General features: G+C 36.5%; 3 protein-coding genes and 1 long non-coding RNA gene across 11 annotated transcripts in view; all 4 read left to right on the top strand.

Moving 5' to 3' along the window:
• The window catches only part of LOC104612347 (uncharacterized), a 13677-nt gene extending 1383 nt beyond the window's left edge, over nt 1-12294 (top strand). The window contains exons 2-6 of one of the 5 annotated variants that reach the window (XR_016081869.1): nt 1-4657; nt 4800-4885; nt 8567-8711; nt 11716-11949; nt 12060-12294. The exon at nt 1-4657 is cut by the window's left edge and continues 716 nt beyond it. This is a non-coding gene — a long non-coding RNA (uncharacterized LOC104612347). The remainder of the gene's footprint in view (nt 4658-4799; nt 4886-8566; nt 8712-11715; nt 11950-12059) is intronic. The other 4 variants (XR_016081868.1, XR_016081870.1, XR_016081867.1 and 1 more) reach the window with 4 other exon arrangements.
• An 11208-nt stretch (nt 12295-23502) lies between these two features.
• On the top strand, nt 23503-38316 carry LOC104612349 (uncharacterized). Of its 4 annotated transcripts, none has more exons than XM_010279735.3 (3): nt 23503-25020; nt 25216-25310; nt 37946-38316. In XM_010279735.3, exons 1-2 carry the CDS (start codon nt 23959-23961, stop codon nt 25249-25251), a joined length of 1098 nt encoding a protein of 365 aa, XP_010278037.1. In that variant the 5' UTR covers nt 23503-23958; the 3' UTR covers nt 25252-25310; nt 37946-38316. The 4 variants fall into 4 exon arrangements, with proteins under 4 accessions (XP_010278037.1, XP_088755154.1, XP_010278038.1 ...); XM_088899028.1 differs by having other exon boundaries at nt 25222-25310; XM_010279736.3 differs by lacking the exon at nt 25216-25310 and having other exon boundaries at nt 37946-38130.
• A 2198-nt stretch (nt 38317-40514) lies between these two features.
• LOC104612350 (RING-H2 finger protein ATL56-like) lies at nt 40515-41765 on the top strand. Its single transcript, XM_010279737.3, has one exon. The coding sequence runs from the start codon at nt 40856-40858 to the stop codon at nt 41498-41500; it is 645 nt and encodes a 214-aa protein (XP_010278039.1). The 5' UTR covers nt 40515-40855; the 3' UTR covers nt 41501-41765.
• Nucleotides 41766-43150: 1385 nt separating this feature from the next.
• Nucleotides 43151-57055, top strand: LOC104612351 (cysteine-rich receptor-like protein kinase 15). Its single transcript, XM_010279739.3, has 7 exons — nt 43151-44044; nt 44226-44372; nt 51742-51863; nt 51971-52181; nt 55880-56117; nt 56281-56431; nt 56558-57055. The coding sequence occupies exons 1-7, from the start codon at nt 43225-43227 to the stop codon at nt 56894-56896; spliced, it is 2028 nt and encodes a 675-aa protein (XP_010278041.1). The 5' UTR covers nt 43151-43224; the 3' UTR covers nt 56897-57055.
• Nucleotides 57056-72089: the final 15034 nt, after the last annotated feature.

A 72089-nucleotide genomic window follows, 5' to 3' on the forward strand; every position in this document is an offset into this window, starting at 1 on the left:
GTTTACATATTATGATGTATGTGTGGTTGATATTATTAGCAAGTGTCATGATTAGGAGGTGCTTATGTTATGAGGTGTATATTTTCTTTATTGATTAGTAAATGATGGAGCTTTCATTAGCAGGTTTATCATTGGCATGTTTTCATTGAGGTGCTTATTGTGACTTTTCGTTGGCATGGTTTTCATGTACCTGTACAAAAGTAGACTTGAGAACATCTGTAAGATGTACCCATGATATGATGGGAACATCTGAATTACACCACATATGATAGGAACATCTAAAACCATTTTGGTTGTAACTTTCTTCTTGGAATATCTGAAGAGTGAGAAGTTTCTATCTTGAGCTACCATTACAGGTCAGTCTTTGTAGCCTAAAGCAGACTTGAGAAGAATTCAGGTCCATAGGAGACCTGTTTTTCAAAGGAGGCTGATGAATCAATTCTTGGCTAAGTACCTCGTCATTTGGTCTGCTTCTAAGTGGCCGATAACTCAGAGGCTGAAGTGGAGAACTTTTGCTGGATGAGGACCTGGATGCCGAGCTGACCAGGCCGAGCAGGGGGTAGATTAGGTGTCGAGCTGACTGAGCCGAGCTGGGCAAGTTAGGTGCCGAACTGATTGGGCTGAGCTGGGCAGGTTAGGTGTCGAACTGACTGGGCCGAGCTGGGCAGGTTAGGTGTCGAACTGACTGAGCCGAGCTGGGCAGGTTAGGTGTCGAACTGACTGGGTCGAGTTGGGCAGGTTAGGTGCCAAGCTGCCTAGGGGGCAGATCAGGTGCCGAACTGGCCAGGCCGAGCTAGAGGCAGATTATGTGGTGAGCTGACCAAGCCGAGCTGGGGGCAGGCTAGGAGCTAAGCTAACCAGACCGCCGAGCTAGATTGATTGTTGAGTTTCGTAATTCTTTAGAGACCTGCAAGGAATCAATGTCAGAGGACCCGGGGTGGCTAACCCAGCGAGGTCGCTCCGATGCTTAAGTCAGTACTCTCATAGTAGACTATGAGCTAAAAATCATAAAGTATGAGAGCTAGAATATGCTTATTCCCCCCCCCCCCCCCATGTCATTGGGGTTGGTGCCTTTATATAGGCATTGTTTGGCGTGGGCTTCACGCACCATAACCGGGATTTCTGAGAGGTCGCCTAAGTGGTCCGAGATTCCCGGAGGCAACCACCATGCACGTTGACCATCCTCCGGAACGTTCGATACATGGGCTAACTTCCAAGGATCGTGGGAGTGTTGGAATATGCATGCCGAATTTGTCGGCGAGCACGTCTCGTAGGTCGCCACCTGGACCTCAATCAGGCTGGCACGCCCTCGAGGGAGGTCACTCCTTGCGTTGAGGTCACTTCGGCTAGTGATGAGGTGCTGCAGGTCGGTCCTGGACGAGGTGCCTCTAGCCGACCTGAATTGTGGTCGAGGTCGCTAGGTCAGCGCCTGTGCCAGGTCGCTAGGTCAGCGCCTGTGCCAGGTCGCTAGGTCGGGACACCATCATCTTGACTAAGTTGTTGCCTAGGTGTCACAATGTCATTGGAGGGCCAAATCCGCCCTCATCAATTACCCCCCACTCCCGAGCTGAAAGTAACTCGACGAAGGGAGTAGATTACTCCTTTTGGCTTGGAATGACTAATTCGATGAGCTCATAAGCGTCGATCCAATTTGCTTCTCAGGTCAAAAGAGTCCAAGTGTTTGTAGCCTTGGGCTCTGGGAGCGACGTGCAGTTCACTCTCCTTACCCTTGATTTTGCCCATGCCGAAGAGGCGACTAGGTCTTATGTGGTGCCGAAATCTTTTATCAGCTCGGTACTTTAGCCCTTGGACTATAGGAGCGACTCGTAGTCTACTCTCCTTACCCTTGATTTTGCCCATGCCGAAGAGGCGACTGGGTCTTATGTGGTGCCGAGGTCTTTTATCAGCTCGGCACTTTAGAGTTACGGCTGCGCTGCATCAGCCTCGTTAGTGATGTCGGTCACCCACTCCTACAAAAAGCTATTGGGAGTTTGACCTACGGAGGCAACACTACTGACTTTAGGTCACCAGCTCGTGCAGGAGCCCTCGAAAGCTCGACTGGCAAGGGCGTCCATGCAGTCCGTTGGCTGCCAACTCCCGCGGGAGCCATGAAAAGCTCATCTTGTAGAGGGTACTTCGCGAAGAGTACTAATGAGGCTTTATCCGAGTTGAAATAAAGTTGGCAAAGCTACTTAGTCTGTTGGCCGTCAACTTCTTGTTTAGTCTTTGAGTTCATAAAAAATGGAAATTAGAAAGTGAGAGCTTTAGTTTCTAAAAGGTGAGAACTTAGCTTTCTGGAAGAAGAGGACTTAGCCTTTCAGAAGATGAGAACTTAGACTTTTGTAGCGTTTCCCACAGATGACACCAATTGATGAATCAATTCTTGGCTAAGTACCTCGTCATTTGGTCTGCTTCCAAGTGGTCGATGACTCAGACGCCGAAGTGGAGAACTTTTGTTGGATGAGGACCTGGATGTCGAGCTGACCAGGCCGAGTTAGGGGCAGATTAGGTGCCGAGCTGACCAGGGGGCAGATCAGGTGCTGAGCTGAGTAGGGGGCAGATCAGGTGCCGAGTTGGAGGCAAATTATGTGGCGAGCTACCAGGCTGAGCTGGGGGTAGGCTAGGTGCCGAGCTGACCAGACCGTCGAGCTGGATTGATTGTTGAGCTTCGTAATTCTTTAGAGACCTACAAGGAATCAATGTCAGAGGACCCGGGGTGGCTAACCCAGCGAGGTCGCTCCGATGCTTAAGTCAGTACTCTCATAGTAAACTGCGAGCTAAAAATCATAAAGTATGAGAGCTAGAATATACTTATTTCCCCCCCCCCCCCCCCATGTCATTGGGGCTGGTGCCTTTATATAGGCATTGTTTGGCGTGGGATTCACACACCATAACCGGGATTTCCAAGAGGTCGCCTAAGTGGTCCGAGATTCTCGGAGGCAACCGCCATGCACGTTGACCATCCTCCGGAACGTTCGATATTGAGCTAACTTCCAAGGATCGTGGGATTGTTGGAATATGCATGCCGAATTTGTCGGCGAGCATGTCTTGCAAGTCGCCACCTGGACCAATCAGGCCGGCACACCCTCGAGGGAGGTTGCTCCTTGTGTCGAGGTCACTTCGGCTAGTGATGAGGTGTTGCAAGTTGGTCCTGGACGAGGTGCTTTTAGCCGACTTGAATTTTGGTCGAGGTCGCCAGTTCGACGCCTGTGCTAGGTCGTCAGTTTGGTGCCTGTGTCGGGTCGCCAGGTCGGCGCCTATGCCAGGTCGCCAGGTCGGCGCCTGTGCCAAGTCGCCAATTCGGTGCCTGTACCATCATCTTGACTAAGATATTGCCTAGGTGTCACAGTGTCATTGGAGGGCCAAATCCGCCCTCATCAGAGGCCATCCTATTCTTTTTGTAAAAATATGATAGACCAATACTTACTCTTGACCTTGGTTTAAAGGAGGCCATCCTATTCTTTTTGTTTCTAGCCCATAGGAGCCTAATCAGCCCCACTCTTGTTACTTAGCTGTGATATGTTGAACAAATGTCTTCTTAACAGCTGTGATATGTTAAACATGTTATCCTTGTTCAAATCATTTAAACATCTTCAAATCATTTATCCTTAGTTAAATCGTTTAAATATGTTGAACCACAGTGATATCTAAATAGTGGCAGCCACTCTGCTCTACCATTCTAAACAGATGTCTTCTAAACATCTACCACCAACCCATTCTTTTCATCTGATATGCTAAAAAGATCCCATTCCTTTCGTGTGATATGTTAAACAGTTGAGGGAAAATCTCCTTTAGTTGTCTTTCTTCACACCAAACATCTGTCCAGGTTATAATATGAAGAAACTGCCCCTGGATCCCAGCCCAACAAACTTTCATAGGTATATGATGTTAAGTATTAGCTTGGATTGGGTTTTATTATTACCAAAGCACACACAAGTGTTTGTCTATTTACACAAGCATAACAAGTTCTACTTTATAATCTTCTTACACGCATACTGTGGCTTGAGTAGAGAGAGAGGGAGAAAGAGAGAGTAAACCACACAAGTGTTCTATTTTTTCTTAATTTTATACAAAATTTTTGATCACTACAATGTTTGATCATTGCATCTTTAAAGACTAATGCAAAAGTAGAAGATCACATCATAAATCTTTGATGTGTAAATCCTTGATCATTCTATCCAAATTTACCACCAACAATGTTTGATCATTCTATCCAAATTTTTCTTCTCAAATTGGACAACTGCTACAACTTCGTCTAATGTCCCTAGATGACCTTTCATTGTTTCCACACTTTTAGAATTTCTATCTTTAGAGGCAATAGGAAGGAGGCGGTAAAAAAAAAACTGCCTCTATAATGCATCATAGGAGGCAAACTTCGACGTACATTTTAGAGGCACTTCTTACTGCCTCTAAAATTGGGATTTTACTTTAGAAATTTTGGCGGACACAAATGTGGTCGCTGATATTAGTTTCGCACCCAAACAAAATCGAGCATCCCTCACTTTCACGCTGCAAGCTCCCCGCTCCCTTCTTGTCTTCCTTGCCCTAGTTTCTTCTTTCGCTGCAAGCAACATCGTGGATAGGACGATATCCTTGCCCTAGTTTCTTTCTTCTCTGCAAGCAACACCACGGAGAGGACGATTGGAGATGAAACCAGGTAATCTCTCCATTTTTGTTCGTTTTCTCTTACTTTTCTCCTTTCTCACACTCTCTATTTTTTTCTCTCTTCCCCTTCCCTTTTCCTTCTCTTTCCTCGCTACTGGGACGCTATTCATCGTCTCTATCACCTTGAGTTGCAGTGGCTAATATTTATCCCACTCCCTTTTAGAGAGGACAATTGGGGACGGACTTCACCTTCGTGGCTGTTGGAGAGGACGATAATCAGGTAAGCTTGTTATCGCCCCCAATGAACAGTCAATAGTGTTCTTTAATTTCATTTTTTTTTTTTTGTGTTTTATCCTGTATTTAGCTGCTAATCAACCACTGCTACTGCTTCTCTGCCAATTAATGCTTTTTTTTTTTTTTAATATTAATGTTCTTGACTGATAATAAGAAGAACAACACCTTTTCTTTTGTTCTTTATTGATCAGTTTATTCAATATGGAAACCTTTCTTTATTAGAAGGATTAGAAGGTAATGGAGGCCATTATGAATGACCTCAAAATTAAAACCTATGAAAGTGATCTAATTTTCAGCTTCTCAAAGGAGCGAAAATCCAGGAAGTTCTCGACTGACAGGTAGTGTGGAGAGTCTACTCGAAGAGCAATTCCCTTCCTTTTTGAAATAGCCCAGAACATAAATGCTAAAGTGGGAGATTGCTTTGAACAGGCAAATAATGAAGTGATATGGGGACCTTCATTTAGAAGAAATTTAAATGAATGGGAATTGAACCCAATGGTCGAGTTGATAGGACTATTACAAACCATCAAGGCAAACCCAATGGAAGCTGGGGACTGGATATAGAAACTGGAAAAGGATGGCCAGTTCATTGTTCAAGGTTGGTTTCACAAGAACCAAATCACTTCCCTTTGGTTAAAATATGGAGCCACTGCATCCCATCAAAGGTGGCTTTCTTGGTGTGGACAGCTTCACTTGAAAGATGTTTAACAAATGATCTGTTGTTAAGAAGAAGTGTGAGAGCATAGACATGTTTAATGTCATAGGCCTGATCTAACTTGTCTCAAGCCAAAGCCAAATCGGCCCGGTTCAGCTTGGATCATGAAATAGCAATTCAGGTCAAGCCATGAATGCCACCTACACTTTCATGGCATAGCTGTTTAAAGGGATGATTTCCATACCCAGGGGGACTCTCTTGATTATCCTTCCCATCTTCCTTTTCTTCCCCCGCTGATTCATTTCATCAACTTTGAGCCATTCCTCAGACTTTTGGAGATCTGACCACTGGATATTTGTAATGAATGCACATAATCTTCAAGCCACCTTTTTATCCACTGCAAGTTATCTCACCATTTAAGAACTCTAGCCTTAACAATTTTTTAGTGTGCAATGTTGCATGCTGAAAACAGTACTAGAATTAATCAAAAGGATGGAGAATACAATGTTTAAGCAGTGGAGCAAAGGTCCTTTGGGGTATTTGCCTACTTATATATTATATGGTCAGTGTTGAGAGAAATAAAAATGCATATTGTTGAAATAAATATATAGATATGGATGTAGTAAGGAGGAATTTAAAAAGATTACTGTGTTCATGGTTAAGCATACGAAAACCTTTTCAGGGAGTCCAGTTTAGCTCTTATTTTGTTGGTGGATCTCATTTCATTTAATCATACAAATTTTTGTTTCATCTGGTTTTGCATATCCCCATTGTACATCCTGTCATTGTACATGGGTTGATATATATTTTGATTGGTCTGATTAATACAATATATTGCCTTTCAAAAAAAATCGAGGAGATATCTTTAGCCTTCTGATTCTGCACAAAAAAATGTTCTTGGATCTATGAAACACTTACTTTTAATTACCAAATTCCATTGAAATGTGAAGAATGCTTTTGAACTGGGAAGCTATAGAAGCACTTCAATGAGCAATCCCAAACACCATACTCAATTATGGCTGTCGTGAGTTATTACTAGTTAGTGAGCTACACAGGTTAGGCTTATACTGCAAAATACAGTCCAAGAAGAAAGTAAGATGTGGTGATTGTCATGCTCACATCCACAACATCTTCCCACCAAACCAAACATGTCCATTATTTATGTTCTCACAGAAGCACACACACACACAAGTAGACTTTTAGGTATAGTTATACATTATCAGTGAAAATTAGTAATTTGACTTTTTCTAATTTTTTCCACTTATCTTAGGTAAATAGTGTGAAGTTCAATGAGTATGCATCTTTGGTAGTATCAGTAGGGTATAATAATTCAGTATGTGATTTGGATTGTGGATCTCATAGAACTTAACCAACTCTGGTTAATTTAATGTATCATCAATTTGATACTGAGAAATTGAGATTGTAGCACTCATTTTCTTTCCTATTAACTGACTTTTGCCATGGTTCATTTGTAAATCATCGACACGTTCTCAGAGAGTATAATGTCTATTTGTTTGATAAAATGTGAAATACTTTATGGGAATGTTGATGGAACTGTTCAAAAATTTGACATGTATTGGTAGGTATGCAAGACCAATGGTTAATTCAGTTTCCTTGCTTTAAGTGCCACATCTATTTTCTCAAGAAGCTTGTTGTCTTTAGTTTTGTATTGCTTCTCTAAGATTGAAACCTATCATATCCTTGATTAATGGATTTTCTAACACTTCTAATATTTATTTTTTATCTATTAGAGACATATCTAATCACTTGAGGCAACCTGTGAATTGCATTTCAATGCCAAATGATGGTAACTGCATATTGGATAGTTGCTTTGACCGACTCTGCATCTTTTGAACAGTTAATGTCTTGTGGTTATTTTACGTAAAATAGATGTAATTTATATTCCATTTGTCCATTTAAATGGATGTTGATTATGACAGGACTACTAGGAAACTATTGCAAGAATACAAGGGCCATCTTTGCAAGTTTTGATGCCATAATTTTAGTGTTTTTTCTAACTCATCTATTTTGTAGATTCTAAACCATTTTCCACCATTTATTCCATCCTTCATGGTAGTGTTTCTATGTAGGGTGATTGGGTTAATGCAATTTCGGATCCCCTAATGCAAATTTGGTTCCTCTTACTTAATGGTCTTACAAGATGGATTGTTGCCTTACCAACAATGAAGCCCATGTATGGTGGACCTGAGGATAGCTTCATTTCTTTTGGGATCTTGTGGGTGCATCCTTAGTGTCATGCTTTTGGGCTCACTACTCAGTGGCGAAGTTTTCTTCTTTATAACTTTACTGAATTTATTAACAAGATGGATTGGGATCTTTTGTGCAGACAGCTTAATGTTCTTGCTCATCTTACCCATCAGGACTTTTCGGTTGCTTGACCAGCTTTCCTTCCTGTCCAGCCCTGTTTGGCTGGCTGGTTGTGTTTGTCCCTTCTGCTTTCTGCTGTTCATCTTTTTTACCAAAAAACAAAACAAATAACCCTCCTCCAACTATTCTTTTTCATATAAAGTGGAAACTACTACATTTTACTTCTCACAAACAAATAACACAAATGAAATTTGCATACCCATACAATAATACCAGAATTTATAAATCAACCCATTATATATATATATATATATATATATATATATATACCAGTGCACATTTGCACTGCAAACTGAGCCTAAAAGTCAAATGTAGCTGCTATTGACTTGGCTTTGTAATTTAAGAGGCAGTGTGTTGTTGAATAATCATGGAGTTGATTTGAGGAGTTGTTCAAATATTATAGGTTTTTTTGGTGGCGCAATTCAACAATTCTGGTCAAGATATATAACAATTCCTTCATTGAATCGATAATGAATTCTGATTACATAGCAATTTATCATTCACATAGAACCAGGGCAAGGCTAAACATTGCAAACCAGTAGAGCTGCTGCCATGAGAGAAACATTACATATCACTCTCTACTTTCTCATTCCGTCTTGTGTTTTCCTGGAAGCTCATGCTCAGGATGAAGCAGAAGCTTTGGTGAAATGGAAGGACAGTTTAAGTTCTCACTTCATGGTCCCTTACCAGTCGGTTTAGATAAATCTTGCCAACTCAGGACAATTCATTCACAGGTCCAATTCCATATCAGATTAGCAATCTACAAAAGGTATGGCATCTTCATCTTGGGGGAAACATTTACCTTGAGGAGTTGTGTGTACTCTAGTTCTGGTTTTGTCCATTCATTCTCTCAGTCTGGGTGGTTGTTTTAGGGCCTAGTCCTGATTCTATGTTGGAGTGGGTTTAGGCCCTTTTATGGAGTTTTGGCTTTGGTCTTGAACAAGGAACAGATGCTCTAGCAAGAGCTAGAGCATGGGGTTGTCTAGGACTGTAATGCAGGACTAAAATTATGCAGAGCTAGAGCATGGGGTTGTCTAGGGCTGTAACTAGATCATTCTACATATACAAGAGCTGTAATGCAGGACTATAATTATGCAATAAGTTACTTATACTGAACCACTGACCTTGAATGTGTCGTTCAATTGAGTGCCCACAAGTGCTAACATGTTGACAAATGCTCTAGCAAGAGCTAGGGCAGACAAGGAACAGATAGAATGGGGTTGTCTAGGACTGGGCTGCAGCCTGTAATAGCTTCTCTTTATTTTTTCATGTTTGTGTTGGTCTCCCTATGACAGGGAGCTATACTATGTAACTATTGGCCTGCTGTCTAGTTGGGCCTTAATAAAACATTCCAATTAATTATCAAAAAAAAAAAAATTCTGTAGGAGGAATGGTATATGACAGTTTGTTGAGCGGAAGCTTCCTGTTAGAAAATTTCATAATCTCTGTCTTTTCACTTATGTTTTGTCTTTGCTTGTATTGAATAATTTGTCAGATAGAAAGCAAATTATTTAACAGAAAATGTGGGAGGGCTGAACAACACATGATACTAGATATGACTATTTGATGACACTTCATATCAGACCGTATCGTTTAAGTGTACCTAATTATAGTTATCCATGCAGTCCTGTCTAATGTTGTAAACTTCATGAGATTTTTCATGTCAAGCATTTTTTTTTGGTAAAATGACTGATGATTGATAATGAACTTATTTTATAAGAGTTACAGAAGTTAGAAACAAGAGCTTTGAATGCCAAGGGACTTAATTTTACCTGCTTGGTGATGCTAATTTTGACCTGTTGCATGAAGACAGTATAGGGTTTCAGGTTTCATTAATTGAGTTCTTTCCAAGTCCTTAACCCTAGATAATATCCATTGTGTGCTATCTTATACAAGTATGGAAATGGCATGAAGACAGTACAGGGTTTTGGTCTTGACCTTGGGCTTGGGCTTTAAGTCCAACTCTTAGGGTTGGTTGTAGGTTGAGCTAAAACCCGGCTCAGCCCACCCAACTTGCCCCTACCATTGTGTTAATAGTTATAAGATGTAAATATGTAAGCACTATAGTGAAAAAAGAATAGAAGGAATAAAAAAGTTTCAGTTCCATAATAATTAGAAACAAAATGAGTGGCTTCTTTTTTTCTTTCAGCAAAAAAGTAATTGGAGAATACTCCTATGCCAAGGTTTGGGTAGTCATTAATAAATTGTATTAAAATTTGTATTTCCTATCCAATAGAATTTCAAGTGGATATTACTAACAGGAAGAAAGGGTAAGCATATAGTAAAGTATTGCGGATGGGAATTGAGATGATGATAGAAAGTTTTGAAATGCCAATATGCCAAAGTTCTGAACCATTTTTATTCAAGCAGAAACAATAAGGACCACTCAGTTCATCAATATTCTAATATATTATAAATAATAAAGTTTGGTTAACCAAACCTGAAAACTGAAACTAAATACACCAAACCTGAAAATTGAAACTGAACTTCCAAATCTGAAAAGTGAAACTGAAACCAAAATTTTGAGTTTGATTTTTCGGTTTTAACCAAACAATGCTCACCCCTATTACTGCATACACCAATTCCTCAAGTAGAACAGCCATTCATTAAACTAACAAGGAAGGCCGAAGCCAATACAGCAGTAGAAAGAAAACAACTTGAAAAAAAAAAACAACGAAGACTAAAGCTAAAATTTAGTAGAAGATAAGAAATCAGGCACAAATGGCCAAGACTTTGGTCCAAGTGAGAGGCCAAAGCGTGCAGACTTTTGTCATCTAATTATAGTATTTTTTGGCGCATTTATCATTTTGCTCAGGGTCATATTTCTGATAAACATGGGATAGGTGGTAGGCTATGGGTCCCCCAAAGTCCAGAACCATTTTAATAGTCATGTTTTCTCTTGACCCAGGGGTGCAATTTGGGCAGTTTTTTCCCGAACTGAACCCGAAAAAAGTCAGATTATTGAAAAGTATAATATTGGTTGGGTTTGAGGCCTTGTCCAATCCAATCCAACCTGAATCAGATTTAACTTTATATTTGTATGCATAATCTTAAATACACATGTATTTAAATATACAAGTATGAATCAATATATTAATGTACAAATGCATTTGTGTATATATGTGTCAATAATTTTAAGTTAAAAGCAAAATATTTCTAAAATGTGATAACTATCAATGTTATCAATACTCTCAATATATAGTTGGTTTATTTAATTTAATTGAAGTACAAGCCCACATAATATGGATGCTCCCTTGGTCATAAAGAAACTCATGTAATACTCATGGTTGGAATCAGCTAGCTTGTAGTCTCCACCAGCTAGAAAACCAAAGAAACTCGTGGAATATTGATAGTTGGACCCAGCCAGCCGCTCCTTTTGGAGCAGCTTTGCAGCAACCACTCATTTCACAAAAACTTCTCTCTTGAATGAGCTTTGCTGCCAAAGACTTGGATGGCAAATGTCAAATCTGAAATGGCCAATGAGAACCCAGATTGCTAAAGCCCTAAAAAAGATTTACAGTTCAACAAGTAAAGCCTTTGTTAGCAAATGTCCAAAAACCCACATTGCCAAAGACCTGGATGGCAAATGCCAAATCTGAAATGGACTTTCCATGTTCAACAAGTAAAGCCTCTATTGCATAAACAAATCTAAAATGTCCAAGAACCTACAATTAAGTATGCTTTCTTATCTAGTAATTAAGTTGAAGAGAAATATATTTATTTTCTTATGTTATTTTGATGGCTTGGATTTGATAAAAAAAATTTGACTGTAGGATATGATTAAGGTTCTTTTGAAGAGTTTAAGGAAGTAAGAAGTTGTGGCCAAAGCAGTTGTTATAAGCAAAGACCCATGTAAAAAAGTAGAAGATATTGAATTGGGTCAAGATTTTTGAGAGGTATATGTTGAGGTACTGATAATTCGTGAGGAGCCTTTACTAAGACCCCATGGACGTCATAAGACAATTGGAACATTTGTTGGAGCTACTATTGCTTGGCCTTTGTTTTTGGTAAATATTACAAATTTATGTATAATTATTTTTATTTCATTTTTTGTTGCTATATTACAAAGATTATACATATTTACTTTGTTTTTTCTTTTTATTGCTTTTCTTTGTAGGTTGTAGAGGAAGAAAGGATTGGATGAAGACTACAAAGAGTTTTTTTTTTTTTTTTGAGATAAAAGGATTTTCTTTTGGACTACTCTATATATGATTTGTAGGTTGTTAAAAAAAGAAGACATGTACTCAAAAGGAAGAATGAATATAATGAGGGTTGGATATTGTATTATTTTTGTTTTTTTTTTGTTCTTAAAATGATGATGGAAGTCTATTGGAATTTTATGGATAAGGTTTATCTTTTTGCATTTTATATATGTTTTCATACAAGTTCTATGTTTTGATTGAATATATTTTTATACATGTGTATCAATTGGAATTTATATGTAATAATATTCACAATATATTGCACTTAAAAAAAAATGGATCCTTTTTAGAGGCGGCCAAAAGTGCCTCTAAATACAGATTTTCCTTTTCTTAGATTTCTTTTAGAGGCACATAAAATTGCCATAAAATACTTTAGAGGCGTTCGAATGTGCCTCTAAATTGAACTTTTAGAAGCATTTTTAATTGCTTTTATATAGGACTTTTAGCGTCAGAGCAATAGAGGTAGTCGTATGTGCCTCTAAAAGTCTAATTTAGAGTCTAATTTAATCCGCCTCTAATGCTTAACCAAGCGTCTCTAAAACATTTAGCGATAGGGCTTTTAGAGGCATTTAGTTGGTTGCCTCCTATAACCTTTAGAGGCATTTTTTGGCTGCCTCTATAGATGAATTTTCCAGTAGTGCCATAAGGTCTTGACTCATCTCCTTTCATTGTTACACTCCCCATGCTAGTTTGACATTCTCCACTAAAGTTATCCATGAAAAGAATTTATAGCCACTTGCGTCCTATAAAATTTTTCATACTTGAAGCTTTGCACATACCCAAAACTATTTCCCTTGGCTACCAGGCCTTTTGGATGTGAATACTCTACATAGCCTAATGTCATAAGGACACATCTTTGTCTCATCATTCCATAAGAAGTTGCATCGTCTATCAGGGATGAACTACAATGAATACACAGGTTATTTAGCATATAACATGTGCATAAAATAACTAACATAACTTTTAACATACATAGTAGTGGCACCCATAGAACTGTCAACCAACGTTCTGTCATTCCATGCTTAACCACAACAATGATGCACTCTCCACCACATGGACACAACATTCATGGTGACAGTTCAAGAAAATACAATTGGTGTGCCTAAAATTAAAAAATTATTTATTAGCACATTTCATCGAGCAAACATGATGTGTTCATGGGGTAGTGGTGGGGGGATATGATGACTGTGTGTGCGGGGTAGGGTAAGGGCTGGGATGACTGTGCAAGGTGGGGGGTGAGGGGCTGAGATGACTGTACGCGAGGGGGGGCTAAGCGTGCGACATGGAAGGGCGGGCTGGGCGTGCAACAAGAGGGGAGGGGGATGGGCATGTGTGTGACAGGAAGGGGATGGGTATGCATGCGACAAGAGGGTTGGGGTTGTGTGCTATTTTGTCGAACAGATGCTAGTTAATGCCTACATTTGTTCGAACCTAATAAAGATGTCATTCAAACCCATTGAAGGTGGCAGTCAATGCTTGCATCTGTTTGACAAGTGGACTGTAGAAACCTCTCCAACCACCTTCACGATGAAGATGTCAGTCAACATACCCCACTCAGGAACGAGAGTGACAAAAATGGTTTGAGAGAGAACAAGACTGAGCTCTCCAGCCTCCTCCTTGCTCCTTCATCGACACCATAGTTCCAAAGCTCCTCCTTGTAAGGGGACACCGATGGCTATTAGAGGCAGAACCACACTACTGCTAATGTAAGAAACAATCTAGCCTTGAACGAGCTCAAAATGAAATGAACTGAAATGAAAAGGGCATTTTCAATCATAAAAGGGTATTTTAGGAATTCTATACAAGATTATTAGTCATGTGGTGTCACATGCAAACAGTGTATGACTGTTGACTAATGGTAAGGGAGGTGTTTGACAATTGTCAAAAAAACTTGAAGGGGTAATTTAACTGTTTAAGACAATATTACAAATAGTAAGGGTATGGTTAGTCAATTTCACAAATAGTAGAGGTAGTTTAAAAAATTTGCCCTTTAAATATTTATGAGACTTCTTTGCCATCTTTCTTTAATGTATCTCCAAAACCTAAATTTTTAATTTTTTTCCCTATCTTCTGCCTTTTTTTTCACCTATTGGGAAAAGAAAGATGAAAGAGAGTTGAAAGAGGTAGAGTATCAATTATAAAGTTCAAAACATGGATTTTGGAGATGTAATGAAGGAGAGTGTAAAATGCTTTCATAAAAGTTCAAAATTGATGGAATGCTAATAGGAGTAGAATGTTGGAATCTAAAACTATTGGGTAGTTCTTTGTCACAAAAAAAAGTTCAAGGACCTAAATGTGTCACTACCTCCAAAGTATAGGGTAATTCTTTGTATTTTACCTAGGGGTGATCATGGGCTGAGCAGGCTTTGCACTTAAAATAAGGGCTATAACCTAGGGATGGCACCAACCTAGCCTAGGTTCTAGGCCTAAAAATAAGCCTTGGTCTAGGTCGGGCTGGGACTGATTCTTGACCTATGTTTCCTATATACAAAATAACACACACACACACACAATATGTGTGTGTATGTTATATTTAAATGGCATATAATGTGCATATAAATATGTTTTATATATTATATAATATAAATTATAAGTGTCCTATTATAATATTTAATACAATATATAATATAACATAAAATGACGTATATAAACATTTATACATTATAAATAAAATACATATATTTAAATATATGTGGGATGGATTGGGCTTGAACACAAAACCTAGGCCCAAGCCTAGAATTTCCAGATTGGGTCAGACCGAAATGATCACTTCTAGTTTTACCCCCAAAAAAGCAATATATTAAGTCATTCAATTCAACCACTTAACTATTAAAAACAACTTTCTGTTTGAGCATCTTGAACGTAAGCTCTTTGTTTGGGCCAGGCACTGTGCTTTTGGATTTTAGTGTGGGGCTTTTAGGAGGAGAGGGGGAGGTGAGCTCAACACTACCTTTAAGACAATGGATAATATAAGTACATTAACCTGGCATAAACCTAAATGAGACTAGATTAGATCGGTTCAAATCAATTATTTACTTAATTAGAACTATTAGCATCAACTTAAGTGCTAGAACTTTCTAGAATAATAGTTAAAAGGTAATATAGACAAAAGAAAAATGCAAGATTTCAAGATATGGGAGGCCCAAAACATTATAAATAGGGGCCCCATACCTATATGGGTACCAATTATCAATAACCCACAATAGACCTATTACTATGGGGGAGCCTAGATTTTCTCTTTCCTTTTAGAGGCCTAACCTAGTTATGGAGTCCACCTTGATTACGCTACCTGAACAAAATGAATAATTATTGGGCTTGGATCTTAGATAAGAGATTTGTATGGATCAGTGTTTTAAAAGCCAACCCAGAATTCGGCCACCAGTTTTTAGGTCAGTGGTTCAACCCCTTGGTCCAAATGGGTGATTCATTGTAATTTAAAAAAATAAAAAATATTAAAATATTAAAACAAAAAATAGCGAAAACCATTATCTGGGTTGAATGGGTTGATGGTTTAATTGCTTTGGTCAGTGATAGCTAATCAAGTCAATGGCTTTTAGAAAAATACCGGGTTAAAGGTGAAAATCATGGTATATTTCACGTTTCCTATAATATGTGTAATAATGGGTTATTAGGCTAGATAGATTTTAAGTGGATCAACAACTTGCTTTAGAATGATGCTTCTAGCACTTACAACACTTAGGAGCCCCACCTTGTTGGTTTTTTGTTTCTAGTGTTCTAATTTTCAAGCTTCTTAACTTGTTTCCCTAACCTCTAACCATCAAGGTTCCCATATTATCCCTGCTTCTTCTTCTAGTTGTTGTTGCCAGTATCTTGATTTTGAACAATGCCCCCCTCTACTAGTAATGCTTTACTAAGCACCTAAACATAAGCCTTCAATTCAACTGCAGCAACTATTTATTTGATGTAGGGATTTTATCCCTTTTCAAATTTGTGAGCACGACTCTCCTAGTTTGGCACCAATTTAGGAGTAAATTTAGAGAAGTTGAAAAATTTAGCTTCATATTCGGCCATGGTTCAGTACTTCAGTTACCTTGCATCAGATCAAGAAATTCCCTTTCTTTTTGTCAACCAACACTCTTAAGGAAGTAATGCTCATAAAAGACATTTACAAATGTGTCCCAAGTGCAATTTCCTTCATTCTCACACACCCCTTCTTGTGTTCTCCACCAATCGTTAATAGTTCCTTCTAGTGAATTGGTTGCATATACTACCTTATCCTCCTTTGGGCGCTTAAACACCTTAAGAGCTTTCTCCATCTCTTAGATATGATTGACTTCTTTGCCTCGATAGGGTCAATGGTATTCTCAAAAGGTGGTAGAGTGATCCTCTTAAATTCCAAAAACCCGTTATGTTGCTTCCACTATGCCATCAAGTTTTGTTCCAATTGTTGTTGATACTTGATAGTTCTAAAATTGTTGTTGCTAATAGTTAATAATGTAGATATGTTGTCATTTGTAGTATTTTGTTATTAGGCGAGTCCAACAATTTGTTGTAGCATTTAATATATCTCAAAAGTTTTCTTAACACTAGGTTGGGGCACAACATTAGGCAGAGGTATCTAATCTCCATTAATTTTCCTAGCATTACCAACAAAATCATTAACTTCCTCTTGTTGATGGGGACCCCTAGATTGATGACTTCGATATTTACGGCATGGGAGTATTCAAGGACAATCTTCTTTGAGCGGGGAGGCATAGTGACCTATTGAATCAAATAGTAATGCTGAAATCATGAGTTAATCACATTAATTGTTCCAAATATTTACTATTTCAGTATAGCAAGTGTACTAAATTTATGATCTAAAAATTAACTAAGCAATAATAAAGTAGAGTTAGTCAAATCAAATAACCTAAGTTACTCTAATGTTAACAAGTAGATCAAAATTACTATTGAACTAATAATTAACTTCAAAGAATGTTCCTTTGAAACACAATAAATAAATAACTAATGAGATCTCAAGACCAATGTGTTAGTAAAACAAGCTCTCTACTTTTCCCACACCCAAGTAAATTTGCAAAAGCTACTCCTCCATGTCTAAAAATGTGGAAAGTAAATGAATGAATACACTAATCAATAATTATAAATCCATCCCACCAGTTGGATCATGCCGATGTTAAAAATCATTATAATAATTTGATATCTGATAAAAAATGCTTTATCAGAAAATTCAGATAAATCAATATACATTCTACTAATTAGAAAACAAAACTTACATACTAGAAAAAAATGGTTAAAGCACACATAACGCGGAACACGTAATGCATATCACATAACAGATTCATAAAGTAGACTACAACCACTCTAACCCAATGTCAATGTCTAGAACCACATATATGCTTTGGGGTGAGGGTCCAAAACATACTGGTAGGGTCTAAAGTGAAGTCGCTTAATCTTAGAATGCAAATAGATATAACAATCCATGCATGGGTCTTAATAGCATATTCAATAATAATAACCAAAACATATCCAACTTGAATACCAAATATTCACAAAAATCAATAGAATACTTAAGAAAGATAAAGTATCAAATAAATCATTCCGAATAGTTAACAATGTAATCAACATAATTCTGAATTACAATTATCTAAAAATTTTTGCTTATAATCCATAGTTTCATAAGGTTAAATATTTTCTCCTGCTTAATCCTATTTGTGTAAGTAAAAAAAAAAAGAAACAACTAAGTATTATATACTTTTTATTCAATTAATATTTCCAAACTAACTGTACAGATGGAAGGTTGCATACCTCATAAGCTAAATTCCAAGTACCAAATATATATTCCAAGTCAAAATGTGTGGTGAAAGCCTATAATAACAAATAGATAAATAAATTTGTAAATATAATTATTACGACAAATTTAGAATTGTAGATTCTATATGCATGATACATATTCCTCTAACTTATTACCCAAATCCAATTAAATTTAAAATGGTTTATCACTTGGGCTTCTAAGTTTTATTAATTTCTAATTTTCAACCAACATGTTCATCTCAGAATCGGTTTCCAACATTTATAATTCATTATCTAATGACAAAGTTTATAAATTTATCCTTTAAATATAGGCTCCCCACAACTAGGCATAAAATAGAATCAAATTTCACCCAAAAATATTACAAAAAACTATTTTTAGGCTACCCAAATTTGATTGTCAACTAACTATTTCCAAAATACCCAGATTTGTCATGATCAAGTACCTGGCTTCTCAAGTCCATAACTTCTAATTTGATTATTCGTTTTGAGAATATAACCTACTATTATAAAGACCTTGCGACATACTATCAGTTAGACACAAATTTTGACCATTTTAATCACCATATGGCCATTTTATGGTGGTTTAAATTTGGTTAATCATCATTCTTTCTAAATTTCCCAAGTTTAGTATCTTTAAGATACTTCTTCTCAAGATCATAGCTTTTTACCTAGAAATCCTAATGAGGAGTTCTACCTTCCGTTTTGAAGAGCTCACCAAGAAATATAGCTTGGAGTCAAAATCTAGTAAAAAACATTGCCAGAGGGCATGTTTCTGGTGGCCTAAATTTGGTTGACATCCACTCTATTACAATCTAAAATTAACTTAATTTTCAATCTACAAATCCAAATGCTATTTTGTTGGGATTCTAATGGCATGGGGCTTCAATTAAAATCATTTTTCTTACTGGAAATGAACGCTCAACAAAAAATCCTAATTCTTTGTTTAAAATTAATCCTAAAATGCAAGAGAAATCACAACTCAGTGATTTAAGGAAAAAATAACTTGCCTAGATGATTGCTTGCAGCAAAGATCTCAATCTAAATCAATCCTTCTTTAAGTCTCTGAGGCCTGAACCCCTCCTTTGTCTAAAAGAAAAGATAAAATTTTCTCAAGTTTCAAAGAAGAAAGAAAAAAAAAGTCCTACATTCGAAATTAGTCTTTATATGTTTTTCTTTTTATTTTGTTGCTAAAAAGTCCCTCCAAGTTGGGAAAATTATAGGGTAGCCCCCTGAAACCAAATTAAGTAAATATTATTGTTTTTTTGGTATTTTACAAACTTAAAGTCTTACTTCCTAGAAACAATGTGTTTTATAGAGCAAGATGCTAACACCCAATAGTAAGTTCATTCATCTTCAAGTCCCTAGTTGGAGACCATTTCCATGGTTCCAAGAATCCACGATACATTGAATATTCAAAAGAAGTAAAAATTGGAGTTAAAGATACGATGGATTTACATATAGAAATGAACAAAATTTTAGTCGACCAATTTCAAAAGAAGGGAATTTTAGTCAAAAAAAAAGTTTAGAAATTATGGGAACTATTCCCACTTTTTGTAGTAATACAGATTCAAATTGTGAAAAATCTATCTATACTACTTATAAAAGTGTGAATGAAGTTGTACTTTCTAAAATTTTTGTTGGACATGATTAACCCTTTGATCCTGAACTCTCTTAAAAACAAATTTGTATTTTAATAGAAAAGCTTAAATTGAGATGGTTTAAAGTTATAGTAGTGTATTGTTCGTGAGAGTAAAAGCTATGCATACCACTTAACTCCATCATAAAAATGTTCCTCCACAGATGGAGTTAAGCTTTTCTACTGTAACTTAACTCCCCATAAGCTAAAATATAAAGCAAAGTTACAGTACAAATAGAAGCAAAAACTAAGTTCATTCATAGAAAAATTAGAAAAACGTCGTTTCATAGCTACGTGAGTCATATCTAACGTCTCCTGGTCTTTAGTTTCATATCTAACTATAAATAGAAACTGATCTTTAGTTTCTCATCCATTATTTGCTACATTGTAATTTATTGTATAAAAAATTAAAATGTTGTTTGTATTAAACTTTGGAAGGAAAGATAGAACCCATAAAAAGTGGGTCCCTTATATCACTCCATGAAATCAAGGCCACTATCAGCCCTGAAGCAAAAATCCCTTACATCATCAGTCATCAATGCATGGATTTGAATATATACGCTATAGTGACTCTGTGAGGAACTTGGTGTTCTAACCAACATTCCATTGGGAACAATCCCTCTACATGAAGAGAGTAAATACAACAGCGTGGATCAGTCCCATCAAATATATTAGAGTCGTGTTGGAGTTTTGTAAAGGGATCTTCTTGCTTATCTTCATTTACAAAGTAAAAACAACGAAAACATAGAAAGGGAATATTGCAATTTAGTGGAGGGAATTTTGGATACATCTATTGAAAAATCATTGTAATGTCACCTAAATAATCAATAGATTGCATAAATGAGCCCAATGCAGGATTACCAAACTTAGTGTGTGACCTCACCACATGTCCATGCATCTTGTATCCATAATCAACATGAAAACTAAATTGCCCTTTCTGTACTGGGTAAATTGTTCAACAATTTGTCTCCAATGGGTCAACCAATGATCTTATAGTTAAATAATAAAAGTTTAAAAATACATAAAAATATGAAAAGTTACAGCAATTTTGTAAAAAATTAGGCACATATCTAATATTATATATTTATCATATTAAACAAAAATAAGTTTGATAAATAATAAGTATTTTTATTAATGCTGAAAATGAAATAAAAAAATTAAAACTAACCTAGAAATGAAACTATTTTCCGATTCAAGTGGTGGGTCAATGGATCAAGCTTTTAATCCAAATGGGTAAACCCATGATGTCATAATTAAATAATAAAAAATAAAAAAATAAAAATTATAGAAACTTTGTAGAATAAGTTTGATGGATAAAAAAATCATACTCACTTGAAAGGAAAATTGCTTTTGCATCTAATTGATGGTTAATGATCCATATGGTGCAGCTTGGGAAAGCTTAACTTGAACCCAAATTGTCAAAGCTTGCAATTTTGGATAAGTTGGTTTGGATTTTCGATCCTTGAATTGGGCCTAGGCCTAGGCCCAAAAGTTTGGGCTTTTTTGTTTTTTGGGTTGGGCCCAAGCCAAACCCTTGGATAAACCAAGTCAAGCTTGACTATATACATGCATACATATATAGATACATAGTTGCATGCACAGATGCATAGCCCAAGTCCAAATCCAATTCAAGTGCACCACTTCAAGGTTATTGGGCCTAGGGTGGATAAACTAGGCTCGATTTTAGGCTTGAGCCTAACGCCTAATGCAAAGGGGGTAGGACTGGGTTCAGCTTAAACTCAGCCCAACTTACCTGACTTGCACTATAATGGCCCAATCGTTAAGGTAAAATAGGTCAACTGATGATGTCATAATTAAATAATAAAAGTTTTAAAAGAAATAGAAATACAAAAAATTACAAAATGCATAAAAGTTATAGAAAATTTCACATATGTAAAATATTATGAATTTATCATATTGAACAAAGATAAGCATGATAAATAGGAATTATTTTTTGAATCAATTATGGAAATGAAATAGTAAATTTAAACTTTCCAAAAAAATGAGATTGTTTTTTCTTTCAAGTTAAATATGTTGATCCATGATGTTGTAACTATATGATAAAAACATAAATAAAATAGAGATAAATAAAGAATTATAGAAAACAGAAAATTTTGTCAAAAAAATTTGTGCACATCTCTAATATTTATCATATTAAACAATAAGTAAATATGATAAATAAGAAGCATTTTTATTAATAATGAAAATGAAATACAAAAATTATAAATCCACTAGAACACCATGTTTTGATGACTTATAACGAATTTTGATAAGAATACTAAAATTACTATTGTTATCTAAAATTGTCACGTGCAACAACGCACGTGCACATTTGAAGTGGATACTTACCTTGATTTTGGTGCATGTCATAAAAATTAAATCCAAATACCATATATTATGAATCATGCATTTTGTATTTGTACCAAACATATTTGTATTTGCATTATTTTCAAAAAAAAAAAAAAAAAAAACACATTTGTATTTTTGCTTTTCCCAAACGAGCCTTTCGGCTGTATTTGGTTGCAATGCAAATAAATCTGCAACTGATACAAAACTATGGCAGTGCAAATGATTTGAGTGTAAATTCTAACTTATTTTTGTTTCAAATTTTAACTTATCTTGTTTGATTGCAGTAAAAATAAAATAAATTAAGACATGAAGCTGAATAGAATAAAATTAATGAGAATTTGCATTTTCTTTTATTTGCACTCCTATGTTTTTATATTAGTGAAAATAAAATTGCAATGCAACCAAACACATCTTTAAGATTAATAAGATTGCTCTCCCACTCCCACAACCGGCCACAAGCGACTGTTAGTCTGTTTATTACAAATTATGGGAGAAGAGAACTTTGACCAATCAAATCACCGTGACTATTTCTCATGAATATCAGCTGATTTGCTACAACTTTTTTTTTTTTTTTTTATTATTCCAGTCGATGGGTTGAAAGTTTTTCAGTAGATGCCTTTCCAACATCATAGTTAGGCCCATAAAAGTATAATTCCTATATAATTTATGTTTCTTCTTCCGTTTATAAATTTATGAAAATACAAAATAGTTCCAACATTTAGAATATCAAAGAACTTCACTTATTAAGAATTGAAAAAAAAGAAAAAAGAAAAATGGTTTGGACATTTCAAACTTAAAATTGTTTTTAGAACTTTGTTGCTTCAGATTCATCAAAACTACCAAAGCTAGAAAGACAGAAAAAGGAGATGCTGGTGGAAGAGAAGTTATTGATCCATCATACAAGTGGGATAGTGGGGAAAATTTAAAGCGTATGAAGTGAAGCATCCAGCCAATTGAATTGGTAAAGATAAAAGGTCAATGGAATGTTGTGGCATTGAGTGGATTCCCATCTGATGTCACAAAAAATGCTTTTCTTGTCTGGAGCCCACTTTAAATCAAAATGCCTTTAAAGGTTTTGACACCATTTGCAGTGCGCCTCTTGTTTGGAGCCCACTAGTATCATTCTGTTGCATTTCTGTTCCGAGTTGGGTCAGCCACGAGTGAGTAATAGCGGTCTGGAATGGTCAATGTGTTGCCACGTGGAAAATTAGAATAGGTGATCGAAATATGTATCTGATATGCCACTTGGCAAGACAGGATTTGATGTTTAAGGTAGTTTGCTTGTGAAAATAAAATATATGGAACCGAATTAACACAAAATGAAAAGGAAAAAATCTTGGGGTTTTTATAGTTCACTAGTTCAGTCCACCCTTAGGGTGGAGATAAGATTTTTGCCACGTGGCATTAAATTCGGACAACAAGAGTGAGTGGTGTGACTACCCACGCGGGACGCTCCTTGTCTACTAAATCACCTGACGAAAGCATCCACTCAGAGGTCCCAGACATTGCTTTTCTTTGACAGATGCCAACGATATCATTCGCGCAGAAGATCTTTCCACGTGGCATAAATCAGTCGACCGACAAGTAATACCAAACCGGAGTTCAAGCTTTTCGTTCACCTCTCTGCTTCAGACTTCAGCGTCCTGCGTCCTGCGTCCTGCGTCCCGCCACCGAGAGAAGGTAAAAAGAGCAAGCATAAGGTAGAGAAAGACAAAAACCAGGGAGCAGGTGAACTACTTGCTCCTGCTATTCTTTTAATGTATATGTCGTCTTGGAATTGTGATCAATTGGGGGATACCCGTTTGATCAATCTGGGAATAGAGTGTATTTTGATCAATTTAGGTAGTACCCATTTGATCAACCTGGGAATATAGTTTGTCTCAGGATCCAAATTTTGATTAAACTTGTGTCTATATGGCTTTTTTCCAGCTGAACCACCAAAAGCTTAGAAATTTGGGTTTTATAGTCTGGGTTTGAAAGAATTGATGCCTTTTCTGGTTTAATTCATAGTTTTTAGGGATTTATGTAGTGGGTTGTTGCTGTAAGTTGTGGATTTTATGGAGGGTTTTCAAGGCGGGAATCATCGCATGGAAGAGGATTCGCAGGTAAGGGTTTCGCAATCTGAGTTTAAGCCCACTGAGTGTATGCAGTTGGTGCAAAATGAAGCGGGTGTGGGAGACATTGCAACTGGGAGAACTCCAGATAAGAGTAAGAGGGATGAATGGAGCGAAGGTGGAGTCTTGAGCTTGCTCGATGTGTATGAGTCGAAATGGTTGTTAAGGAACCGTGCTAAGCTGAAGGGGAGTGATTGGGAAGAGATAGCTCGGCAGGTTTCTGGCCGTGGTTGTGGGACAAAATCTGTCAAGACACCCAACCAATGTAAGAACAAGATAGAATCCATGAAGAAAAGGTATCGGGCAGAATCAGCTCTTAACAACTCTGCTTCAGGTTCTTCTTGGCAATTCTATGCTCGGATGGATGGTTTGTTAAAAGGAAACTACTCTTCTCAGTCTAAGGGTCTGGATGGTTGTGCAAATGGGGCAGCCGAGTTGGGTCCGCATGCTTTGCCAAAGGTAGAAATGGATGATTCACAGCATGTTCTGAAACGTGTTAATGAAGCTGGAGCTGCCCATCCTCAGGTCATTGGAAAGACTCAAAATTGTGAGATCGTCGATGTGGAAGCCGATGGGCACATGCAAGATAGCAATCAAGATGATGGGTCTAACACAGTTCCTGACAATAGGAAGGAGAGTAGAGGTACAGATAGTGATTTAAGTACGCCCAGGAGCAAGACTGCAGATGGGACTGCCAAAGTCAATTCCTTAAAGCGAAGGAAGAGCTTAATAACTGATGTGGCTGAGAGTATAAGGTTACTAGCCCATTCAATTTTGAAGATTGAACAGGCAAGGATGGAAATGTATAAGGACACGGAGCGCTTGAGGGCAGAGGCAGAGATCAAGAGAAGCGAAATGGAACTTAAGAGAACAGAAATAATAGCTAAAACTCAGTTGCAGATTGCAAAACTTTTAGCTAGAAGACCATGTAAAAAAGTCAACAGTAGTGGCAGTTCATTATTGAGGCCCGAACCAACTATTCCCACAAACAAGAGGGAAGAAATGGTCAGTAATAATTTTTTATCTTTTTGCATTTCACTTCTTTTTAGTAACTCAAGCACATTATGTTTTCTTTAACTGGTTAGGAAATTTAAATTGTGCTAACGTTTCTTATGAATTTCTGTTGTACCATTGGTTTTGATAGATACCAAATATCTGTACTTTATGTCATGCCCTAAATCTAGTTTGTGGTTGTTGTAGAAACAGTGTTATGTGGATTCTCTCCTAAATGGATGAAGTTAAACAGACACACGTCAGATTCTGACACTCAATGGCCTCTTGAGGGATGCTTAGATGTAAAATGTTCTTTTTTCTCTTAGCTTATCTGACATTAATGAACAACTACTATACATGATTAATGCCACTTTTCCTATAAAATGTTACTTCACAACAAAGTTGACAGTTCAAAACTTTATTTGTATTTATGCATATGGCCTGTACCTTTAATTATCAAAAAAAAAGGCCTGTACATTTATATGTACATGCTGAAGACTTAGGCTTGCATGGGCTGAAAACTCCCCAAGAGACTGTAACATAATCTTTCTCCAACTCTCCTTGCTATGTACTAGGGAATAAGCTTAGGATAGAGTCATATCATCCCTAGTGAGAATATGCTGTCTAGTGATATCATATTTAGAATTCATCTGTGTGAGAAATTAAGGCAGTGTTTGGCAAGTCTTTCCACGTGGTCTTCTGGGTTTCGGCAAGATCAACAGACCGAAAATCAGTCTTTTTCCTTTTGGTAACGAAAGTCTGGAAAGGTGAGAAGACGCATGCACGGAAAGGCCCGAAAAGACCGAAAATTGCAAATTTCAGGAAGCTTCAAATGAAACTTTCTGGTCTTTCTGCATGATAGATAGCTTCCAAATGTGTTTTTAAAAGCCCGGTAGACCAAGCTGCTTAGCAAATGGTCTTTGTCTTTAAAGACAAGACCCCAAAAGCTCAATATGTCTCTTGGCCATCTGGGCTGCTGGAAGATCTTTCTAAAAAAAACTTGCCAAACAGCACATAAAAAAAACTCTGTTCTTTTCAACAAGTCTCCTACATGTCATGGCATCTTTTGGACTTTCTCACTCAATAGTCTCTGGATGGTTGATCTCCTTCCGGAGAGATCTCAAAGTAGAGAATTGATCTCTCCTTGCTCCAAATTGTTAAATGTTAATCTCATCCTACAGTTGATACACCCTAGCCACATTCAATGTTTGATAATTAGTTTCAACCACACCATCTCACATCTCCTTTGCTGTCTTCATCCACCAAAATTTCCTACTAATATGGGTAAGCATCTAATTGACCAATCATGACATTACTGTATACTTTTCTTGCTACCACTGGGCATATTTGAGGCTCTATAATATTAGCTCCTTGGGTTCCACCCATAATGTATTTAAGCTTTCCTTGTCCACCAATATGTAGCTTTACAGATTGTTCCTACTCCAAAAAATTGGCACCATCCACCCTTACTGTGGCTAAAGAGTAAACTCTGCTCAATAATGTGTGGGTCGTCATGCCCTATGAGGTTCCTGAACCTGAAGTCCCTAAAGCTAAACGCTTGTTAGAGAGAAAGAGAAGAAAGCTCAAGAGAGAAAAGTTGTTGGTCACAAGGCTAAGGTACATTGCCACCCTTGCTGCGGTAAGATTGGTGTGGCAGGAAAGAAGAACCAGTTGATTAGGGTAGAGGAAGTCCAAGACATTGATGAGGGGACTTTGAATGAGGTGCTACAGGTCATGTCCAGTGTCTTGACAGAGGTTGGAGGTGAGGCAGAGGTACATGGTTCTGCTGATGGTCGGCAGGTGGCTGAAGGGCAGATTTTAGAAGGGGTTATGGCTACCGCAAATGAGCCCCAGGGGTTGACGATGAAGGTAGGTAGTGATTCAAGTAAAGGATTAGAGGATGGATGGTTTCGGTATTGGAGGCTCAAAAGTGATGGTTGATATGGTGAGGGTGGGGAATAGAGATGGTTGTGGGTTGGAGGTTGCTTTTCACGGGGTGGGTGGGCTGTTTTGTTTGAGAATTTGGTTCAGCAGTGATCGAATGAGACTGCCTTGGAGAAGAATGTAGGGGAATGTTGTTTTATTGATATTAGGAGTAGAAGATTGCAGTGAGGCTGTCAACTTGATGGGGAAATGGTGGTTGGGAGAGGTGTAGTTGATGGTAGTGGGATATTGGCAACATAAAAGGAAAAATATAGAACTAAGCCCTTAATTGATGATGGAGAAGAGATGGTTGAGTCTGAGGTGGGGGATGATCAATTGGATGAGGTGTCATGGGTGAGACACATCTGATTGAAAGTTTCTATTACAGGGAGAAACTTAACTTCGTGCTAACGATTACTTGGAGAAAAGGTGGTTGATCTCTCCAGGAGGCTCTGCTCTCTGTAAAATTTCAATTACTCAGTACAAGATTAACAAATGCACTTGTCTGTAGGTTAGTGCCACTATCAATCTGCTCCCTTGTCCTTTAACCAATTGGGCTCCACAATTGCCTGAGTTGCTTTTGAGTCATTGAGTCTTCTCTCTTGAGATAGAAGAATTAGTAAACCCTAAGTGAAAGAAAAATCACCAAATAGGGCTTTTGGGCAAAGATGTCTTTTTTATTTCTTTTCTTTTTTGTTTTAAATTAATTTTAACTGCAACTTGCGAAGCTATTCAGGTTGAACAGTTCAACTGTTCAAGTCAGTAGTTCTTTAACCATTTCTATGAAACTGATTGGTTTTTGGGTCAAATGGTTCAACCGTTTGGGTCAATTCTACAAGCTGCCGTTGTATCAAGCCACTTGAGGCAAACCCAAACAAGTACATGTTTTAATACTATCACATTTTTCATTCTACAGCCAGTGCTTCGACAACCCCCATTTTTTCTAATATTGTTCATTCATCTTTTAATACAATACATTTTTCAAGCCGTTGTAGTTCTCTGGTTACTAAATTCTGGCAGAGAAGAGCAGAGGTAAGTCAGTTAAAGAATGGCGGTGATTCAGGTAGGGAGAGCAAGAGTGGCGGGATGACAAGAAAGAGATGGGTCTCCTGAATTCTAGAAAGTTCTCCTATTTTGTCTTTTGCTGATTTTGTCGTTTTATTATTAGTTTAGAAATTTTTGTAATTTCAAGTTGATCTGATTTTCTTCAAGTGTGAGTGCTTACCTGGTTCAAACTGATCTGGTTTGACTCGGGTTTACATTGAGTCAACTAGGTTTATGTTTTTATACAAGTCCATTGTCTCACATTAGGCCCTGTTTGGTTCAATTCTCATTCTTTCTCATTCTTACCCAAGATGAAATTCTAAAATGGAAAAGAATGGGTAAAAATAGGCAGAATGAGAAAATATTGCTATGAACCAAACAGTTTTTCCCTAAAAATAAATTCTTTTCAGACTGACAAGTGTCTTATGTTGCTCATTTTCATTCTTCATAAAAAAAAAAAAAATTGTGCCGTATTCACAATCCGCTAGCCTAGGTCTCCAATAGTCAATGTTTACCAATTGGCATAGATGTTTTGTAAAAGTACTTTCGTAAAAGTGATTTTATAAAAGTACTTCCATAAAAATTCTTTTATAAAAGTACTTTCGTAAAAGTGCTTTTATAAAAGTACTTTCATAAAAGTGATTTTATAAAATTGCTTTCATAAATGTACTTTTGTAAAAGTGCTTTCGTAAAAGTACTTTTGTAAAAGTACTTTTATAAAAGTGCTTTCGTAAAAGTGCTTTTGTAAAAGTGCTTTCATAAAAGTGTTTTCGTAAAAGTACTTCCATAAGTGTTTTCGCAAAAGTACTTCCACAAAAGTACTTTCGTAAAAGTGATTTTACAAGTGTTTTTGTAAAAGTACTTTTATAAAAGTACTTCCATAAAAGTACTTTCGTAAAAGTGCTTTTGTAAAAGTAATTTCACAAGTGTTTTCATAAAAGTACTTTCGTAAAAGTGCTTTAGTAAAGTACTTTTATAAAAGTGCTTTCGTAAAAGTACTTCCATAAAAGTGCTTTCTTGTAAAACTACTTTCATAAATGTGCTTTCGTAAAAGTGCTTTCTTGTAAAAGTAGTTTTATAAAAGTGATTTCGTAAAAGTAAACATCTACGACAATAGCTTTGTAGGTAGAGTTTCCTAAAAGAATGAAATGAGCAAGATGGGACATGATTATTTTTCATGCTGCATGCTAGTCAATTTTTGTGCTATGGGGCTGATTTTTCATTCTAAAAGGAATGTGGCCATTGGCAAGAATTTTGTAACCAAACACTCTAATGTTATTCATTTTTGCCCATTATTGCTTAGAATGAGCAAGAATTAAGAGAATGAGGCCAAGAAAAGTGAACCAAACATGGCCTTAGCCCCCTGCTTAAGAACGATGGTAGCCATTTGTTAAGCAGAAGTTGGGTTACACGTTTTAACCATTGTACTCAGCCATTATCCCCCCATTTTGGGAGTGAGATCGAAGAATGATGCTAACAAAATTAAATTGTTGAAGAATTTTTGTTATAGGATTAGCCCCCAAAGTTCTGAAACAATTTAGTGAAAGATCAGTTCATAAATATTGGAAGAATTTTTTTAGAAAGATTAGCCCCCAAAAGTCTGAAGAGATTTTAGAAACAACCCCCAAATACCTGAAGAATTTTTAGAAAAATTTGACCCCAATATTTTGAACAGATTTTAGAAAGATTAGCCCTCATATTTTGAACAGATTTTGAAACAACCCCCAGATATCTGACCAATATTAATGTTTCGAAATTAAATATAATATTGGGGTGAGATTTAGTTCTGTGGGGCAGAATTTTGTGAAATCAAGTTTTACGAGGCAAGATTGAGGAGTTAACACGAGTTTGTGCAATGCGATCGTTTCGAGCTAGATCGTAAAACGAGGCGAGAGCATGGGACATGAGGAAAGATTTCTTGAGTGAGGCAAAATTGTTGCATGAGGCAAGATTTTTAAGCAAGGTAAGTTTATTGGGCGAGGTGCAGTCAATTTAGGGCTGTGGGGCCAATTTGCAAGTTGCTAGGTTGGAAGAGTGTGAGGCCAAAAAGAGGCTCAAAGTGAGACCATAGGGAGGCAAGGTGTGAGTCTGCAAGATGAATATTACCTTTGTGATTTTGAAAGAAAACAGTCCCCAATTGAAGGTTAATTACACAAGTGCTTGTACATTTGCTAGTTGTGTGATTCCATCTTTTCTAGTTATGTGAAATGATTGTGTTCATATAAGTGTAAGAGTAAGCATAAATCGTAGTTGTGGGTTCGAAACTGCCACTGTAAATGAACTCATAGCTGTGGGTCAGAATTGTGTATGCGAGTGTACAAGTCTGTGAATCATGTACTTATGAGACGTGAAGTGTTAAGAGTAGTGATCATAGACATGTGATACTATAAAAGGTATGCGTGGGATATTGGCATATAAAGCAGTCATATAAATTGTGAATCTAATCAAGTAGTCATAGAGTACATAATCATGAAAGTACACATGGACATGTGAGTTTATTAGGTCTAAGTATCTTGGCATATAACTCTAGGTGTGAATCTATCAGTGTATAATCATGTGTATCTGTCAACATATAAAGTATTAGTTGTGATTATATAAACTTATAATCAAAAAGTGCAGCTCTCAGTGCATGAGGCTCCTACAAGTATCATTCATCAGTATGAACATAAGAATGTAGATTATAAGAACACATAGATCAACAATCATGAGCATTTTATGTAAGTATGAGATATATGGACCTGTGAGCATGTAAATCATGCATGTATGAGTACTGATTTATAAATCATGAGTCTAAATATTAAGCATGTCATGTACAATTATGAAATTTAAGTATCTAAATGCATGAAATATGAACTTGTTGGTGGGAGACTAGGGTTTGAGAAAGATGCTTGGGGAGACCAAGGCTTTAAGAGGTGCCTGTGGAGACCAAGGCTTTATAAAAGGTGCTTGGGGAGACTAGGGTTTTGCTGAGCATTTTGCTTTTAATATATTGGAAGCGCTAGGCCTTAGTGATAGAGCCTTTGTATGTGAATGGAGGAGTTGAAGCTCTTTGAGGCAAGGAGCTCTTGGCATTGAGCCTTTGATCATAATGGGAATCAGAGATCATAGAGGCACGGGGCCTTAGGCATTGAGCCTTTGTATGTAACTGGAGTCGGTGCTCTTTGAGGTGTTGCACCTTAGGCATTGAGCCCTTTGTATTGTAGAGGCGCGGGGCCTTTTGCATCTGGGGTTACTGTTGATTTGGACAGAGCCTTTTGTGCAATGCCAGGTCTGTTTTGGATGGGGTTGATGAATAAGTTGCAATGTTAATAGCACATGCATGTGAAAGTTGTAAAGAAATGTCATTTTTGTTGGAAACTCTGTGAAAACAGTGATTGAAAAAAATGGTTCGTATAAGATAATCATGTAGCTTTGGAAACACTATGCATTTATTTGTGAATTGCTTTAAAATCATAGTTTTCAAGGCGCCAAGGCGAACCTAGGCGACAGGGGAGCGCTTAGTCACCTGGTCGCCTAGGCGTTACTTAATGTCTAAAAGAAAAATAAAATAACAAGGGGATGACAGAGCATGCTAAATGAGGGTGCAAATGACTGCCCAAACACATGTAAGCGCAACCCCTTACAATAGGTATATATATATATATATAGATAGATAGATAGATAGATAGATAGATAGATAGATAGATAGATACAGTTGAGGCAGATCCCGTGAGTTGGGCTTGTACAATTTAAACAACAAAAGTGGCGAGATCGAAAACTTTCAGGCAGCAATTTTGTTAGTAAGATAGGGGGAGGATGCAAAGTCAAAAATACTTTGGGTGAATCTCTGGGCGGTGGAACACAAGAATGTATCTAGGATGGTGGATGCTAGATCGATGGTGACAAGTTTACTGGAGGATTAGTAGAAGAAAAACATCAGGCAACCTTTTGTAACTGATGAATTCATTGAGAATTATTAATCTAAACTCAGGATCTATTAGAAGTAAATATAAAATTTATATCAGGATTCAAGTATAGATCAATAGGACTACAGAGCCCAGTGCGCACATGCCCCTTGATTTAGCAACAAGGTGGATGCATTCTGGGCACCTGTTCTAGAGTTCTAGGAATCAACACTTGTCAAAATGATTGCAGCCAGTAGGGGCTGCAAAGATGGCAAGGTCTTACTGTTTGCTGTTGATAGAATAATAATCAGTCAATCCAATCAGAATTCCTTATCAAAATACCCTAATGGAATCTTGATACAGGATTAGTAGAAGAAAATGAAAACATTGCTTCTCAGGTGGAAATTATGCTAATAAAGATGGTAGAAAGTACAGAAATCATGGCAAAACAAGATCAACAGAGAAAGATGCAAAGAAAGGCATTTTCAATGAGGCTGAGAGATTGAGGTCGAGTTATCGTAGCTAGTGATTGTGGTAGTGGAGATCTGTTGTCTCTGTTCACCCATTGGTAATGACAGTGACAGTTTATGACCCAGGGGAATTCACATGATGCTCCTCTCCAAGGTCAGTGATGGTTGTGGATTAAAATTGCAAGGAAAGAAAGGATAAAAACTATATCTGAACAGAGGACCAGAGAGCACAGGGCTTATGGTGTTGAATTGCGGCTCCCCTATTGAATCTCTGGCTTAGCTTGTAATTCGCATTTGGCTGTAATCTGCTGCCAATGGATCTGATCTCAATGATTTGGTGGTGGAGCTAGATAAAGATTGATTCCCAGTGATTTGACTGTAAGCAGGATCATTGTCAGTGGATTTGAGAATTATTGGTGACTGTAAACAATTGTTTTTTTTTATCAGTGAAAATGATTTTATTAAAAAAGAGAATATTAGTACAGAGAATGGGTAGCCTCGGCTACCCCAATGTCCAAAGACATTCCACCTAAAATTTGCTTTGTAGACTTACAACAGAGCCCAAAAACAATGCTCCCTGTTAACCCCTTGCTTTGCTAGCTGATCCGCAAACCCATTTGCTGCTCTTGGAGTCCACTGAAATAAAACCTGTATATCCTTTGTGGAGTGATTAATTTTCTTAATCTCATTTCTGAATACCCATGGAGCCTTTCCATCCTGCTTCAGCCAGCTTATCACCACTTTGGAGTCGCCTTCTAACTTCCTTACACCTATTTCCGGGGCCTTTTGTATACCGAAAACCAGGGCTTTTAGTTCAGCTGTAATGGAGTCTCCCCACCCAATAGGGCTGGAAAACAGCCCCACTACATTCCCCCTGTCATCTCTAATGACCCCACCAATACCAGCCATGCCCGGGTTGCCAAAACTGCTCCCATCAAAGTTTAATTTGACGAATCCCGCTTCAGGAGGATTCCAGCTTCTTACTACCTTCTTTTTAGCTGATGATGAGGAAGATACAGTCCTCCAGTTCCTGATTATATTATTCACAGTAAAGTCTGAGAATGACTTGATTGATTTTACCCATGAAACCACTTTTAACATAATCCCCTCTATCAGTAATTCCTTACACCTTTTCTTCCCTTCAAAAATCCTCAGATTTCTTTCCTCCCATAACATCTAAAGTACTGCTACCTGTGTGCATCTCCATAAGGTTTTCCCCCTTCTCTTTGGCCACCTGAAAGTGGAGGCTTCAAACAAACTCCCCAGGCTCACCGGGGTATCCCACCTGCAACCAAAGAGAGAAAAGAACTACTCCCATATGCTGCTAGCTACAGGACAGGAAACAAAAATGTAAAGAGCAGTTTCACCATTAGGTTCACACAAACAACACCAATTAGGTGAAAGGCATCAGCCAGACCTCCTCCTCTGCATCAGATCACAGGTGTTAATTGCACCATGGTAAACTTCCCAACAAAAGGCACCCACTTCAGGGGGAATAGGGCGACACCAGACTTCACGGAATGGAAAATGGACCCCAGGTTGAAAAGAAGTCAAAGCTTTGAAGAAGGACGCACAACTGAACTTACCAAGGGGGTTAGGAATCCAAATTCTAGTGTCTTGCTTGGTAGAATCTATACAAATCCCATCAAGCAACTGAATAATAGTAGACACCAAATCCAACTTGGAGTCATGCACATTTCTGTGGAGACCCAGGTTCAAAGCATACCCAGATTGCGAGGGAGAGGGGGACAGGAAATCAGCAACCGGTTTTCCTTTAAAGTGGGATAGAGCAAAAACTGAAGGGAATAAAGTCTTTAAAGAAGAGTCACCCACTCAAACATCTTCCCAAAATTTGACTTTGTTACCTGAGTTTAGATCAAACCTGACATGATTGAGGAACAACGGGAGGAGTTTGTGAATCGCTTTCCATAGTGAAGCATTGGAAACCCTATAAGACACTCCAGCATCCCAACCATTTTCAGAGAGCCCATGAATACTAGTCACAATTTTGTGCCACAACCTATCTGTTTCTTATGGGAACCCATAACCACTTTCCTAGTAGAGCCTCATTCTTTTCCTTCAACCTTCCTAACCCCAATCCTCCAAATTCTTTCCTCCTAGTTACAAGATCCCATCTTACTAAATGGTCTTTCTTCTTCTCGCCCGGTTCCCACAAGAAATCCCTAATTATTCTCTCTAATTTCTTTCTTACAGCTTGAGGCAAACTAAACACCGAGAGGTAGTAAACTAGAAGGTTTGCTAGGGTATGCTTGATAAGAGTAATCCTTCCCCCCAGAGAGATATATTTCCTCTTCCACACCACAAGTTTCTTTTCAAACCTCTCCACAACTAGATTCCAATAATCTATGCTTCTGGGATTTGCACCAAGGGGGAGCCCTAAATACTTGAGTGGCCACTCACCGCTTAAACATCCTAGTTCCTCAGCCCAAACATTAATCTCTTTTGGTGCTAAATTGATCCCTGCCACCTGGCTCTTGTGGAGATTCACTCTTAGATTTGTCACTTTTTCAAAGAGTTTTACCAACATTCTCAGATTTCTTGCCCCTAACTCATCACTAGCCTCACAGAAGATAATGATGTCATCCACAAATTGTAGATGAGTTAGCACCACCCTCACCCTTCCTACTTTCCAACCCCTTAACAATCCTACCTCTGCTGCCTTCGAGATCAATCTGCTAAAGACCTCAGCTAAAATGGTGAAGAGGAAAGGGGACAAAGGGTCCCCTTGTCTCACACCTCTTAGTGCACCAAAGAAGTCCTTAACTGCACCATTCACCAACACCGAAAAATGGAAGATTGAAGACATCCTTTAATCCATTTACACCATCTTGCCCCAAAATCACACTTCCTCAAAGTTTCAACTAAGAACTCCCAATCCACCAAGTCATAGGCTTTCTCTAGATCCAGCTTACACAATGCCCTTCCATCTTGCTACCTTGAAATCCTCCACACACTCATTGGCTATGAGTATTTGATCTGAAATTTGTCTATCTTGGATGAAGGCCCCTTGAAAATGAGATATGATTGACGGGAGGGCCTTTTTTAACCGAATAGAAAGGACTTTTGCAAGGATTTTATACTGACTTGTCACCAGGCTGATTGGCCTAAAATCCTTGGGGTGGCAGGCACCAGATTTCTTGGGAACCAACGCAATGAAAGTGGCATTTACCCCTTTACGGACAATCCCCCCATCATAAAACTCCACAAAGACTCGCATCAGATCATCCTTTAGCCATTCCCAACACTCTTGGTAGAAAGCCATAGTGAATCCATCGGGCCCGGGAGCTTTAGAGCGGTCCATGGAAAAAACTGCTTAGTGATGCCGGTTCTATTGGCGGATCTGCATGATGCCGGTAATGATGCCATTAGTGAATCTTTGATGTTGGTGATGATGTCATTGTTGGATCCTTAATGTCGGTGCGGAAATCAACCTCTGAAGTGCCATCCCATCTAGGGATCAAAGATCGAAATTAGTGATTCTATGTAAGCTGATGGATAGGGCATTAACAGTCTGATTCTAGGAGTCTGAGGAAATGGCTGTTGTCTGGAACAGGAGAAAATGGGAAGAAGGGGATAGAACCAGCTGGACCCCCTAACAGGCTGTCTACATGCCCTCTGGTGAGGGATTAAGCTGCTATAGTTTTCTGGTTACTGAACTCCAGGGAGAGGTACAAAAGTGAGTTAGTGAAAGTATGCTAGTGACTCGGGTGGAGAGAGCGTTTGAAAAGAAGAGAGAGAGGGTCTCCAGAATGTGTGATCCCCCCCCCCCCCCCAATCTGGATATGGTGGTCCTATTTATAGGTTCTTTGGGTTGACTTGAGTTCTGGAAAGTAATATCTTGTTTTTTGCTATTTTGCCCTTTTATTATTAGTCTAGAAACTAAATTGATCTTATTTGCTTCAAGTTTGAGTGCTTACTTGGTTCAAATTGATCTAGTTTGACTTGGGTTTGTGTCTGGTCAACAGGGTTTATGTACTTATATTAGTCCATTGTCTCACAAGAAGAAAATGATATAAATTGTGGACTTCTTATTTATTTCAGTTATAGACCAATACACAGCATTCTTTTTTTTTCTTTTGATGATCCAGTATATAAACTCCATGAGAAGAATGACACAATACAAGTTTATTTTGTTTAAGAATAGTTGTGCGCATTAATAATTTGCTAAAAAAAAGCCCTTTTAATCAGCTAGAGAAAATGGAGGCAAAACCCAGATAGAATACATATTGGATTGAAAAACCATAATGGCCAAAGTTATAGTTAAACTTGATGCTCCAAGCTACATATAAGTTTTATCATACTTGTTATTAGATCACAAAAAGATTATGCATTTTATCTTTCTTGTTCTTTTCAACTCTTAAATCCAAGGAATATTTCAACAATGGTAAGGGAAGTTATGCCTTGGACCGTGTTCTCCATCCATGTATTTGGTTAACTAGGTCCTATCTTATATGGCTTTTGGGTTAAAGGAGGGTGCTCTAGAAACCAGACCTCTGTACTTCTTTCTGTTTCAATCCCCCCAAATAAATACTTCTCTTTTTCCAGGGGATGCTCAGTCATTCCATTTGGTGACTTAAGCACACGTAGTTTCATTTAGATGGGATCACTGTTTCTTCCTGCTGCTTGAGCTTTGATGCTGATCAAGTTGCTGCCGCTTGAGCTCCAACACCAGTCATGCTGTCGTTGCTTGAGCTCTGAGATTCCATTGTTTCAAGCTTCTGTCCATTGAGAATAGAAAAAAGGGTGACTGAATTGTTATTCTAGTATTACTCTGGGTGTATCATTTTAATTTATTTATATTATATATGTAATTATATAGTTGGTTCGGGTCTTAATTGGTTCAGATTAAAACCCTGAGCTGAATCAATAAGTGGGACATATAATCTAGAACCAGACTCTATATAATTGGTTAGGTTTTGTCAGGTCAACCTGACCAGGTCCAGTTTACAGCTCTACAATGGAGATGGCACTGAACAGAGGAATGTAGAACAGGATTCATGCAACTGATCTCATATAGTTGGGACAAGTCTTAGTTGAACATACGCACACAAATACAGACTGAACTTTACATGCAAAATGAACATGATTAGACAAATCAAACTCCTACCCAGGATCCCCACAAACATGTGAAAGGACCAAACAACCCTAATGATACAAAAATACATAAAAATTCTATAAAACTCCAGTTTTGACTCCTGGGATCTTGCATCACTCATTCAACTTAATATCTCTGTCTCAGCTAAGCTTATTTTGTGGACAAGTTAATTTTCAGTTTACCACAAATTATGGAATTTTCCACTTCTTTTAGTATCATTGCCAGATTCAGTAAATATTTAAGGGGACATACATGGAAAATAGAGTCAATACCAAAAAAAAAAAAGGAGAGATGATCCTTGCAATTAATTTTAGCTTTCAATTTCCATGTTCCGTTCTGAGCTTCTTTGGTTCTCTGTTGTTTCTTTGGGGGCTGACATTCATATAAAGTGGCCATTTATTTCTGTATGCTAACTATATTCCTTGTAATGTTTGTCCAAAACCTTTAACTAGAAAGCAGTTTATTCAGAAGAAATTGAAACAGATGAGATTGTGTTGCAGGGTGACTGAAAGCTGTAGATGGTGAGTGACCTTCAGAAGCACTGATCTGATGTCAGTTTTTCTTTGGCAGCGTAACATAAACTGGTGGTTTCCAGAAAATTGAGTAAATAACATTTAATTGTACTTATATGACATAAATTCTTATATTATGCTAATAATTTCAAAATTTGGGGAGACTGGAAAAATTAGAATCAGAAAGACCATGATAAAGAGACTGAATGATCAAGACAAATATCCAAAAATTTGACCTATCACCAACTAGTATTTGCTATAAAGTTACTTTAATCTTTCAGAAGTACAAATCTATGTATTGCATCTCTAGTCTAGACTTTGCACCAAGTGATTCAGAATCTTGTTTTCCTGAGAATTCATTTGAAATGTTGGAAACCCCATGTGGGTGTAAACCATGGTGTTCAGTCGGTATGTTGGAAGCAGTACTAGCCCTTCTTTATTGCTGTTACAATTATATTCTTTTTTTTTTTTCTTTAATTGGAACAATTCAAACATCACGCACATGGGATTCGGATTCCTGGCACCCTCGAATCATTTAAATTGAAAACTAGAAAATTCTTGCTCGGATTAATGTGGGAAATTTCCTTAATAGTACAAAACTTAGCAAAAGCTGTGTAAAACATGGAATCCATCGTGGTACGAGGAGCAATTTCCACTTTTCAGTTCTCAGTATCCCTGAATTGCAATTTAATACTCTATTGATATTCATTAAGCAAAGAGATAGGTTGACCATATAGAGCTGCTAAGTGCTAACTCTTTCACAAGTCGCAGGTTCTTTTTGGAATTAAGCTTCATAGGGTTCCCCAATGGGTTATTTTGTGGTAGTTTCTTAGCCCGCCTTGCTGGCATAAAGGCATAATATTCTGGATTTTCTACTCCACACGAATTTTCTTGTTTTGTTGGTAGGGCCGTAGGGGTGCAATTTGGGCGGGTTGAAGGTCAACCCACGCCTAAACCTAAAGGTGCAAACCTTGGGCTTGGGCCTGACCCAACCTGAGGTTAAGTTTATCAACCCAGGCCAACCTGAGCTTAATCCAACATAACTCGGGTTCGGCTTAGGCTTAGGCTTGGGATAGTCAGGCTTGGGCTGCAGGTTGGTTGGATTTGAAAGAATTTAGGGTTGTAAATGGATCGCATCAGTAAAATCTAAATCCAAATCAGATTCGATTATTGAAAGTTTGCATGCAAATCTGATTGGATTTGGAGACCTTGGGTTCAAATTCGAATCCTAGCGGATTTGGATTTAATCCTACTCTACTATAATTTTTTTTAAATACAAAATTATTAAAAAGTTAATTATTTTTTGACTTCTATATATAATAAATTAATATAAATATAACATACTGAATTTAATATATATAAGTTTATGTATATAATATAATAAATATAAAAACATATATTAAAATCAATAAATATTATAACATAATTGGATTCAGATTGAGTCAAATCCGAATCCGATCTGATTAATTATTAATCAGATACAAATTGCAAAATTCAAATCCGATCTAATTGCATAAACACGACATCCAAATCCATGTTTAAGATAAAGATGTTGGATTGAGCCGTAGAGTTTCAAATATTATTGACAAGTTTATAATACATGATTATACATATATGCATGTATATATAATTAGAAAAATGTATTTTTATATAAATATAATGTATATGTATCTGTAATTCTACATTTTTAGAAAAATTATAAATAGGTATCGAGGGGAGGGCCTCTCAAGTGGCACAACCAAATTCCTAAATTTTGAGAAATATACATTCAAGTCCAATTGTTAGAGTTCTGTTAGCGTTATGTGAATTATCTTGAGCCCATGATGTCATGTGCCCCTTGATACCCTTCTCTTTCTATGCCTTCATCTTTGTTGTTTTCATCATCTTTGTTCAATTGAAAGTGATCATTGATCTTCTGTTTACACTGGTCAATAGATTAATAGAAAAGAGGTTTGATCTAAGACTTTATATAATGCCTGCTCAACTACTACAAACAAGACTTCAATTTAATTACTTCTATGGTTGAAAAACCTTCATGTGATGGGATGAAGTTTTCCTATTGAAATCAGATATTTGCAACTTAAAGTTTTACTGGTTAAAGAGAGCAGATTTGAATCCCCCACCGGTATGAATGGTTGAGTGCCCTTAGAATTTGCAAGGTCATCTGGAGTTCTGCCAATTAACAAGCCAACCGAGCTGGTCCAAGGGAGATAGACAACTGTGAAAGGTAGAAGATTCCATTGAGATTCTGATAAATTTCCTTCTGCTAGAACTTTTGCCAAATTCCAAATTATACTCCGGCGTATGGAGAAGTGGATCCTTTTACCTCTCTGCTGGAGCTAAAAACAAGGATTTTTGTCAACTTACCACTCGATGGTAAAATCCTTCAACTGAAATTAGGAAAAAGTTAATCTTCCCAGACGTATCCCAATCCTCCTCTGACAATTCTATTTTTTTATTTATTCTCCAAGGCTACGATAACCAAAACAGAAGGCTAAGATCAAGAGATTCCATTTCTTTTCGTAATCCTGACCTGAAACTCATTTAATATCATGCATGCAACTATGCAACGTGTATTAAAAGTAGCAGATATTAATGCTTGTTTGTCAAATTGTCAGTCTCCACAAAGAATCATGTGCTGAAACCAACAATTTCAATCAGAAAGTTGTCTCCACATCCCAAAATTCGTACTGCTTAAACGGGTGCAAGCGGTGCAGATTAACTCAATGACATCATCCTTCTTTTTTAGTTGTTCTTGATATCGCTCTCTGATCGAGAATTCGCTATCTCATCCCCCTCACAGAGCTTTTGCAACTCATCCCTCAGAGTGTTTTTGCAGCCAGCGACAGGGAGAGAGAGAGAGAGAGAGAGAGAGAGAGAGAGAGAGAGAGAGAGGAAATGTCTAGTGAGCGCGAAGACGACGCTAACATAGGCCTGAATCGGGGCCGTTCAATCGGTGGCGCACGATACACATCCCTGCCATCGTCACCACCTGCAGGGGCTCCTGAGCTTCTGGTCTCGTCACCACAACCGCCCCCATTTTCAATGCGGTCACGGCACGCATCGACGAAACCGAACCCCGTGCTTCTCTCCTTTTTACTCCGAGTCGTAGTCATGGCGATTGTTATCTCACTTTTCTTCCTTTTTGTTGGCATTGCCACCATCTTCCTCATCCATTTATGCGTTGTAGGTGGAGCGTTCCACCGCAGGAGGAGGCGTCAGGCGTATTCCCGCGATTCAGGCGAAGGTGAGGTGGAATTTGGTGTTGGGTTGTCTCCGGAGGATCTACAGAAGCTTCCCTGTTGCAATTATGGAGGGGTTGTGGCTTTGGCATCTGGGTCGGCATCTGGGTCGAATAGAGATTGTGCCGTCTGCTTGGAGAGGCTCCGGGAAGAGGAGCAGTTTCGGGTTCTTCCGGGCTGTAAGCATGCCTTCCATGTGAACTGTGTCGATGCTTGGCTGGTAAAAGTGCCTTCTTGTCCAATTTGTCGTTCTGGGATTGAACTGAGGTCGAGTCTCGGTTCAGGGGATTTCAGGGTTTGAGGTGAGTCTACAGTCCAATCTGTGAAGAAATGATAAACCCTAACTAAGGGTTGACAAAAATCTGTAAGTTTTTTCCCCATTTGGGGGTTTTTCCTCATGTACCTTTTGCTTTTGAGGAAATATGATTTGGATTCACTTCATCATTTTGTGTTTCACTTTTTTTCCTGGGTGTTCTGGATCAGTATGAAACGTTGGTGATAAGATAGAACTGTAGATTGATTGTATGAAACACTCGTGATAAGATAGAACTGTGGATTAATTGTCATACGTTCTTGTATAATGTAGAAAATGTAGTTAATGTTCACCATTATCAGGATTTTAAATGGAGGGAATTAGTAAATGAGGATTTTAATTTGCAGAAGATAATGGAAGCTCTGGCTTTTTGTTTTACTGAACAATAGTTTTGATTCTTGTTTGGAAATAATATTGATCATGAATTGTTTTGGACCTTTGAGTAGGTAATTGGTGCTTGCAGCTATGGCCTACAAATGGTTACTTTCTTGTTCTAGAACTCGTACATTAAGATCAAATATGATATTGTAATGGATTCAGTCTGGTCCATGTCAATGGATGGTGCACTGTAAGGATTAAGGTATCTCTAGGAAAGGAGTTAGATAAGAAAAGGCTGTAGGAAGACTGCTCAATATGCTTATAACCGGATTTGGGTAGCAAATTTTAGGAAAGAAAAAGGTAGAAATGCTCTTTAAGAGCATAGCAGGTTCCATCTACCTTGAAGCAAACTTGAACTGCTTTGTCTATTTCATTTATTATGCAGTGTGACTGGTGGTTGTAACTATTGGGATGGCAAATTTTAGAAGCTTTTCTTTTCTTTTTTTTCCCTCCTTTTGGAGGGGGAATTTAATATAATTTCTAAAATAGGTTAATTTTTTAAACAAAATCACTGTTTATCTTCTTCCTCCTCCAAACCACTTCCGTCCCAGCGCCGGTGGGCAACGCTCATGTAAAATATTGTTTTCTCTCAATCTAGAGAAGAATCGCGAGGCTGCTGCTGTTCATGTAAAATATTGTTTTGGGCCCTAATATCAAACGATGCTGTTCATGTAAAATATTGTTTTTTTTTTTTTTTTTTTTGAGAAAACGCTCATGTAAACAGTGCGGGGCTGCTGTTGTTGAATGGAGGCGGGCGGCGTTGGCGTTGGTGGGCAGAGGTGGAGGTGGGCGGCGGTGGCACTGATAGATGGTGGTTATTAAGGTTCGCGGAGATGGAGCGGAAGTGGTTCGGAGGAGGAAGAATTTTGCATATTAAGGCTCAAAAGTTGCCGTTATAATCCCTTTTTTTTTTTTTAAAAAAAAAAAGCAGCAATCAAGCTATTCATTATTCATTAACTAACCGAAAACTGTACAGATTGTCCTGATAGGAGAGTAACTGGTTATATAGCTCGTGATTGGTTATATAGCCCGTTTCTTTTATTTTATTTTTTCTCTTTTTTAGGATCCACACATACAGAACACTTGACAACTCTTATTATTTGACAACTCTTATCCAACCGACCAATCAACCAGTAAAATTAATATTGGTTCAATTAATGATCTTTCCGGTTTATATTCGGTCCAAGTGTCAGAAGTCACAGCATTAATTGCTATAACCCGGGAAATTGACCAAGTAAAAGTCGTCATGCATATAAATTCATGAAATACCTTGCATCTTGAGGACTCAAATCACTCCAAACTCCGAAGTCTGTAATTCTTCCCATAGAAATAGAATGAGCCAAGGTGAGGTTCCACGTCTCCATGTCTCAGGAACATTTCCTACCATCTTGCTTTCTTCTCTACTCTTTTTCCTACTTGTGGGTCAGAGTGCAGGCGATGGTTACTTGCTCTACACCTGCACAAATAAGGCCAATTTCACCAACAGCAGTGCATTTCAAGACAATCTAGATCTCATCCTCTCTAAGCTTTCAGCTGCAGCAGCAAATACTGGATTTTATAACGACACCGCCGGCCGGATTCCGGACAAAGTCTACAGTCTGTTCCTGTGCAGAGGAGATGTTAACTTAGATATCTGCCAGACATGCGTCCAAGCTGCAAGTCAAGACCTCGTCAAAGTCTGCCCCTACCAGAAGGAGGCAAACATATGGTATGATCAGTGTATGCTCAGATATTCGAACCGACCCATCTTCTCGACTCTCGACTTAGACCCATCTAGATCTGGGTATCCAAATCAGTCTAGTAATGTTTCCGGTCATGTCGAGCAACTTGATCGAGCGTTAAATAAAACATTCACTGATATTATTGCCCGTGCTGCCTTTAGTACTTCAATTAAATTCGCAACTGGAGAAGCTGCTTTTGATACACTGCGGACTGTATATTGTCTTGCACAGTGCACCCCAGATATATCTGGGAGTGATTGTTATTTATGTTTGAATACTGCTAAGGCATATTTAGGTAAGTGTTGTGATGGAAATGAAAGGGCAGCGCAACTCTGGCCGAATTGTGTTCTGAGATACAGCATATACCCATTCTATCAACCCAAAGCTCCTCCGCCATCTCTGTCAACAAACGCAACCGCAACCGTGATACAAGGTATGTTTACATATTGCCTAGGGAAACGCAATTCGTGGAATTAATATTATTAATCATCAGCCTACGCTGTTGAAAATAATGATAATATATTAGAATTTCAATTCTAGCTTCAAGGTTCAAGATTCCATTGCAAAGCGAGAAAAAAAAAGATTAACCGTAAATATTGCTTCCGTATTTGCAGTGATCAAGGAACCAAATTCATCTCATCTTCCCATCATTATCGCCACTTCAACTGTCATGGTATTTTTACTTCTATCCACTGTGTTCTACTTAAGAAGTAGGAGGAGAAACGGCAGGAGGATGAGAAGATCAAACCCTAACGTCAATGGTAACTACATGTCATATACTTGCTTGCCTCTTATTAACTTATAAGGAAAAACCTATAATGCTAGAATTTTTCAGCGGAAAGAATTTCATGCCTCACTGCATATCTCAACCGTATATTGGGAATATCTCTCACTAACAACCTTTAAAGATGTTATTGATAATCAATTTTTGGTGTTAAGTATCTTGTCATTTGGTCTGTTTTCAAGTGGTCGATGACTCAGAAGCCGAAGTGGAGAACTTTTGCTGGATGAGGACCTAGATGCCGAGCTGATCAGGCTGAACTGGGGGCATATTAGGTGCCGAGCTGACTGAGCCGAACTGGGGACAGATTAGGTGCCAAACTGATTGAGCTGAGTTGGGCAAGTTAGGTGCCGAACTGACTAGGTCGGGCTGGGCAGGTTAAGTGTCGAACTAACTGAGTCGAGCTGGATTGATTGTTGAGCTTCGTAGTTTTTTAGAGACCTGTAAGGAATCAATGTCAGAGGAACCGGGGTGGCTAATCCGGCGAGGTCGCTCCGATGCTTAAATCAGTACTCTCATAGTAGACTATGAGCTAAAAATCACAAAGTATGAGAGCTAGAATATGCTTACTTGCCCCCCTATGCCATTGGGGTTGGTGCCTTTATATAGGCATTGTTTAGCGTGGGTTTCATGCACCGCATCCGAGATTTTTGACAGGTCGTCTAAGTGGTCCGAGATTCCTGGAGGAAACCGCCATGCAAGTTGACCATCCTCTAGAACGTTCGATACGTGGGCTAACTTCCAAGGATCGTGGGAGTTTTGGGATATGCATGCCAAATTTGTCGGCGAGCACACCTCACAGGTCGCCACCTGGACCTCAATCAGGCCGACACGCCCTCGAGGGAGGTCACTCCTTGCATCGAGGTCACTTCGGCTAGTGATGTGGTGCTGCAGGTCGGCCCTAGACGAGGTGCTTCTAGCCGACCTGAGTTGTGGTCGAGGTCGCTAGGTCAGTGCCTGTGCCAGGTCGCCAGGTCGGGACACCATCATCTTGACTAAGTTGTTGCCTAAGTGGTTTTGGGTGTCACCTAGTTGTTCCGAGATGCCATGTGTCACATTGTCATTGGAAGGCCAAATCCACCCTCATCAATTGCCCCCCACTTTTGAGCTGAAAATAACTCAGCGAATGGAGTAGATTGCTCCTTTTGGCCTAGAATGACTAATTCGATGAGCTCGTAAGCGTCAATCCAATTTGCTTCTCAGGTCAGAAGAGTCCAAGTGTTTGCAGCCTTATGCAGGACCTCACCATCTGTCTTAAGTGGTGTCGAGATCTTTTATCAGCTTGGCACCTTAGCCCTTGGGCTCTGGGAGCGACTCGCGGTCCACTCTCCTTATCCTCGATCTTGCCCATGCCAAAGAGGCGACTGGGTCTTATGTGGTGCCGAGGTCTTTTATTAGTTTGGCACTTTAGAGCTACGGCTGCGCTGCATCAGCCTTGTTAGTGAAGCCGGTCACTCACTCCTACAACAAGCTACTGGGATCTCGACCTATGGGGGCAGCACTATTGACTTTAGGTCACCATCTCGCACGGGAGCCTTGGAAGGCTCAACTGGCAGGGGCGTCCGTGCAGTCCGTTGGCCGCCAACTCCCGCAGAAGCCACGAAGAGCTCATATTGTAGAGGGTAACTCGCGAAGAGGACTGATGAGGCTTTATCCGAGTTGAAATAAAGTCGGTAGAGCTACTTAGTCTATTAGCCATCAACTTCCTGCGTAGTCTTTGAGTTCATAAAAAATGGAAACGAGAAAGTGAGAGCTTTAGTTTCTAAAAGGTGAGAACTTAGCTTTCTGTAAGAAGATAACTTAGCCTTTCAAAAGATGAGAACTTAGCTTTTTGTAGTGTTTCCTACAGACGGTGTCAATTGATGAATCAAATTTTGGTGCTAAGTACCTCATCATTTGGTCTATTTCCAAGTGGCCGATTACTCAGAGGCTGAAATGAAGAACTTTTGCTAGATGAGGACCTAGATGCCGAGCTGACCAGGTCGAGCTGGGGGCAGATTAGGTGCCGAGCTGACTGAGCCAAGCTGGGCAGGTTAGGTGATGAATTGACTGGGCAGGTTAGGTGCCGAACTGACTGGGCCGAGCTAGATTGATTGTTGAGCCTCGTAGTTCTTTAAAGACCTGTAAGGAATCAATGTCAGAGGACCCGGGGTGGCTAACCCGACGAGGTCGCTCCAATGCTTAAATCAGTACTCTCATAGTAGACTGCGAGATAAAAATCACAAAGTATGAGAGCTAGGATATGCTTACTTGCCCCCCTATGTCATTGGGGTTGGTGCCTTTATATAGGCATTGTTTGGCGTGGGCTTCACGCACCGTATCCGAGATTTCTGAGAGGTCGCCTAAGTGGTCTGAGATTCCCGGAGGCAACCGCCATGCACGTTGACCATCCTTCGGAATGTTCGATATGTGGGTTAACTTCTAAGGATCGTGGGAGTGTCGAGATATGCATGCCGAATTTGTCGGCGAGCACGTCTTGCAGGTCGCCACCTGGACCTCAATCAGGCCGGCACGCCCTCGAGGGAGATCGCTCCTTGCGTCGATGTCACTTCGGCTAGTGATGAGGTACTGCAGGTCGGCCCTGGACGAGGTGCTTCTAGCCGACCTGAATTGTGGTCGAGGTCGCCAAGTTGACGCCTGTGTCAAGTCACCAAGTTGGGACACCATTATCTTGACTAAGTTGTTGCCTAAGTGGTTCCGAGTGTCATCCAATTATTCAAGATGCCACGTGTCACATTGTCATTGGGACAAATCCATCCTCATCAGTTACCAACGGGTATACTACATTCTATTACATCTCTTCTCGACCCCTTCTCCCACTTAACCCTAGTGCCAGCGACAACGAGATTTAATGCTATGTCTCTACTCTCTAATATAGGTGTTATGTCTTGAGTCAAGATCTTACCGGCCACCAGCTGTTGGTAGATGAGATGTGAAAGGCAGTAACACCCAAATACAAATTTTCAAGGGTAGTGACAAGACCAGGTCATCTGTCAACAAAACATGTTCCAACCCAAAACCAACGTCATGTTATACCATACATCTCATACACGGTAAGATATAATAAATTGGTAGAGGGTTGGAACGTGTTTTTTTATGGGTAGAAAATCTCAACTCGGTAGTGACATATACCAACCACTCTTAATTTCTTACAATCTTTTAAAGATGGGGCCTCTGCTTTATTGACTTGTGGTAAGCTCTACCCTACAGATCGGGGTTGATTCAAGATTCGGGTCTGTGATCTTACCCATCTTTAAACATTTAAAATTAGGTCTCAGTGGTCATTGGATCACACGGATTTTGCATTGTAATTCCTCCATTCATTTTTCAAGTTTGCTTTTTAACTTTATTGTACAAACTTTTTCTGATTTTAGCTTTTGTTTTCCTTGATGTTCTCTGACTCAATGATGAGCCACGTATGACTGAAGTTTTCAAATGCGTTTAAACTGGCAATTTTGACCCAACTCATTTGACCCATTCACTTAAAAACCCACCGATTTGAATAGCGGGTCAGTATGGGTGGTTCAATGACCCTTCAAGGTGAGGGTGGGTTGGGTTCAGGGTTATCCATTGGTTGACTTGATCATAGGTTGCATTTGGTTTGAGGAAAGATTTTGGTGAAAAGGGAAAGGATGGGAAGGAATGGGACGAGAAAGGGAAAATAAGTGGAAATTTTTATTTTTTATTGTACCATTTGGTTGCAAAAGGGAAAATAATGGAAAATTCAACATTAATAATAATTATTAATTAGGTAATTATTAATATTTTATTATTTTATATTTTACTCTTAATTAATTAATAATTTTTAATTATTAATAGTTTGGGTAAATTACAAAGACCCCCTATAATATGGGGTTAGTGAAAAATACCCCCTTGAACTTTTATCTGCAATGGAGACCCCTTGAACTTTTACTTTGTGACAAATACCCTATCCATTAGTGTTGCATCAATTAACTATTTATTTTAATTTGTTTTCAATAATAAGAATAATAATAAAAATTAAATTCTTAGTAATGAAATAATTCTTTATTATTCATAATTAGTTAATTAATTACTTATTTATTATTTTGTTGTTAATTATTAAGTAGTTAATAATATTTTTATGATTTAGTATTTTATTAAAAAGTATTAATTAATATTAATAATGACTTAATTAATTATTGAAATTACTTAATATTTTAATTTTATTAGTTTATATTGTATTATTAATATTCTATTTTCTTAATACTTAAGACTTATTTAATAATTTTAACATTTTATATTGAAATATTAATTAATTAATTTTAATTGATTAATTATTTATTTTAGTTTATTCACTAATTATTTTTATTAAATTTTTTATGAATATGTTGTTAAATAATTAATAATTTATTAATGTGTTATGGGTCTAACATTTAACTCTTATAAATACCACAAGAAAGGTGTTTTTTCTTGTTAACCAAGTTTCTTCTCCATTCCCACTTATTTCCTACTAAAATGGTGGGATTTGGCATCCCAAGAATTGGGATCTATAATCCCACCTTTTTCCCATGTTGTCTCATGGCATCCCACAAAACAAACATGGGAAGGGAAGATATAGAATATTCTTCCCCTCCTATCCCACAAATCAAATAGTCTTAGGGTTGAGAGGAAATTGGGAAAAACAAAAAAAGGTTTTAGGGTTCGCCCGCTCCAACAAACAAAACATAATTTCTTCCTCCTTCACTCTATGAAACACAAATGATGCCAAGATTTCTATTTGTCTGCAAGTAGAGAAGTGAGAAGACATAGTAGGCATCATCATCATTTTATTCTCCTGCTTCTTCTTTTATTATAGACGTAAAAAGGGGCTGAATGGAGGAGGTCAACAATCAAATAGGAGCTCTCTCTCTCTCTCTCTCTCTCTCTCTCTCTCAATCTTCTTCTTCTTGAAAAGGGGTTGACCTTGTCTTCTTTCTGTTTCTCAGAAAATAGTGGCTCTCTTTGCTTAAACTTGATCCAGAATGTTGATAGTTAAACGTGGCTCTCTTTTTCTCTACTCTCACTCAATCCCTCTTTCTCTCCACTTATGTTTCATTTATAAAGAAAATTGAAATTGTTTTATTATTTATTTTTTTGAGGATTTTTATCAAATTTCTATTTATCTAACTTTTCAAAAAATATATAATGGTAAAAATAGATATATCCCATGACTTTCTAATGGTAAAAATAGACATTAGATTTATAGATAATGTACGTAGTAAAAAAAAAAAAAAAACCTAATTTCTGATGGGGCTATATCATATGGATTTGTAAAGTCAAAAAAGAACTTGATTAATCCTTTGCCCAAGACTCTTCCTATGAAACTTGTTATGGACTCTTGTAGAGAGGTATGGGATTTATACCTATTTTAGAGGTTATTAGTGATGAAAACCCAACTTATACGAGTGTAGATCCCATAAATTAGGTACAAATGGAAAAAAAAAATCAGCAAATGGCCCATTGAGCACTATAAACATTTGTTTTGTCCCCATCTAACTTTGAAGTTCTTCAATGCTTTTTCAAGTTGAGTTATATACTCTTAATGAATTCGACTTTAATTTTGTATGGTTTTTCAGTACACACATTATTTATAGATTCATATATGTGAGCTTGGGGTGAGACTACCTCTTATGAGAACTTAGGTTGGCTCTTTAATAACATAAGGCCGAAATAATGTCACCCCATTAAACTCACAACAATTAAAAGGCAATTAGATGAGTATCATGATTAGTAGAAATACACTAAAGAAAAATAGAATTCAAAAGCTTAGTCCTAACTGAGATGTCACAAGTGTAGGTTCAAAGTCCAAAAGGCACTAGAATAATTGCATTTCAGTTTCAGAATTTCAACTCAATATCAATTTTATTTTGCATCAGAACTTTTTGAATCATGCAGGGGATTGTTCTGTTTTCGGTGCTTTTTAGAGGTGATTCAAAAGCTTTTTGAAGGGTTAACATTTTTTTTCCATGCTTGCATACGCCCATTCATATCCACACAATTCTAACCTCCTGAAAGCCGCCCTAGCATTATATCCTCCTCTCAAGAACAATAGCCAACACTCTTGCCATCTGAGCATCTTGCTCCATTCGACTTTTGACTATATTTGAATCGTTCTCCGAGCTCTAATCCGGTGAATTGGCAAAGGAATTCATTAAAGTCTCCACTTCTTCAATTATGTTCCGACCCTCCATTTCCTCCTCATCACCATTATTGTTCCCGCAAGAAGTTTCTACGATCGCAACCAATTCGCCACTGCCACCCAACCCTCTACAACAAAACCAGACAAAATATCCTTGTTTTTTAACAGCTCCATAACATAGTCAACCTTCGTGCTCGTCAGTCTCCTACAGTAAATCTAAATCCTCACCCATGCCTTTTTAAACACCTCTTTGGCAAGGATTAAATTTCTCTGATTTCTGATCAGGTTGATATTAACTCTTGAGCTCTTTTCGGAGCTGTAATTAATCGCCTTTAGACGTTCCCAAATGGTGGAAACAGAGACCACCATTTGGGCCTCCGTTGTACCTCCAGCCTGACCTAAATTATTATGCTTGATTTATTTGTAGTATATATATATATATATACCTGATAATATTGCTAAATTAGTGAAAAACTAGTTAACAAAATGCAACGTACTCAACTATAGCTTCAATTAAACTAGCCCTGCGAACGTCTGGTTGTGTGATTTCGAAGTCAAAATTGATCCCATTAAGAGTGATCCGCATTTGATCCATTGATGATTGGAGTAAATATGGATCCACCCCAATCGGTGTAATTCAATTTCATTCAAAATAAATATATTTACTCAGACATATATACTTCAAATTTGTATTAGATCTATATAGTTATTAGTTTGAATTTATTTTTACTAAACTATTATAGTTTCAGTTCAATTTGTTCATGAAATATAGTATCAAAGCCATATTTAGTTCATTCTATTAATAATACATCGTATTTTTAGTTTAATTTGTATCTACCTATATCCGATTCGATTCAATCCACTTGCAGCCCTTCTGTATACAAAGGGCATTTATTATTCTCTCAGCCATATAAGGTTTAATTTTATTTCTGCTAAATCTTCTGTATAATTAGAATCTGAGTACCTCACAATAAGGGATTTTAATTAATTATCCACAACAAAATGGAGGTCTTATATGATATTGACGTCCAAATAGACTAATTTACGTATAATTTAATTCTTGTGGCCCCCATAAAATTACACCCATATAAAACCCCTAAATTCAAAGAAAACAAAATAAAAGCAACTTCTCTCTCTCTCTCATATGTTTCTTCTTCAAGCTTTAAACTCATTAAATTTATGTCTCTATTGTTTGCTATTTTTTGTAAAGATGTGGACGAGATTATAAGCGTGGAATACTTGCAATTTGAGTTTAATTTGATAAGGGCTGCCACGAATAACTTTTCTACTGCTAATAAGATTGGCCAAGGTGGATTCGGTTGTGTTTACAAGGTAAGGAGATTATAGCATAATAGTCTCATGTTAAGGTGATTAAGCAAACTTTAGTTTATTTTAATTAGATTATAAAATTTTCTCATTTTTGTCTTATATATCCTTAGGGTACATTCTCAACTGGGCAAAACGTGGCAGTAAAGAGGCTCTCCAAAAATTTTGGACAGGGTGAAGTAGAATTCAAAAATGAGATTGTATTAGTAGCCAAACTTCAGCACAAAAATCTTGTGCAATTATTAGGATTTTGCATACAAGGGGAAGAAAGGTTATTAATCTATGAATTCGTGCAAAATACAAGCTTGGATAATTTCATATTTGGTTTGTCTCTTTTTCTCCTACTTTTTCAATTTATTTTATTATCATATCATCTAACATGTATGCATCATTATAGAATTGGTTATGTTTGGTTTGAAGGAAAAAGTAGGGAAAGGAAGGATAAGGTAGGAAAACCTTTACAAATATTGTATAGGTTTCCCTACTTTCTACTTCAAACCAAACATAGTATTTCATATTTGTTTTGTTTCTGTTTCTCCTATTTCAAATTCATTTCATGTCATATCATTTGATATGCACACATCATTGTAGAGCCTAACAAAGTTTCAAATCAACTATTGGTGCGCTAGGACATTGTACTTTTGGTTTGTAGTTCCAAAAGCTAATTTAAAGCCATTTAATAGTTTAAAGGGAGAAAGAGTTGACATCTAATGATTCCTATGGATACATTCATTTATGATTTATAGTAAATGTGCATATGCAAAGCAGTGATAATTTTTTATGATGATGATGGCAACTAATATTTGCTTAAATGTTTTCTATAATTTTTTTTTTTTTTGTATTCTTTATGCTTTTGTGTCTCTGTCTTTTTTAATTTTTATTATCATTTAATTATAACATCAAGGATTTACACATTTGGTACAAAAGGTTGAATTGTTGACTCACCACCAAACATGAAAATTCCATTTTTTATTTGGTTTTAAATTTGTATTTTATTTCTATTATCTATAAAAATGATTATTCTTTATGACACTTATTTTTTTATGTTAATATCAATATAATCAATTAATATAAAATTTAATGAAAGAATAGGAGTTGATATCTTAAATATAAGACTTAAAGGGAATTGAATGAGGAGAAATGTAGTAGTTTAAATTACATTTTGTGCCCCTACAATTAGAGAGTGATCGAATACAGAAATAGGGGTATACTAGTAAAGAATTGGATTCAACGAATGCTAATAAGAGTTAATACCTTAAGTATAAGATTTAAATGAAAGGGATTTGAATAAGGAGAAAATGGTTGTCGAAATTATATTTCTATCATTGTAATGAGAGAGGGACCAATTAAATTAAAAAAAACCGGGTATCTTAATCAAACAAAAGTTCCACACTCTCATTCATAATAGTAATATAGATTTTTTATGGTAAATAAAAGGGGGATGGGTCCCTCCAATTTGTTGGAACTGAGAACCTATCTACATAACCAGTAAGTTGCATTGACCAATAAGGTTCTTCATTAGGCTTTTTTGCACAAATGCTATGACTAAAAAGTTTTTTACCAAAAGTTATACATTTTTTTGTTGATGAACCTAGATGGCCATTTTTAGGTTATATTTTGTATCTGACACTCTTAGGCTTAAAGAAACTTGTATTGCAATATTTCAAAATAATAGGAGATTAAAACTTTGAACATCATCTTTGTAGAGGATTGGCATATAGCTCATTAATATCATTAGTTTAACCTACAATTAAGTAGAATAGTTGGACATTACTGATCAGTTAAAAAGGTGTCAATCCCAATATTCTACAAAGTTATTTATACAAATGCTTATGATTCTTTAAGGATGTCTTTAAAAAAGGTAAATTGGCTATTTCAAATGATTTTATTGTATACCTAAAGAACAAGAGATTGATTTTAATGAAGAAAGAAATACAAGCAATGCTTCTTAAGGTAAAAGTTAATATTTATGGGAAAGAAGGTTTAATTTCATGAAAGAGGAGATTAAATACATGAATGAAAAATGATGTTTACAAATTTATTGAACTTTCTAACATAATCAAGCCAATTGATTATAAATATATTTATGAAAATAAAAAACTCAAAGAAAGATTTCTTTTTAATCATTATGACTATTGTGGTTCATTTTAATCTAGAGCTACATAAAAAAGATGTAAAATATATTTTCTCAATTAAAATCAATATAAAAATATTTTTATAGAACAATCAATGAGTTTTAAGATATAAAAAAATCTAGTATGTAAGCTAAAGAAATCTATCTATGGTAAAATGGGCTTTAATGTAATAATTGAAGGTTAAGGAAACATTGTTAATTAGTATATATATTTGAAAATTGGTGAAAGCAAATTCATTGTTTTGGTTTTCTATGTAAATGACATTACACTTGCTAATAGAAATAAATCATTTTCATTAATAAAAGTTTATTTATGTTTCTTTTAAAACCTATATATGTTATTAGTTGTGATCATATTATTATTTTTTTTGTATGAATCTTATGCCTTGTGCCCCCATAGGAGGCATAAATCTTCTCAAAGTTGGTGGTATCCGGTAGCGGAACTCAAATCCACATCTCTATTGAGACAACCCAATTTAGGTATCACTAAGCCACCACTCAGTTGGTATATTATAATTCACATAATAATGATTCTATACATTTTAGGTTTGATTATATATTCTAATTTTATGTGAACATGGGTTTGTTAAAATGTCGATTGAGCGTTTTAATTTAAAACATCAAATACCCTAGCTTGGGACAATGATTTTTAAATTAAAACATAAAGGTATCTTTTGAGACATGCTTTTATTTAAAACATGGGGGATTTGTGTTGAATTGATAAAGTGGACTAATTGAAAAATACAATTGCAATTATTTCACTTGTTATTTCCATAATATAATAACCATGTTTAAGATTTATATCAATGACAATATTGTTATGACAACTATAAATGAACTTACATTATTGAGAAGATGTAATGATTTTTATGATTTATTACTAATATAGATTTTCATTGGATCAAATCTTGTCTACAATAATTCCCATTAATTGTTCTGCCTCTAAGTCAATAAGCCATTTTATAAAAATATCCAAAATATTTTTTGAACAAAAAGGGTGAGCTTTTGCAGACCAAGTGAGAGAATAAGAATTTCTTCATGTAGTCTTAAAAATCACTTTTGTTTTGATAAAAAAAAAAATTAGTATTATTCTGAAAAAGTAACTAAAATAAATTGCATAAAGAAAGCATAGTGCTATATAGAAATGCACAACTTTAATTAATGTATTATTTAATATGAAAGCTCTATATAAGAGATGTTAGTCCCTCCTCTTACACACAATGAAGAGAAAGAATTTCTCATTTTGATCTTTACATGAGGGAAAAGAGTATAGAGGAGAGAACCCACTTCCGATTATGTTTTTGGACTTAAGGATGTGTTTGGAAATGATGCAAATGGAGTGTAAATCCTGGTTCAGGGTAAATTTGCATTCTGGTTCACTTTTACATGTGTTTGACAATACTATATTTGTGCATTGACAAATGACAGAAAACACATTTTCCAATGCATATTTACATTGATAATAAGATGTAAAGTACATAAATTTGCATTTAAGTGGACTTTTGATAAAAAAAAAGGCATATGCTTTATTGGAATTCGTGTTTGCATCCATTAAAACTAAAGATTTGTTTTCAGTGAAAAACTAACCCAACTTTATAATTTATATGAATCGCTTTATACTCTACATATTTGCATTTACATTTATTTACATCGTTTCCAAACGCAGCCTAAAGGATTGCAAACAGGTTTACATCCCATATTCGCATAGTTTCCTTGATGATTTTGAATTCATTTGAATAGAATTTTGGCTGCTTTTAAGATCTAGATTCAGTCTTTCATCATATCCCATTATTGAAGGCCTTCTTGATGTTAAATGCATAATTAATAATCTCATTAATAGTTACTTCCTAAAATCTATATTGATCCATATTTTCATTTTCTTTTCTAGATCCAACCAAATGTAGTCAATTAAATTGGAGCACACGGCACAAGATCATAAGAGGCATTGCTCGAGGACTTCTTTATCTTCATGAAGATTCTAGAATTAAAATTATCCATCGAGATCTTAAAGCTAGCAACATTCTTTTAGATGATGAGATGAACCCAAAAATTTCAGATTTTGGCATGGCAAGGCTTTTTGTAGTTGATCAAACTCAAGCAAATACAAGTCGAATTGTTGGAACTTAGTAAGTCGATCATTTCTCCTTTTTTTAATAATTTTGTTTTTTTTTTTTTTGGGGGGGGGGGGGGGTGGTCATTAATTTATATACATTTAATTGTTCAGCTATGACCTTGGTAAGTTTTTCTTATCTTCCAAAGTATGACTAATTACACTAAGATGAAATGCAGTGGATACATGGCCCCAGAGTATGCAATGCATGGGCACTTCTCAGTTAAGTCAGATGTATTTAGTTTCGGTGTGCTACTACTAGAAATTGTTAGTGGAAAGAAGAATAACTACTCCCATCAGTCAGAAAGTTCAGAAAATCTTCTTAGCCATGTAAGCATAGAAACATAGACATATATAATGTTAAGGTTAAAGATAAATATTATTATATAAAACAAATGAAAATAATGACTAAATACTAACAACTAAATTAATGTATGATTTGATTAATTTTTGCAGGCATGGAGATACTGGAATGAAGGAACGTTATTAGAGTTGATGGATACGACTCTGATCAATAATTACTCTGGACATGAAGTGTTGCGATGCATTCATATTGGACTATTATGTGTTCAAGAAAACACAGTTGACAGGCCAACTATGGCATCGGTTGTTCACATGCTCAGTTGCAACTCTGAAAATTTACCCATACCTTCAGCGCCAGCCTTTTTCATCCCTACTACAAGAGAGGGAGACTTGCCTCCTAGAGAGCATTATTCATCGACAACTGAGTCATCCACAAGTAAGCCACTACTGTCTACAAATAATGTATCAATTACCGAATTACACCCTCGATAGAAGTTGTGCTTCGAAGATTACTCTTGTAGTGTATTCTCATGAACATGATATGTGGCATTTACAAAAATAAAAATAAAAGAAAAAACACATGATATCTGGCCACTAATGTAATTTAAAGTAAAGTTGGAAATTAAAGCCTTATTTTCTTTGTGGGTTAAAGACAGCATCAACTTAAACCACTATACATAGGTTATATTACATTGGCTTAGCTTGTCTATTGTAGAATCTCATGCCAGGTTAATGAAACTTTCATACCCATGATGGGGCATGGAACGTTACATTTCTAATGTTATTCAAGTTTCAAGAAAATTCAGGAGTGGACTTTTCCTAAATCATATTTTCTAGCTTAATTAATAAATCATCAAGGGAAATGGAATTGTAGTTCAATGATGTTGCAATTCTTGTACTCATTCTGCAAGACTAATATCATAAAATATTGAAGCCATAAATATAAGGTACACCATCTATATCTATATATTAAAATGCAATGTGTCAAGCTAACACTTTTCTGCTCTATGGTTTGTTCTAAAAGCCATTTATCTCTTTTCTGGTTTCTTCTCAAAGGAACCTATCTTTTTTCTGATTTTTTGAATTTTCTAATTTTAAAATTTTACAAAATAACTTAAGTGACCAATCACCTTTAAGAGTTTTAACATTCTTCATTAAAATGCCATTAACTCCCCCCCCCCGTTAACTCTTTTAATAATCTCTCATCATTAATTATGCCATTAACTCTCCCCTACTCCATTAAATTGCATAAAATTCATTAACTTTATCTATATTTGCATTAAACTTTAATTATCATTAAAGTTTAATTATATTGAAATCGAGATATTCAAGGATATATTATTGCACTAAATAATCAATTTCCATTTAAAATTATAATCCATTTATATTCTATTTGAAAATAATAAAAATAATTAACCATAATAAAAAAATTAGTAGGTTACTTAAATAAAATAAAAATAATTATTAATTATTGTTATTGATAAAATATCTTTATTGATATAATAAAAAGAATTTAATTAATGAAAGGAATAAGATAAATTAAAAATGAATGTCAATTTAAAATTGATATAAAACTAATACAAAATTATCTAACAATTATTAGTTTTATAATTAAATTTTATTAAATCAAAACCAAATTAAGTTCCACTAAAAATGAAAAAATTTATATATTTAATTAAATTTCATAAGGAATTTAAATTTAATAAAAAATTATTATACTTAAATAAATTCATTTTTTACTAATTTTAAAAATTAATATAAAATATAAGTTTTAAATAAATTTAAAATTCATTTAAAAATAAGGAAAATTATAAAAAACTCCTTGGGTTTTCTAACAATCCTATGAAACTTAGAGTAAGAAAGAAAAGCCGACAAACCCAGCCAAAAAACCAATCGAAATCAAATCGACCGGTATACATATATTTTACATATATTTATGTATATTATATATTTTTTTTATATATATTTTATATTTTCTATGTATTATAAATTAATAAATATGCATTACATATAAATATATATTTATAATACATAATATATTATTTATTACTTAAAATATTATATATATATATATATATTTATAATATATTATAAATGTAAAAAACCAAAAAGCCAACAAACCAAACCGATGGTTAACCGAATCGATCATCCAGTTAGTTGATCAGCTTTGGTTTGATTTCAGTTATCGGTTTTCCAAAAACTGGTAACCCCTATTCAGTTTCAAAAATAGGTCCACAGTTCAGTTAATCGAACCATGGGCACCCCTAATAAAACTCCCTAGTGTTTTGACCATAACAAAAACCCCCCCTATTGTTTTGAAAAAAGGTGCAAATACCTTCGTTTAATTAGCATTCCAAATAAAAAATGTTCATGTAATGCATTAATTTTACTTCCCTTCAGCCTTTTTACATTTGTCTAAGGAGAGTAAGGAGAATTGTTCTTTGAAAGTTGTCTAGAAAAATAGATTAGTGGAGGGTAAAGTTGAAACTTTAAATTATGTATGATAATGCATCAAAAATGATAAGGGTATTTTGGTGACTTTGATGTCTTTGTTACTGAAGAGTTAAGGGAAAGGAGGTATTTGCACTTTTTTTTCCAAAATTATTGGGGAGGCCTTTGTTAGGGTCAAAACACAAAGGTGGTTTATAGAATTGTTAGAAGATGATGATTTTTTAAAATTTACCTAAATATAATACAAAATTAATAATATACCAATAAAAATTAATAAAAATATTCCAAAAAATTAATAAAAGTTAGCAAGAAATAAAAAATAATACAAATTTATCTAGAGAATAGGAAATTGGCCACTCTCGCTAAAGAGCAACTTAGATTGTGATTGGATAAACTAGACATAACCCCAAAAAATGATACTTGAATTGAACTTAGATGGACACTATTATTTTTTTATAAATAAAGTTTGTGCATCGCATGGGTCTTGACTAGTTATATTTTGATTTTCATAAACAAAAGCTATAACATTTATAGCTTTGGTGTGCAACATTTTCATACAAAATAAAGCAATAAACAATTAAGAGAAAAAATGAACATACCTGATATGAGGATATTGGGATGGACAAGTAGCAAGATTAAAATGGACAGAATTAGAAATGATCATATAATATGAGAAAGAGTTAATTGATATGATTTGAGCGTGTATATAGACAACTATTGACCATACCAATAAGAAGAAACTTGGTGCAAGTAGAAAATGATAGAAGAACTACCAAATGTGCATGCACTTGGCATGTGGCAATTTTAAATGATGATGATGATGATGATGATGATAGTAGTAATGTAATTACTAGTGGGCTAAACTCTAATCCAATCACCAGGGCTTTGTCACTACTGGGCTTATTAGAACCGTTGGGAATCTATTTGTCTTGAACCTTTTCTTGATTTGCATCACTTATAGAAGAGGTAGCACCTTTATTTTGTTGTACGAGGTGCACATCCTATATAGGTCCAATACTCAGCTTAGCCGAATTTTCTTTCTTCTTCCTCATATGGCACTCAACTTCTTCATGGCCATGTTTGCACCAAAAAGTGCAATATTTAGGAAGCTCTTCATAAACAGTCTTCTACCAATAGCCATCCTTCTCAAGCCCAATCCAAACCCTAGATGGTAGACCCTTAAATAAATCGATCTCTTAGAAACCTTGGCTACAATGGTTCTCATCAATCTAGAAGTTAATACATCCACCTTCAGAGCTCTTCCAACAACCTATACAATCAATCTCAAATATCTATCACTGTATAGATTGATTAGGAGTAGAGAAAAAGTGATCCAAGATGGAACCATAAAGGGATCCCACCCCAATTTCATTCTAGGCACCCACTTGAGAAGATAGAATAGGAAATCTTTAATTCTAAAAGATTATTTCATTCAAACCCTCAAATATTCGTTTTTGTCTACAACCGTGATCAGAATATATCTAGAATCAGTTGTAGTCACCACCACACCATCAGAGATCTTGAAATTAAACTCAAACAAGAAACTTCCTACTCTTAGGCATAAGAGGGTGGCCATGAACACACTTCCCAACTAGATCAAACTTGAGAGGTGCAAGAGATTTCTTCAAATAAGCCTTAGAGAATAAAAAAATAGGTTATCCCTGTTTCAGAGAGGGGGCTTTTAGAGGAATATCAATAACAAGGGGATCCAATCCAAATTGAAAGGAAATGGTGAGAAAGAAGAAGACAAGATGAAAACAAAGGAAGGTCTATAACTTGGAGGTTCGCCCGTGTTATCCCCAAGAGCACTAATCTTGATAATTCCTAGACAAACTGTGTTGTGTTTAAAGGTTACATAATATAGTCACTAGAACTAATTCTAAAGTTATGATGGATATCATGCATGGTTCTAATGATTGGCCCTAGCAAATGTAGTATATTCAATATGCAATTCATAAGGAATTGGTATATGTTATGTGGAGCATTAATCACATTTATTGCGAAGGGAATGGTGTTGCAAACTCCTTAATTGTGACACCTTTGTTGAACACTGAATATGCCAATACAATTAGTTTATGAACTTGCATCCTATGGACTCATTGGTCCATTCTTACGTGGATTGATCAAATCATACTTTGCCTCATCATTTAAAATGGTTGAGTACAATTAAGAGTAAACATCCATTACCACCTGGTTTCTAGTTGGGAGGTTACTATCCATTGCCTTCCTCACACCGGACCAGTCCTTCCTTCCATTTGACATGAATTGATTTTCTACTCGGGTGCTATGATGTGAAGCTCTAATTAGGGAAATGGGCAAAATGCAATGCTACCATTATTTTGGGACTTTCCCTTCGTTACTGGAAAAAATCGAGTACAAATACTTGTCCAAAGAACCAAGGCTTGGATAATTGTTGTGTAAGTTACAGCTCTAGTGTATATGGAGTTTCAGCTAGTTCATAGTATATTTAAATTAGCGATTATTCTCATCCACAAAAATAATGGCGTTACCAAATAGTGGAAACAATGACAGTTCTCCTTTCATGTCAAATCTATAACATCGATCCATCACCTTGAAAAGAACTTGCTTCAATGAGTACCGTATAAAGAAGGATGACGTCACAACATCCAACATTTGAATGGTACTCGAAGACCTTCATTGATGCAGGTGAATTCGGATTCAATGTGCAATTTCACTTGAACCCTTCACCAATTGCCCTGAATTCATGCATGTGTTTTATGTTAAGCAAGATGGGTAGCCTATAAAGATCTCCTTAGTATAAAAATAAAAGAACAACTATAAGGATGATGGTTGAATGGAAGGGTTGCAATATGGTGCATATCCCCATAGGCCCTCAGGCCCAGCCCATGTTCCAGCCTCATAATGGGCCAGGTGATAAGTGAAGCCATGCATGTGAGGACACGCATCTATAGCGTAACCACCTACCAGCTCAGTGTAGTCTTTGATTGTAATAAATATCTCCTTAGTGTACAGAGAACAATTGGTTATAAAAACCTTCCTCAAGTGTATTTAAGTGGGATCGCTTGCTTGATATCAATCAATGAGAATTATCCCTGTTATTTTATTTCTATTCTTCCTTCTTGAGCTGATAATTCACTATAGCTCGAAAGGTGACGATAGGTTTTCGTGCACCAACCGAAGAACTCTGATAACAATCTGGTATCAGAGCAACTGTTCCTGGATGTCGGTATGGAGCAATTGGAGCAATGAGTTAACAGAACTGAAAGACAATTGGAGAGCATTGGCCGGAGGTTGGAGGAGATTATCAACCAACTGCAATCACTCATCGCAAGAAGGCCTAAGCCATCAGGTTCCTCTGGCTCTGCCATCAATAGAAGAGAGCTAGCTCCCAGAACTCTATTCCAAACACTGGGTTTCCAAGACAACTTGGGATGGATATACTAGGATTTTCGAGTGAGAATTTGGATGGGTGGCTCCTTCTGGTTTGGTAGTATTTCTAGCTACAAGGAGTTCTAGAAGAGCAGTCTCCAGTATGGGGTTCAAAGATAAAGCTGTGGAGTGGTATCGCTGGTATTGTGATTACCAACCTCACAGCAACTGGAGACAATATGTGGCTGCTTTGGATTGTCGGTTCAATGGTCCTAGAGAATTATATGGATGAGTCTCAGAGATTATAAACAAAGATCAAGGGGTTGTCGGAGGACGGATCATCTGGTAGGTTGTTTCCATGGCCAGGATTAAACCTGAATTACAGGCTGTTGTGGAAAAGTTCAAACCGGTCACACTTACCTAGGCAATGAGGTTAGCACAACTAGAAGAAGAGGAGTGGACAGAAAGGAGGAAGGCTACATCTAGGATTGAATTCACTAGGAACCAACCTTCTCCACCATTGGGCTCCGCTCTGGTGCCACCTAGAGAATTCCGGAGGTACAGGAACTAACACCCTCAGAAGCCAAGGAAAGGAGAGCTAAAGGTCTTTGCTATAATTGCAACAAGTGTGGAATCCACTTCACAAATGCAAAATACAGAAGTTGTTGTGGATTGTTGGGCCAAAGGAAGATGGAGGTAATGCTGGAGAGATAGAGGAAAGATTTTTGAATGAATGGGAAGAAGCAGAAATAGTTCTAGATATCTCTCTACACGCTATCACTAGTACAAGTTCAGCTTAGGTAATGAGATTAGCTGAAAGAGTTGAACCTACCCCATCCTTTGAACACTCATTTGAAGTGATGGTGGTCAATGGAGAAAATTAAGAGGAGCTCGCAAGTGTTTACAAGTCCCAATTAAAATTCAAGGAGTAATCATTGTTGCCGACTTTTACCTTCTACCTTTATCTAGTTATGATGCTATTCTAGGGATGCAATGGCTAAAGACTCTGGACCAATCCTATGGGATTTCAATGAGTTATGGCTTTGTTTCTCTGATACATAAGGAACCCATGAACTCAAGGGTATCAAACATCAAGAACATAAGGTGGTGGAGGGTGGGCCTAGTTCTAAAAGAAGGCCCATGAAGTCTTCTTGTTACAACTGATATGTTCTGTGGACTCGAGCCTAGTCCAATAGACCCATCCCCCAGTTTAGGAGGTGTTACAACCTTATCCAGAAATCTTCCAAGAGCCTGTGGGCCTACCACCTCAAAGAGCCCAGGACCTTGCAATCATTTTGACAGAAGGAACCTAGCCCATTAATGTGAGGCCATATAGATATCCTCACTACCAGAAGAAGGAATTTGAGAAATTTGCCAAAGAAATGTTGGATTCGAGAATCATAAGGCCTAGTAATAGTCCATTTTCATCTACCGTGTTATTGCGCACAAAAAGGATGGGGGATGGAGGATGTGCATTGATTATAGGGGCTTGAATGCAGTAACAGATCGGGATAGATTTCCCATACTGATAATTGATAAGTTATTGGATGAGTTGTATGGATCCCAAGTTTTCTATAGACTTAATCTCAGATCGAGTTATCACCAAATCAAGGTAAAAGAAAAGGACATTGCTAAAACTACTTTCTGGACACATGAGGGGTGCCTTTCGGGCTTACCAATGCCCCGTCCATGTTCTAGGCCTTAATTAATGAAATCTTTAAGAATTACTTACGGAGGTTTGTTTTAGTGTTTTTTATGATATTCTGATTTATAGCAGAGATTTAGAAGCTCATCTTCAACATTTGAAAACTGCTCTAGGTATTCTTAAGCAACACCGGCTTTACGTCAAACTTAGTAAATGCCAATTTGCAGTGGATCAAGTGGCATACTTGGGCCACATCATCTCATCCCAAGGAGTCTAGATGGACCTAAGTAAGGTAAGCAGCATGACAGATTGGCCCACTCCCAAGTCCATCAAAGCATTACGTGGGTTCTTTGGCTTGACAAGCTATTACCATAAATTCATTAAGAACTGGACAGACAAAGTTACAAGGAAACTTCCACCAATCCACATTTACAAGCCATTATACTGGGCCTGAAACAAGACAACACTCAAGCACACTATCAGCTGATACAAGGACTGTTGTGGAAAAGGGGTTGGATTGTTTTTGAGCCCAGTATAAAAAACTAGGAAGAAGATATTTGAAGAATCACACTATTCACCATCAGGAGGACATTCTGGATTCCATAACACTCTCCATAGGGTGTAACGATTCTATTATGGGAAGGGCTGCCGTAAGGAGCCTAAGAGGGGGGTGCAATAGTGTGGCGTGTACTAGAGAAGAAAAAAATGTGAATTCCCCAGGGCTATTGCAACCTCTTCCAATACCCAATAGAAATTGAACAGATATTTCCATGGACTTTATTGATGGGCTTCTGACTTCTCACAATAAGTTTATAATTCTGGTGGTGGTTGATAGACTATCCAAATATGGGCCTTTCTCTTACCTCTTTCACACCCATACACGGCTAAGGATGTAACCCAGGCCTTCATTGATGGCATCTTCAAACTCCACGGAATGCCTACATCCATTGTGAGTGATCGAGATGCAACTTTTACCTGTCTCTTCTAGAAGGAGCTATGGCACCTTCAAGGCACCAAGTTGAGCATAAGCCCCATATCACCCACAAACTGATGGGCAAACTGAAGTACTAAATCAGACATTAGATACATAGTTGCATTGTTTTTACTACTTCCGACCCCACAGCTAGGTCAATTGGCTACCTCTGGCCGAGTGGTGGTACAACTACCACCTACCATCCTGCCATTAAGTTCATCCCCTTCTAGGTGGTCTATGGAATACCACCTCCCACTCTAATTGCTTATGTTCTAGGAACGCGAGGGTTCAAGCAGTAATGATGAATTGATAGAAAGGGACAAGGTCTTAGCCCAACTGAAGTTGAACTTAACCCATGCTCAAATGTTGTATGAAGAATATGGCTGACAAGTACCGCTCAGAGAGAAGTTTCCAAGTAGGGGATCTAGTCTTCCAACGACTTCAACCCTATAAACAGAGCAGCCTGTCCATGCGCAGTTCCTATAAGTTAGCAGCTAGATTTTATGGGCCCTTTAAGATGATAGAGAAAATTGGGGCCGTTGCATATATATATATATAGGCTGGACCTTTCGGAGGGATGCAAAATACATCCAATATTCCATGTGTCCTAGCTCAAGAAGAAAGTGGGAGGGCCTCCTGCACAACCAGCCCTACACTTCCTCTCCTTCAATCCAATGGTACCCTTCAACCTCATCCATTTGTACAGGTGTTAATTCAATGGGCCGACACATCTCTAATGGATGCCATGTGGGAAGATTCGAAAGAACTGCAGCAGAAGTTCCCTGGAGTTAGCCTTGAGGACAAGGCTATGATTGAGGGGGGTGGGGTACTGATACATATCCCCATAGACCCTCAAGCCCATCCCACATTCCGGCCTCATAATGGGCAAGGCGTTAAGTGAATCCATGCATGTTCCATGCACATGAAGACATGCATCCATAGCATAACCACCTACCAGCTCTTCATAGCGGGCTCGCCCGCTGGATAAATCCATCAATGAGAAGTACCCCTGTTATTTGATTTTTGTTCTTCCTTCTTGAGCCGATAATTCACCATAGCTCGAGGGCAACGGCAGGTCTCCGCACACCAGCCGGAGAACTCTGATAACACAATAAAGATTTGGATTGTCTAATAGTTTAGATGGCTGCCAGTTCCATGAGAAGAAAATTTGACAAGATAAAGTGATTGCTATTTGCTAAGATAGGGAAAGTGGTGATAGTAGAGTTGATATATTAGGCAACAATGGTGAAAGAAGAACAACAAGAAACAAAAAGACGAAAATAATTAGAGAAGAGTGAAGGGGAACAAAAGGGAGGAGAAATAGTAGTGGGAAGGGAAGGAGGAGATAGAGTCAATGGTGTTGTTGCTTTGGTTGAAAAATTCAAAGGGAGATGAAGAAGGAGACAAACACACACACATACACAGAGACCATTTGCAGATAACTAGTTCATGATGCCTGTCACTACCATACAATCTGTTTCTCTACAATAGTTGGATGAGACTACAGGAAGCAGCAAGGGAGAAACTAAATGAAAAGAAGGGAGGGGATAACAAAACTATTTCTTTGTTCAGTTATAGATTCAGGGAAAAAACCAAAAAAGGAAGAAAGAAAACAAGAGGGTAAAGAGAGGGAGGGGAAGAAACTCATTGCCTAATGAACATCCATTAAGTTTCACTCAATAATTTTAAATGATGTAACAAAATATAACTGGTTGGTCAATGAAGATGATGGACCAACAGGTCCAAAAGATTCAAGCTCTGGGATCGGCTTTAGTGTTCGCATAGCGTTTTACACCGTGCAAGACTGCAAGGGACTGTACCAATGGTGTGAGCACTATCTTCGTGCGCACTAAAGCCAATTTGGCGACCTCTTAGTTTACTCACATGATCGCATCTATAGTTTTGGCATTACATTACAATAAGTATTAACCTGCCTCCATGCTAAGTCCTCGTGAGTCTTTGGTTAATGCTCTTCATACTTCCTATATAGTTGTCTATGAGGAAGATCATCCATTAAAGTTATTATGTGGGGTAATTTACATCCCCCTAATAGGCGTTTTCTCTTATTTGAAATAATAAATTTCCTTGGTGGTTGTTGTTCCTCCACTGAGATGATGTTTGGGGTCTAGAAAAAAAAAAGGGAATTATTGTGTTTGATATGGGCATTGCTACCTAAATTGTTTATTTTTAATGTGACAATACATACTAATGCTCATCATCCAACATCAAATATTTTATCATTCTTTTAAGTTATAACAATTTCAACCATACAGAAAATTAGCTATTAAAATCAAAATGACTCAGTGGCACGATGTGGCAGCATCAACCCATTTAGTACATCTACAATTCAAAGTGAGACATTCGCATTGGGATTAAATTTGATCATGGAATGAGCGTTGGGATTACGGGTGTTCACATCTACAACTAACTTGGCTCGACCCAACCCGAGTTAGTTGATTTTTCAAAACTATCAGTCGGTTTCGGTTTATATGAAAAAATAAATCAACAATTCGGTTCGGTTTCAATCGAAACTAAACCGATCATATATGTTTAAGTAATTATTAAGTAATCCCTACCCTATACGTTAAATGTTGACATATTTTATTTGTGTTTTGTTTGAATTTTGAAAAAAAAAAGGTTATTTATGATAAAAACTAAAAACGTAAAATCAATACAAATATAACACAATGGTACAACATTTAATTCAGTTTTGTATATATTTAAATATATATTGACAAAAAGAATCAGTTTTGCATAAAAACTAATCAACTTAAATATATTTTGATTTTGTATAAAAACTAAAAAGAAATAAATTAAATATAAATAGATATTTAGAAATAAATATTTTAGTTTAAAATATATATAAAAACTGACTTAACCAATAAATCGGCCCTTCATGTTTGGATTGGTTTTATTTCAGGGTCGATCGATTTCGATTTAATCAATAAGTAAACAGATTAAATCGAATCAATTAAAAAAAAATGACTTAAACCGACCTAACCCAATCCATAAACACCCCTAATTCGTACATTCTACTTGGAAGACTGTTTGACAAGTTGCATACCCAATCACGACAGTGAACACGCCAGTCGCGACCATTCCATACACTTGTGGGTCTCATGTCTAGCGTCGGGATCTAATGCTTACAATAAACCATGTGCACGGAACACATGTGTGTTCTGTTGGGATTGGATACATAATCCATTACACACAGTACTGTGAGAACGGTCCCAAACTTAACGTTGTGGGGGGCTGATTCAGTCTCACTCACAAAACCATATTCATACGATTTTCACAACCTTTTACGGCCAGGCATTAGGAGTATTTTTATATTTATATACTTTTTTTATTGGAAAATATTCCTAATGCAAGGCTGTAAGGAACTGTAAGAACAATGTGAGCACCTTGCAAAGATCAAATCTGATTTCTTTTTCTTAGACAGAAATTATTTATTATTTTATTATTTTTGTTAAAATAATTAAAAATAAAAACAATGAAAAATAAAAACCTAAATGTATTGGGAATTGAGACTCATTTACATTTTCATTTTTCATTGTTTTTTATTTTTAATTATTTTGACAAGATGATAAAATAATGAATAATTTCTGTCTACTCACTCATTGTGCTTACCTAACATGCCTACTACATCCGAAGACTCTGATTGTGTATCGGAGACTCTGCTACTAACAATACGTGTATAAAGGGTTTGGTTTACTTCTACATCCATCCCTTCCAATGCCATGTTCCCCGGGTCAAAGACTCTGATTGGGGGTTGGTAACGCGTCCACCTCTCGAAGGTGCTTACCAATTTAATACCAGTTAATTCATTCGTAACTGGCAAGTCAAGACCAGTCAACAAGGTGACTTACGCACTTCCTAAAAGCAAAAAAAAAAAAGATTCGAGGTTGCCAGGAATCCGAATCCGAATCCCAGGTTCCAAAAAAAAAAAAGAATATAATTGTTACAGCAACAAAGAGGGGTTAGTACTGCTTCCAACATACCAACTGAACACCATGGTTTACACCCATATATAATACAATGGAGGTCAGGTGGGACGGGTATTACTTAAACTTTCCCCAATCCCCACCCCCGCCTAAGCAATCTCCATACCCCACCCGATCGGGTCAGGTATATTGGGTACTTGACGAGGAAGGGAAAGTTGCCATCCCTATCTATTCAGTAAACCAGGTCACAGAAATGAAATCTACAGTTGATGATGGTAGAAATTTAGGATTTGGATTTATGTTTGGCCTGAATAGATGTTTTTAGGGTTTTAAGTTTGATGATCATGGTGTGAATAGGTTTGGTCGGGGTCATCGAATTTGTATCGATAGATCTTGTGATGAATTTTGAGGATTTGAGGTTGAGATTCAGACCCTTTTGTTTTTTGGATGTTTCGAAGAGATCAGATTAATTTGATGAAATGGGGTTCAAGTCAAGGACCAAGCACAAATCAGATGCTGACAGTACCTTGGATTGCTTAAGCTCTTCTATAGATACATGGATCAATTTAAATCATTAAATTTTCCCCACCAAAAGAGGGTTCATGGCAAGAAAAAGGTAAAGATTTTTATAAGAGCAATACAAAAAACAATGAGAATAGAATGATTCAGTCGGTGATGACTGGTCTTCTTGAATCGTTTAAATAGAGAAGTTAGTATTATATTTAATAAATATATTTAAGAGAGAATAATAATAAAGTAAAATATTAATAAATCAATTAATATAAATTGGTTAAGGTTAAACCAAGGTTTTTAAAACCGGACCAGATAGGAAATTGTTTTGGGTTCGGTTCCCGGGTCGAATGGCCAGAATGTCCAATCCAAACGGATGGCTTGCTTTGACAAAAAAAAAATTAAAAACCCAAAAATTGGCAAAAAAACGTTCTTAGGTTGAACGGTTTGATGGTTCAACCACCCGGGTCAACAGTTCGCTGACCAAATCAACAATTTTTTTCCAAAAAGTGGTTTTTGGGTAAAATGGAACTAGTTAAGTGACCGGTTCTCAATTTTCTGATTTGATTATCTGATCCAGTCCAATTTTGAAAACATTGGGTTAAACAATCAAGCATAAAACAACAAAATTAAAAATATTATTTTAAAAATTATTAATTTAAAAATCCACTAAACTTCCACTTAAAACTAATAAATATCAACAAAACTTAGTAAAAATTAAAAACATTTCAGTTCTACTTAAAAATCAAACTTAATAAACACTAATGAATATAAGAAATATTATAATTTAAACATGGGTTTGATAAATTGCAAATAGAACCCATGTTATAATGTTGTATTTTGTTTTGTTTATTTTTTTATTAGATAACTTTATCTTAATGCATTTTTAATTAATTAATTAATAATATTGTTAAAATTAATAATTTTTATGAGTTTAGATCTTTATTGTGCATAGTGTCCATACTACACAAGAGGCTTATATAAAATAGAGAACCCATTAAAAATGAAAGTTTAAAATGTAGAACCCATTTTATCACATGTGTTGATCCATTTTCGAAAACAGTCCAGTTCGTCTAGAAACCCATAATGTGTGACACATGATATACAACAACAACAAAAACAATAATAACAATCTATATGTAATAAAGTTGCAAGTTTTTATCTAGTTACTATTAAAAGTTAAGAAATTAATAAAAATTATTATTGATTGAATAACTAAAATTAATAATAAAGTAACAAATTGTTTATAACTTAGTCTTACCCAACCAAATTTACACCAACATAATGTAGGTAGTAGGGTTGTGAATAAATCAAATCAGCTACATCCCCATCAATATCTGATTATAAAATTTTTAGATCAACATATCTATGTTGGATCTTGAATAAATTATGTTGGATCTTGAATTTTAAAATATAAATGCATATATGTATAATTACACATTATCTATGTGCCAAATTGGATGGGGTTAAATACACATCCAATAGAATTATTAAGCAAATGTAAATTCTAACATCCAAATCTAGGTTAATTTGAAATCTAATTGGGTATCAAACTCCCGGATTTCAATGATGGTTCTAGCAGATAGGGCCCAAGCTAAGCAACCCCTAATAAGCTCAACTTAGAAGTTATATATATATATATATATATATATATATATATATATATATATATATATATATATATATATATATATATATATATATATGTATGTATGTATGTATGTATGTATGTATGTATGTATGTATATGTATATGTATATGTATATGCATATGTATATATGTGCCCTATATATGTATTTTTATACAAGACTAGAAATAAATAAAAATTTTAATTTATAAAAAAAATCATTGTTTTATAATTAACACAACAAGTCTATAGGCCCAAACAAATATTATTACACTTAAGGTATGCGTTAATATGCCAGACTAGCTTAAAAACTATTAATACATTATCAAAATTTTCATTGGGCTACACAATAGGGGTAGACCATCCTTCATATCTCCTTTTGTTTCAATCTAATATGGTTAAAAAGCCCCAAAAATAATGCATGCATATGCTGCACTCAATTTGGTTCAATCCAATTATGAATGTTATGATGCATGCAACTTGGATGGATTGGGTTAGGATAAGGATCAATCCAAATCTAATCCAAAGCCTTAAACCTTTAGTTTGGGCTTAGGTTAATTTAATGATGATTAAAAAAAGTTAACTATAGATTAATTTAATTATGACTAGAGCCTAATTTTATATATTTATTGATCTTTAAGTATTTTAAATATTCAATTGATATATACAAATAATTGAAACACTTATTCATTAATAAAGTAAAACAGATAAAATAGAAAACAAATCATATGAAAAAATAATTATTTTATTAAGTAATTAGCAATAATTTATTATTTTTGTTAATAAATATTAATATAATGAATACAAATGACTAAATTAGAAAAACTTTTTTGTAATAAATTATTAAAATAAAGGTTTAATTATTTTGAACAACATTGCATTCTTTCCTTAATTATAAGTTTTGATTATTTCACTTTCCTTGATAAATAGTATGCATCGCACAATATATATATATATATATAATACAAATGATTTACGAACTTGCATCCTATGGACTCGTTGGTCCACTTTTATGTCGACTAATCAATCATACTTTACCTCATCATTTAAAATCGTTGAATACAATTAAGAATTAGCATCGATTACCAATGGGTTTCTAGTTGGGAGATTACTATTCATTGCCTTCCTCCCTAGAATGCACACCAAACTAGTCCTTCCTTCCATTTGATGGGAATTGATTTTCT

This window comes from Nelumbo nucifera, chromosome 2, assembly GCF_055504915.1.
Source record: "Nelumbo nucifera cultivar China Antique chromosome 2, China Antique-T2T, whole genome shotgun sequence".
Taxonomy (NCBI): domain Eukaryota; kingdom Viridiplantae; phylum Streptophyta; class Magnoliopsida; order Proteales; family Nelumbonaceae; genus Nelumbo; species Nelumbo nucifera.

What these genes read in the sequence shown, in the direction of transcription:
- LOC104612349 (XM_010279735.3), top strand. Translation starts at nt 23,959, where the DNA reads ATGGAGGGTTTTCAAGGCGGGAATCATCGCATGGAAGAGGATTCGCAG. An exon ending in CAAACAAGAGGGAAGAAATG is followed by an intron (nt 25,021 to 25,215) that starts GTCAGTAATAAT and finishes TGGTTGTTGTAG; the next exon opens with AAACAGTGTTATGTGGATTC.
- LOC104612351 (XM_010279739.3), top strand. Translation starts at nt 43,225, where the DNA reads ATGAGCCAAGGTGAGGTTCCACGTCTCCATGTCTCAGGAACATTTCCT. An exon ending in CTTGGATAATTTCATATTTG is followed by an intron (nt 52,182 to 55,879) that starts GTTTGTCTCTTT and finishes TTTCTTTTCTAG; the next exon opens with ATCCAACCAAATGTAGTCAA. An exon ending in CAGAAAATCTTCTTAGCCAT is followed by an intron (nt 56,432 to 56,557) that starts GTAAGCATAGAA and finishes TAATTTTTGCAG; the next exon opens with GCATGGAGATACTGGAATGA.
- LOC104612350 (XM_010279737.3), top strand. Translation starts at nt 40,856, where the DNA reads ATGTCTAGTGAGCGCGAAGACGACGCTAACATAGGCCTGAATCGGGGC.